At 47.0% G+C, this 72,089-nt stretch overlaps 1 protein-coding gene across 3 annotated transcripts; it reads right to left on the bottom strand.

Moving 5' to 3' along the window:
* Window positions 1-13,155: 13,155 nt before the first annotated feature.
* Window positions 13,156-57,473, bottom strand: LOC115552526 (coagulation factor VII). Of its 3 annotated transcripts, none has more exons than XM_030368708.1 (7): window positions 57,133-57,473; window positions 56,430-56,590; window positions 35,349-35,373; window positions 34,962-35,083; window positions 31,632-31,769; window positions 30,541-30,650; window positions 13,156-13,435 (listed from the first exon to the last, which is right to left on the bottom strand). In XM_030368708.1, the coding sequence occupies exons 1-5, from the start codon at window positions 57,188-57,190 to the stop codon at window positions 31,737-31,739; spliced, it is 399 nt and encodes a 132-aa protein (XP_030224568.1). In that variant the 5' UTR covers window positions 57,191-57,473; the 3' UTR covers window positions 13,156-13,435; window positions 30,541-30,650; window positions 31,632-31,736. The 3 variants fall into 3 exon arrangements, with proteins under 3 accessions (XP_030224568.1, XP_030224567.1, XP_030224566.1); XM_030368707.1 differs by lacking the exon at window positions 13,156-13,435 and adding an exon at window positions 29,191-29,496; XM_030368706.1 differs by lacking the exons at window positions 13,156-13,435; window positions 30,541-30,650; window positions 31,632-31,769 and having other exon boundaries at window positions 34,497-35,083; window positions 57,133-57,467.
* Between the last annotated feature and the right edge of the window lie 14,616 nt (window positions 57,474-72,089).

Raw genomic sequence — 72,089 nt, 5'->3', positions numbered from 1 at the left:
TCTGAAGTACTATTGGACATATCAGGTAAATTGTCAAAATCGGGTTGGGTGTCAAGATCGGTTGGATTGTCAAATTCAGGTGGATTGTCAAGATCAGGTCAATTGTCAACATCTGGTGGGTTGTCATCATTTTGAGCATTTACAGGACTCTCGACAGGACGAACGCCTGGAGGTTCAGTATGCCGAGTGTCTTGGACATCGGTCATGGACAGATCCGGGTACACAGGAATCTCACTGACCATGGGGACAGGGGAACTTAACCAAACAGGAATGAGTGCATCATCCTCTTCATCGGAGGAATTCTCTTCCTCTACAGCAGGGTTTGCACGAGTTCCTGGCCTGCGTGGTACCGGCTTTTGCACAGGCTCACTATTTTCCTCCGCAGGTAGGTACCCGCACGGCAGCAACAAGTCCCTGTGTAGCGTCCTTAGGGGACCATCCGCGTTTTCAGGTTTAACAGTGTATACAGGGAGAGTGCCTGCTCTTCTCACCACCACATGGACAGTGGGTTCCCATTTGTCTGAGATCTTGTGTTTTCCCCGGATGCAGACATTCCTGACCAATACTCGATCTCCAGGTTCCAGGTCTGACACGGTAACATGTTTATCAAACCTTGTTTTGTTCTTGAGAGCGATCTTTGCAGCCTTCTCCATGGCTATCTTGTAGCTCTCCTTGAGACGTGACTTGAGGTTTTGCGCATAATCAGAGTGAGATGAATGTTGACCCTCTGGTACTGGCAACTTGAAGGCAAGATCAACTGGCAGGCGAGGTTGGCGCCCAAACATCAGTTCGTACGGGGTGAAGCCAGTCACCTCGTTCCTGGTGCAATTGTAGGCATGGACCAGGGGTCTCACATGATCACGCCAACTGGACTTGTCTTGATTTTGGAGAGTGCCCAACATATCAAGCAGGGTACGATTAAATCGTTCCACGGGGTTGCCCCTAGGATGGTATGGGGTTGTCCTCACCTTGTGGATTCCAGCCACCTGACAGAGTTCCTTGATCGTGCGGGACTCGAAGTCTGGACCCTGGTCACTATGTAACTTCTCCGGGATACCATAGTGTACCATAAAGTTTTCCCACAGACACTTTGCTACTTTGCGGGCCTTTTGATTCGGTGTTGGGATGGCGACCGCAAATTTAGTGAAGTGATCTGTGATCACCAGTATATCCTTGGTTCCACTTTTGTCAGCCTCCAGGGACAGGTAGTCCATACAGAGGAGCTCAAGAGGTCGAGTGGTCCTAATGTTGACCAAGGGGGCTGCTCTTTCAGGTCGTGCCTTCCTCCGCACGCACCTGCCACATGTCCTCACTTTCCTTTCCACACTCATGACTATCTTTGGCCAATAGAATCTGGTCCTTACAAGGTCCAGTGTCCGGTCGACTCCCATGTGACCCATATGGTCGTGCAGACTGGTGAGGACTGTGTCGCGGAGCTCAGCTGGAAGAACAAGCTGGTAAGTTGTCTGTGGCCCCACTTGGCGTCGCCTGAACAGGATGTCGTTATGGAGCTCGAGACGATTGAGTTCTCGGAGGAGGAGTGGGAGATCAGGAAGTTGGGTGCGCAAGGTGGGAGGTGGTGTGTCCCCATGTTCGATCTGGGTGATTACATGCTTTATACATTGGTCAGCTCTCTGTTTAGCTGCTATCTCAGGTTCAGTGAGATGAGGGACGGTTAGAAGACCTCCAAACTGTTCTTCTTATACATAGCTGTCGGGAACAGCACTAGGGTACATGGCAAGAACCTCCACTAAAGCAACACGATCTGTATCTCCCTCTCTCTCATCATCAGGACTGACACTGTAGGTGAGCTGTCTCTCACAGATTGCTTTCACAACAGACTGATCGACTGCATTGATGTTGTTTGGATCAGAAAGGTGATCTTGTGTGAACTGCTGTATACGTTCTCTCTCTTTTTGTGATTTCAGATCGTCTGCTAGTATCCCATGTGGTCTGCGTGATAATCCATCCGCATCTCCGTTCTGCCTTCCTGGACGATAGAGGAGTTTGAAGGAGAATGTGGATAGTGCTGCTAGCCACCTATAGCTGGTCGCGTCAAGTTTGGCCGTTGTCAGGATGTAAGTTAGCGGATTACTATCCGTTACAACGGTGAACTGGTTGCCGTACAGATAGTCGCTGAACTTTTCGGTGACCGACCACTTGAGCGCCAGGAACTCTAGCTTGTGCGCTGGATAGCGGCTCTCGCTTCTTGACAGCCCTCTACTGGCGTAGCCTATGACTCTGAGTTGGCTCTCTTGCTCCTGATATAGCACAGCACCGAGCCCAGTGGTACTGGCGTCGGTGTGCAGTATATAGGGTTTCTGGGGGTCAGCGAAGGCTAGTACAGGGGCTGTAGTGAGGCTCTGGATGACTGCCTCAAAGGCTTGCTGGCAAGCTGGCGTCCAGCACCCCCCGAAGGGCTCTTTTGGGTCATGGTATTGGTTTGTTTTCTGTCTGTTAGTTTCGCTTTTGATTTCTTGTGGAGAGGTGGGTAGCCAGAGGTTAAGCTGTGGAGGGGCTTTACGATGCTGGAGTAACCCTTAACGAACCTCCTGTAGTACCCAGCGAAACCGAGGAAGGATTTCAGCTCCCGTAGGGTCTGGGGGACAGGCCATGTCTTCAGGGCTGAAATCTTCTCAGGATCTGTCTGAACGCCACTTCTGGAGACTATGTGACCCAGATAACGGACTGATGTCTGGAAGAAGACACATTTTTCTGGGGATAACTTCAACCCAAACTCTTTGAGACGAGTTAGCACTCTCATGAGTCTTTCTTCGTGCTCCTCAAGGGTTCTGGAGAAAACTATGACGTCATCAAGGAAGACCACCGCATCTTTCAAATGCATATCCCCCATGCACCGTTCCATTAACCTTTGGAACGTGCTGGGGGCATTCGTCACTCCTTGAGGCATTCTGTTGAATTCCCAGAATCCGAGCGGACACACAAAGGCCGTCTTCGGTTTGTCTGCCTCTTCAACCTCGATCTGGTAGTACCCCGACTTAAGGTCGAGAACTGAGAACCATTGAGAACCATTGAGGGCCGAGAATGTGTCCTCCAGCTTTTGAAGGTTGTACGCGTCCTTTATAGTCTGGAGGTTTAGACGCCTATAATCGATGCACAACCGGACTTGGCCGTTCTTTTTCCGGACTACCACTATGGGCGATGCAAATGGTGACTCTGACTCCCTTATAACTCCCGCATCAAGAAGCTCTTTAATGTGCCTCCGGACAGCTTCAATGTCCTGTGGGTGGATTGGTCGGGCACGTAGTTTGAAGGGACTTTCATCTGAGAGTTTTATGTGGTGTCGCACCTGGTCCGTCCGGCCAAAATCCTGGTCATGATGTGCAAACACATCAGCCATGTTGTTGAGCTGCTGAGTGATGCGTCGCTTCCATTCGAGTGGGACTGGGGAATCAGCAAAATTGAAATTCAAGGTGGGTTCTTGAGATGTCTGGAGGTCTCTGGAGAGATTCTGATTGCTTGGCTATGCTGTGCTCCTTTAATATGATGGTCTGATAAGCACTAACCTCTGCAATAGTGCACTTAGCAGGAATGACGATGTCATGGTCAGACTCGTTGCTTATGACGACTGGTAGCTTATGGGGCCGTAGCTGGGGGAAATCAACGAGACCAGATTTTACCAGCAGGCCACCTGGCAAGGGGGATGATGATGGATACTCAATGACGACGGATTTCTCATCCTGAAGACCAGTGACAAGGGCAACTCCCTCCACCACTACAATTTCACCGGCTGGAATGACTTGAGGCGTCTTGCCTTGCATCTTTACTACCCCCTGGTGGTTGTTGCTTGCCTGCTTCCATCTTAACTCAATGACCTTGAAAACGACTTTGTAGCCGTGTGGGAGGGGCTGGCGATTGGTTAAGTCAGTCTCTGAGTAAATGTCAAACAGTACATCTAGAGTGTTAGTACCTATGAGCATGAGGGACTGTGAAGTGTCAGGAACAACTAAGGCAAGTGTATCTATTGGGACTCCTACAAAGTATTTTGGAAAGGTTATGGTCATTTCTATATAGCCAAAGTAAGGCACTAGCTGGCCATTTGCACCTTCCCCTTCTAAGAGGTCATGAATCGGCTTAATCTTCTGCTCTGAAAGGTGCTGCTTGTAAAATGACTCAGGTACAGTGGTAACTTGTGAGCCTGAATCAAGAAGGCAGTTGACCTCTTCACCTCTCACAGTCACTTGGGCTGTGCTCCGGATGCCAACCAGCCGTTTGGGGAGTCTAAACGGTTGGTCCTGCGTTGGATGATGTAAGCTGGAACATGTTTGAGCTTTAATGTTCTCTGTATGTGTAATGTCTTTGTTGATCTCAGTAGGGGTTTTGTCTTCCTTGTTTACGTCTGAGGGACGTTGTTGACTCTCCTCAGCCCCTGTTTGTCCCACAACAGGAACTGTTAGTCGTTTAAAGGTAAGTTTGAATCATTTTGAGCTTCCCACTGGCGCTGTTTTTTTTCCAACTGCCTCTTCTTTTCTGCCACTAGGTCGGGGTTTGCGGGGTCGGTGGAGCAGGGGGCAATGTGCCCATCTTCGCCGCAGTTAAAACAGTACCAGGGCTTGGGTTTGTATGTCTGTTTCTTTTTGATTTGTTTTTGCATGTCTGTATCATTTGGCTTTGACATCCTGCTCTGTTGCTTCCCTGCAGATCCCTTGCTGCTAGCTCCTTTGGTGTTTTTCTGTGACATGTATGTAGTTAGTTGGCTTTGCAGACTTGCCACTTGCTTTCTCAGATCCTCAATAGCACTGATACTGCTCTCATCTTTCTCCTCTGGTTCACAAACATATGCGCCATGGAACTGCACCTGAGCTCTTTGCTTTGTGATGCCAATATGTTTTTTCATACGACAGGATTTTGCTTGCTGTCGATCTTCTTCGGAGCGAATCATTAGCAAGAGGTCTGAGAATGGGGGTGGGCTGCTCTTCTTTTGCTCCAGTTGCAGGGCGCTGAGCAAGGTGTTATCCCAACACCCCCTGCAGAACTGCTTAGTAAGATGTTTGTCTACTTCTTCATGTGTAACTCCCCCCCTTTTTGTTGCTCTGTTCAAGGCTAACTGGAGCCGATGAAGGTAAGTGGATGATTTGTCACCTGGGTCTTGGAGGGTGTTCAGGAATTGAGCAAAGAGCTCCTCTCCATCTTCCACAGTACCGAAGGCTGAGTCTAGGAGCTGTAGGTAGGCTGCAGGCGGTGACTCAGGCCGTAAGCTTTTAACTACATCAGCTGCTGGTGGGAGCAAGCTTTCATGGATTTTTCTGGATATTTGCAGAGGAGACATGCTAGGATCATTCTGGAGCAACTCAATGTGTATGCGCCATGTGTCATAATCAGTTTCATGATTAGGTCTGGGAGTCTTGCCGGAGAAGGAGCGGAGTCTCACTTGGGATTGGATGTGTGGGACAACGTCTTGCCTCCGCACAATATGCTCGACCACGACCTTCTGGATGTCCGGTGGGTTCAAGTCACTTACTGATAGGGACGGTGCTCTCTTTCCATTGGTGAGGGGAACATGGTCAGTGGCACCGTTGCTGCTTGGTGTGGCATCTGGAAATGAGGTGTAAGACTGTTGCTCTTGATGAGTGGGTGGGGATACGACAGTGGTCTCAACATGTGTGGGGGAGGTATCTTCAGTTGTGGGCTGCATAGTTTCAACATCTTCCCCGATCTGAAACATCATTTCCTTCAACACCACCTAATAGTCTTTGCCACTCATCTTAGCTAGTTGCTTGAGCTCAGCTAAGTATGTCTTGGTAACATTACTTCCAACCTTGGTAGCGTACACGCTACTGAGTGTTTTTACTTCATAGACAACAGTGGGGTCACCTCGTGCTATGCACATGTACGGTAAGCGAGGTTCTAATCCTTCTAAGGCTGAACCGCTAGCATATTCAATGATCAGGTTTTGAAAGAACTCGGACTGTGAATCATCAACCAAAAGGATTTTCTCAATTTTAAAATACTGTTTTAGAAAGTCAATCACTTGTTCATCTTGTTCAGCTACCTGAGTAATTCCACTGACAGTAACTGCATTTGGAATTTTGACACCAGACTTTTGTGTGAAATCCATACTGGTCATTACTTCAATATTGATGCTCAAATCAAATGGCTCCTGGCTGGCTCGCCACTTCTGTAACCAATTTTAGGAGTGTAAAAGTGAAATACAGTATAATATAAGTTGGACTAACAATAAGACCAGGACCAGAATCAGAAGAGACCAAATTCGAGAGGAGCCACTGTACTGAGCAACAACAATGAGGCAGACACAAGAGTAACAATTGAGTAGCCACTCTTATATTTTACAGTGAACAAAGTAATTTGTCTGGTTCGTACAAAATGCAAAATATTATACCAAACGGTAAGAAAAATAAAAAAAAGTAGTGTGCACACTTAAAACAAAAATGTCTGTTGGGGCCCTTAAAATAAAAGGAGTTGTTGCAAGTTCACCTGATTCCAAGGTTCCTTGTAGTGTAATGTGAGTGTATTATTTGTGTGAATGAGTGTGTACGTGATTATCTCCTCGGTGCTAATCTTCAATCAGGGTAGTTGGCTCGCCATCTTTTACAGCAGGAAGTTGTCCTGAACCTCAGACTCTTCAGTCCTCTAAAAAACCTGAACTGTAGACAGGGTCACACAATACATTCAACACTATCCATTCTCAGATGCATCATTAGGGATATCAGATGTCAAAAGATGCACACAATTACATCTTATTCTGACAAATCTTCATCTCTATTCAATTCTCAAATCTCGGTCTTTGTTGTACAACATTCAATCTTTAGTGTATCATTCATGAGAACTAAATATTAAAGTGCTCACACATTTACCTGTTCATGTGAACAGTTTAAATAATACTTATGGCAAGTAACCATTAACATACAAAACCATTAATTATAAACATCTGAACCATGTGCAAATAACATAACAGTACACATTTTGAGTTAGACTCAGAGGTATTAAAGAATTGTGCTTAGTTCACTCTTACACTATAGGCCTATTCATGTCCGAGATCTGCACCAAAAATTACCCTCTAATTGCTTTAAACTCAGTTGGAATAACATAAATGTCTTCAATAAATTGCACAATACAAAATAAACTATTGTTTTATATTCATCACATTCACAACATATCAAATTACTCTTTTTTCCCTAATATCACCACTGCTTTCTTTCAGCACACGGAAAACAACAGGAAAATAGCACCAGAGCAGCTAAAGAGCAAATTTCTCACCGTTGCTCTGTGTATCAAGGTGGAGCATGCCGATGCCGAACCTCGTAACAGCTCTCCGGAGGACAGGCAAGCAGTTAGCCTGCTAAGCACAGAGCTAGCATTAGCATGGACGACGACGGTAAGCGTCAAGCTATCTTTTCATCGGATAATTAACTCGTCTTACCGACGTAACTCTCCTTCGTTCAGCCACTTGGCTCCGGACCTCCACTGGGTAAGTGCTCCGACTCTTTTTCCTTTTTCACAGGTTTCACTCTGGGTTTTTTCTCTGGTTTTCCTCTTCTCCTTAACACACAGCTGCCCCCGCTTCTCTGGCTGAGATCCAAAAAGACTGGAAGAGCAACGCGACTGCACTTCCTCTCCGAGCCGACAGGCTGAGCGTGGCCTGCGTAGCTTCTGATTGGCTGCTGAGAACTAGGTACCCTACGTGGGACCATGCGAGGTGAGCGGTGCATTCAAAATAAATAAGATAATTAAAGTAAACAGTCTCTCTTCTTTTATGGTACTAAATTAACAGTGTTTCTTACACCTGGTTACATTCGCATGTGTCAGCAATGGAGGAGATTGACGCTACGACCAAAGTTTGGCAGATGATTTGGAGAACAATCGTGTTGAAGACACAGATGGACTTGATAGAGTGCGTGCTCTGGGAGATAGGATAGAAGACAGGAGTATACTACCCCGACTCCGTAATTCGACTCCGTAGCTACAGAGACCCCTCGAGGGGAGCTGTTTTACGGCTCCAGGATGTTAGCTTGCTACGTCTAGGGGGGGAGTAGGGGAACCATAAAACATGTTGCTGTTGGACTGACTGGGAGAACAATAAAGCATGGCACAACAGCAAACCAAGTACATAAGTGTATTTATTTGGCGAATGTTCCGCCAAGGGGAATAGGGAACTATAAGTGGAGCCAAATCAAAGATAACAAGATAAAGTGACAACTAACTAGTGCAAACATACAACCTAGCTAATACATACATAGGGTGGCCCCGCTTCTAACCTGATGAGATAACAGAGGAAAACGAAAGTTACGAATGTAACTACGGTTCTATGAATCCTGGATGACCGGTACTTAAAGCACTGGATCTCCACTTCGCGCATGCGCATTTCGAGTACCTAATACCAACATAGTCACCTGTGACCCCCACGTGACACCGGGAAGGCTATATCTTCCGGTGTCATTAGAGGATATGTTCCTAGAATCTTCTCGCGAGAACACAAGGATTCTGAGTGACTGAACGCTCTGGCGGTCATCCAGGATTCATAGAACCGTAGTTACATTCGTAACTTTCGTTCTATTTCATCCTTACTGACCGGCAGAGACGGTGCTTAAAGCACTGGATGACCCATACCAAAAAGGTCACAAAGAATCCAACACCCACCTCACTCATTGGAGGTAGCAGAGCTTGGCAGTAGGACCACACTCATCGGGTGGGGACTGGCGACGTTGACGCGGTAAAACCTTGTGAAAGTGCCCGGTGACGTCCATGATGCCGCGGCACAGATCGACTCCGGATACACCTCTTAGTGCAGCCCACGATGTCGACACGCTTCTGGTGGAGTGGCACCTCAACCCGGATGGCGGGGGGCGGCCACTGGCCACATAGGCGTGTTTAATGGTGTCGACAACCCAGTGGGACAGCCTCTGTTTAGACAAGGCACAACCTCTGTTAGGGCCACCCAGACACACGAACAGTTGCTCGGACTGCCGTATACCGGCCGTAGCAGCAATGTAAGCCCTAAGCGCCCGTACCGGGCACAGCATCTCGGACTCATTCCCCTCAGATTGGGAGTTAAAACGTGCCAGCTGGATAGGCTGGCTAAAATAGGTGTGTGAAAGCACATTGGGCCATAAAACCCCATCAGGGTTCCACCGTAGGCATGTATCTGCCACGGATAGGGCGTGCAACTCCCCGACCCGCTTCGCAGTGGTAATGGCGAGCAGAAAAGCCACCTTCATGGACAGCCACTTCAACCCTATCTGGGTCAGAGGCTCAAAAGGAGGTGATAACATGGCCTCCAGCACCAGGGGCAGGTCCCCACCTGGAGTCCTCAGAGTCCTAGGGGGACGCAGCCTCAGGGCCCCCCTAAGGAAGAGGGACACCAACCTGTGGCAACCCACTGTGGCTCCGTCGACCATCTCATGTCGGGAAGAGATAGCAGCCACATAGACCCTCAAGGTGGAATGAGAGCGACCACCATCCAGGAGGGACTGCAGAAACTCCAGAACGGTGGCCACGGAGCAACGTGCTGGGTCTACTGTCTTACCCCTACACCAGTCAGAGAATAACTTCCATCTGTTGGCATACTGTGCTCTGGTAGATGGTGCCCTGGCACTCAGAATAGTATTCCTGACGTTCTCAGTGCAAACATTCAGCAGTGAGTCGGGCCCTGCAGCGGCCAAGCCCAGAGCTGGAGGCGACGGGCATCTGGGTGCCAAATCTGACCCCCCAGCTGCGAAAGGAGGTCCTTCCTGCAGGGGAGGCGCCATGGAGAGCTGCAGCAGAGCCTGCGCAGCAGTGGAAACCAGAGTCTCCCTGGCCAGTAGGGGGCCACCAGAAGTAGCCTGTGGCCCCGCAGAAACACCCTCTGGAGTGTGGGGAGAATCAGGGGCAGTGGTGGGAAGGCATACAGAGGACTCTGTGGCCAGTCGTGAGCTAAGGCATCCTGTCCGAGGGGGCCGGTCACCTCCGCCCAGGAGAACCAGAGGGGGCAATGTGCGGATTCCTCTGATGCAAAGAGGTCCACCTCCGCCCTGCCAAAGAGACCCCACATCGTCTCCACCACCTCCGGATGAAGCCGCCACTCCCCCGGTGGGGGCTTCTGCCGCGATAGAAAATCTGCAACCTGGTTCCGTTGCCCCGTTATGAAGACCGCCCGTACGCTGGCCAGGCGGGGATATGCCCGGGCCAACAAGTTCCGAGATACCCGGAGTAGCCGTGAAGACCGGGACCCCCCTTGGTGGTTGATCTGGGCAACAGCTGACCTGTTGTCGGACCAGCACATGCTTGCCTCTCAACTGAGGCAGAAAATGATTGAGTTCTAGCTGTACCGCCCTGAGCTCTAGCACATTGATGTGTGCGTGGTTCTTGGCCGGCCACTGCCCTTGGGCAGTCCTGCCCTGCCAAACCGCGCCCCATCCCGATAGGCAGGCGTCTGTCGTGACCAGCTCCCGGCGAGATAGAATGGTGCCCATGGGTACACCCACAGACATGTACGACCTCTTTCTCCATGGGGACAGAGAGCAGAGGCACTGCCGAGACACTCTGACCTTTCGGTGCCTGTGCCACTTGGGGTCCAAGTGGAGGCTGTTCAGCCACATCTGCATAGGGCGCAGAGACAGCAAGCCGAGGGGCACCACAGCTGAGGCAGCTGTCAGCTTGCCCAAGAGCTGCAGGAAAATAATGAATGGTACCATCCTGCCATACCCGAAGAGGGGGAGGCAGAGGAGGATGTCAGTCACACACTGAGGTGACAGGTAGGCCCTCATAGCGTCCGAGTCCAGGACCATTCCCAGGTATGTGACCCGTTGGGATGAGTCCAGGCGACTCTTCAAAAAGTTCACCGTCAGGCCAAGCCGGGCCACGTGCAAGAGCAGCCGAGCCGTGTCCCGGGCCGCCTGAGACTGGGACGGTGCACAGATCAGCCAGTCGTCCAAATACGGCAGGACCTTCGTGCCCTGCTTCTGCAGGGGTGCGAGAGCTGCCGCCACCACCCTGGTGAATGCCCTCGGGGAGAGGGAGAGACCAAAGGGAAGTACCCTGAATTGAAAATGCCAGCAGCGAAAGGCGTACCGGAGGAAGTGCTGATGGCGCGGTGCAATTGGGACGTGGAAGTATCCGTCCCTTAGGTCCACCGTGGTGAACCCCTTCTCCCCTTGTGACCACCCGCAGCGTGTCGGATGCGGTGAGCATGTGGAATGGCACGACCTTCAGGAACCTGTTGAGTCCCCTCAGGTCGAGAATTGGGCGAAATCTGCCATCTTTCTTCTTTACGAGAAAGTATCTTGAGTAGAATCCTCTGGGGTGCAGCAGAGGATCCACTGGCCCTTTGGCCAGGAGGGTGGACAACTCCTGGTCCAGAGCTAAGGCCTTTGCCGGGTCATTGACCCGGCTGAAGGCTAGGGGCCGGCGTCGGAACTGCAACTCGTACCCTTGGGTCAAGGTGGAAACCACCCAAGGGTCCGGGTACAGGCAGCCCAGTAACAGAGCTGCTGATGGGAAAAACACCCGACGACCGGCCCCGAGGGCCTAGCGCCTGCCCCCCCGGCCTCCTGAGGCTCTGGGGGGACCTCGGTTGGGTTGTGGGGCACGTAGCTGCCAGGAAGGTAGGCGTTCGGGGGCCCGAAAGCCATCCGTGGGCTGTTGTGCAGCCCGCTGAGATCTTCGTAGGCCACCAGAGTATTCAGGTGACAGGACAGGAGGTCGTCTGTGACCCTGCACTGTGGCCGAGGACACCTGGCATTTGGCCTCAGAGCCTCATCAGGAGCCAGAATTAGGGAGGCGATGGCAGGCTCGACTGATGGCATGCGGCCCAGCCCAACCTGTGCCGCATTCTGCATGGCAGCCAAGGTCCGGGCATCCGACGTCGAGTGGGATAGGGCCCTAGTGTCCCTCCAGCAAGCATGGAGCACCTTCAGGTACTCCTCTGAAGGAGGGACGGAGAATGTGGCCGGGACAGGGTTGCGCCTGAAGAAGGCGCTGGCCTGGGCTGACTCCGTCTGCGCCGCATCAAGCTGCAGGCGAGCCAGAGCGGTCCGCAGGACGGCCGCCATGGAGGTGTCTGCTGCCCCCTGCAGGGAGCCTTGTGCCGAGGAGCAGGAGGCCTCATCCAATGTGTGGAAGGCATCACCCTCTGTCATAACCTCATTAAAGAGGTTAGCCGAAGCCGCCAGAGAGAGGGCATCGTCGAATTGGGAGGGGGGAGGGCCAGGCTGTTGCCCCGCCAGCCCCTGACCAGTCCCAGGCTGAAGGGCCAGGAGGAGGGACCGGATTTGCTCCATGTCGGACGCCAATCTGTCCACCCTAGCAGCCAGCCCGCCCCTTGCCTTATTTTTGGGGGGGGCACCCATAGCCGCAGCCCCATCATGCCGCTGCCGCCCCGAACGACCGGGCTGATTGGGAGGGAGGCTCATTAAGGCAGAGGGGTCGTTGGCTGCTGCCCGATTCTCCAGCTCTGCTAGCCTAGCCACTCTGAGCACCCAAGGTAGGAGGCTGCAGTTCATGCAGGCGCTGTCCGTGAGGCTCTCCCTCAAATGCTCGAGACCGAGGCAAGGAGGGCAACTGTCGTGGCCGTCCTCAGGCTCAAGAGGAGCCGCACAGGCGACACATAGGTGGGCCATTATGGAGGCAGCCACCGGCAGCGTATTGGGAACGGAAGCGAGAGCACTTCCCTCGCCAGTAAATTGAAAAACCGAAACTAATTAGCCTGAGCGTGATCGCTGCTACTAATTATCAACCAAACAAGGGCTAAATGCGTGGTTAACGGGAGCGGGAGCGAAACACTGCCTTCACCAGAAAATGTAATCGACCGATATTAATTAGCTTGAGCGTAAGCGCTGCTGCTAAAAAAGGGGGAAACCAAACAAAAACGTTACTGGGAGCGGGAGCGAGAGCACTGCCCTCACCGGTAAGTTGTAAGGAAAAAATAAATTGATGGTTAGAACAGAGCAAAGCTAACGGCTAACACAACAAACAATAACAGAACAAAGAGGCGAACGAGTGCTGGGAGCGGGAGCGAGCACACTGCCCTCCCAAACAAACGCCGGCTACTCTTACTTTTTTTTTTGAAAGATGTAAAGGAACAGATCCTCTAATCACACCGGAAGATATAGCCTTCCCGGTGTCACGTGGGGGTCACAGGTGACTATGTTGGTATTAAGTACTCGAAATGCGCATGCGCGAGGTGGAGATCCAGTGCTTTAAGCACCGCCTCTGGCGGTCAGTAAGGATGAAATAGAACTACGTGATGGTAGTGTATACCCAAGGGTATCGTACGTATTCACCTAAACCCCTATGGCATCTCAAAAACAAAGGCAACGGCATGACACAGCCAACAAACAGGCAGACAATGGCGTGTTACAATGGAGACAAACAGGTGCAAGTTATCAAGGCCTGATGACACTGATTGGCCAACAGACAGCTCCCAGATTGGACAGGGGGTTGGACGATGGTGGAAGAACAGCCAATGGCGTGAGACCTACAGAGAACGAGAGGGGAGACACAGGAAAACAACCACACATGTAACAGGGGCAATTCGCCGCCTGATCGATCTTATGACTACAGTACTAACCATGTAAATAGTGTTGTAAATAAACTTCAAAAGCTTTTCAAATCTTATTCAGTGTTTTATTGGTCCTTAATGTGCAAAGTAAACAACTAAAAGTAAAAAATCTGCAAAGTAAATAAGGTGCTAAGTGATTCCAGAAATGATTTTGTTAGAGGACCAATCAAATCCCTTGCCTTCTTTATCCGTCTCCGTTGCGTCAACGGATAGTTAAAAAATATTGGATTTGCACATACTTTACATAGGACTATAAACCAGCCTAAGGATAGGCTGGTTTATACTCGTCCTTAAAGTGCTGCAACAAAATCATTTATGGAATCACTATGGCGCACTCTCATCCAAATCCGTATTGCTTGCAGGAGAGGAGGGGGAAGATATAAAGACCGGACGAGAAACTGACGTCGCTGTGCTGTCCTCCTTCTTCTTAATTGAAGGAGCAGGTAGAGGAAAGCTCTCTCCTGCTGGGCTTTCATTAAAATCAAATGGGCCTACATAAAAATGGCGCTGCCGGTCCAGATGTGTCAGGTGTGCGTGAGAGACATAGGAACGTACGCTTACCACTTTTGTAAATGCCATCTATACAGTACATTCGGATCTCATCATAGGAATAGATCTATTCCGATTAGAAATCCAATCGGATCAGAAGTGTCCATGTAAACGCGGCTGGTGTAAGTGCCTTGCTCTACTACTGAGTCACAGGGAGTTGAACCCCCAACCCTGCCCTGTCCGTGCCTTGCTTTACTACTGCTTAGTGATGGGTTCCGACCGAATCAGTTTGAAAGAACAAATCTTTAACAAGAATCAGTGACGGTGATTTAACTGATCAGTGGCAGTTCTAAACACATTTTACTAGGAGGGCCAAGGAGGGGCAAGTGTTTAACAAGAGGGCCACAAATAAAATGGGCAAAAAATTATATTTAAAGATTATAAACTTTGTTTTACTTTAAAAATCATCAAACATTTAATCTGTACAAGAGTTTATTACTTCACCAGTCAGTATTTTGCTGTCAAACTATCTCAAATTGATGGAGCATATGCCCTTAATCAGGCATCTCCAAACGGCGGACCGCGGTCCGGGTCCAGACCATGATTATGTTTATAAAATCATTTTTTACTGAAATACAAATTGAAAGGCAGAATCTTCCAACCTGGTCTCACAGGAATCCGTGAAATGACTACGGACAAATAACTCGAAATCCGTGGACACATCACAGAAACACGCCGATTTCCGTGATGTGGCCACGGAATTCGCCCCAATGCAAGTTAATGACGCTGATGTTCCGTGGCTCACACACGGATCCCCGTTTCAACGAGCGAGTCGACCACGGGGGCTTAACTCAAAACCCGGGTTTGTCTCACTGAAACACTTAAATTGTCCTAGTTGTGTCCACGGAAGTTGCTCCAATGCAAGTAAATGACAATGATATTCCTTGGCACACACACAGATTCCCATTTCAATCTGTGTGTGTGCTCCCGTTTCAATCTGTGTGTGCGCCACATTTGACCACAGTGGGGGCTTAACTCAAAATCCGTGGTGGTCTGACGGAATCACCTCAATTTTCCGTGATGTGGCCACGGAATTTGCTCCAATGCAAGTAAATGACACTGTTATTCCGTGGCTCACACACGGATATCGGCGTGTTTCCGTGATGTGGCCACGGATTTCGAGTTAAGCGTCCGACCATAGTCATTTCACGGATTCCTGTGAGACATGTTGAATCTTCACAGAGCGAAGATCATGCACTCACCGAATTCCCCCCCTCCCTCCGTCTGTCACGGCATGTGCGTCACTCAAAAAATAGCCAATCAAATCGTTTGTTTACCGGAAGATATTTATGAGGCTATTAAGGAGATGCTGTCAAAGAGGGGGATTGATCTAACATAGGTTGTCTCAATCACTACAGATGGGGTACCTGTTTTGCTTACTTGAAATGTAGGCTTAATGCTCTTTTTGTGTTGATTTAAATGTAGGCCTGGGGTTCCTGTTCTGCTCACTTGACATGTAGGCCTTATGCACTTTTTATGTTTACTTGAAATGCAGGCCTAATGTACCCATTTTGTTTACTTGAAATGTTAAGATGCGTTACTTTGTCTTAATTGTTTTTCATGGTTAAAAGTAAGCTATTTGGAAATTGAAAATAAATAAGTCTGAACTGATAAGGAAATATGCCGTGTTGACTGTATTTGACCAAAGTTGGCTATTAGGACGTGGTAGGTTAGAAGTTCGGACCTTTCTTGGAAGAATTTTTTAGTAACTGGACCTTGTTTAATTTTAATTGAAGACCCCTGCCTTAAATCATATAAACATTTGTTTTATACATGCGTACAAGAGAGGTAGTGTGACAGTCCGCTGGCACCTCCTGATTGAGTGACTGATCAGTGTAATGACTAACACCTATGCGGGCTGAGTTCCTCAGCTATATAAACTGTAGGAGTCAGCCACTTCGGCCACGTTTATACGTAGCAGGGTATTTATAGAAACAAATATTTCCCCCCCTCCGTTTTCAAAAATGACATTGTGCACACAACATCGTTGTGTGCACAATTGTCGTTTACATCAAAGTTGTCGTTTACATCAAAACGCATAAATACGCCGTAGAGCGCAATAACTATGTCAAACCTATGGGCGGCAGTGTAGGGAGAAGGATAAAACCATGCAAGCCAATCAGAATCCTCAGAATCAACAACAACGAATAACACGAGCGTCTTCCTGTAACAAACAAACTGTAAACATGGGGCGCTCATATGACGTTAAGCATTTCCTGGCGCATAATGTGATGCTTCAGAACCTAAAACCCTGTTTCTACCCGCTGACACGACAACGCATAACCGGCGTTTTCAGAAATCTCCACTTTGGCCGGAGTTTTTAGAAATGATCGTTTTCTGTGATAAAAACTGCGTTTTCGTGTAAATGAGAGGGCCAAACCGCGTGGAAATATCTGCGTTTTCCCTTCGTGTAAACGGGGCCTTGATCTCTCTCTCTCCTTTGACGTATTTGTTTAGGGTTTTGGATTAGCTTTGCTTTGCACATACATTACACTCTCCACTCATCCACACACAGCACTGATTACTGATTGACAATCATCACCTTAATTTATTTTATCTGTAGTTGGTTATATAAACAATTATAGTTGAACTAAAACCATGTGTGGTCTCCTCCTTGTCATTCCCTTGAGCCGGGCTGTGACAAGTGGGGGCTCGTAAACAATGGTTTGGATTGTTAAATTGGCCATTTTGGAGGAGTATCACACATGACAGTTTGGTAGTTCTTTTGAGAGAGCATTTGTTTGGATTGGGGTAGATTGTTTGGGGTACGTCAAAAGTTCTTTTGAGAGAGCATTTGTTTGGATTGGGGTAGATTGTTTGGGGTACATCTACAGGTGCTGCTATTTTGGTATGGGTTCTGGAGTTTTTCCTGGCAGGCTTAGCAACTTGCTCTGATAGAGTTTAGATTCTAGAGTTCGTTTGCATCCTTTTTGTTTTATGTGGTGGTAAAGCGGGTAGAGCTAAATGCTCGGGATCACGTCTAGGGTGTTCTGAGGGTAACTGCATAGCTGGGGCCTTTCAGACCCACTGGTTTACAGTGAGTAAATAGCCCCCGCCGATAATCACACGAAGACTAGGGAGGAGTTATATAGTTAGCTTTTGGGGGTTATCTAGTCTAGGGTAGGGGAAGCTCCAGTGTTCCTTTAAGATAGTACTTATATTGCTACCTATATAGCACCTTGTTTTTTTGGTTGGCTCAGGTTGCTATGGTTGGAGCAGAATGGCTTCTATTGTAGAGGATTTTTTTCGGTCTCCTTCTGAGGCATTGCTTGATAGCTGCAAAAAGGATCAACTTTTGTCAATTGCAGATTATTTCAAGGTTCAGATTGCAGCCACTCGTCTGAAGGACACCATAAAATGTATCCTTAAGGCAAGTTTGAAGGAAGAAGGGGTTCAGGCACCTGCTTACGGTAATGAGTTACCAAGCACAACTGTTTCAGCAGGGGGTACTTTCACTTTTGAGCAGCAGAAGGAGCTGTTGTTACAAATGGAACATGAGAAGTTTAAGCAACAAAGGGAGTTGGAGTTGGAAACAATGAAACATAAAACGGAACAGGCAATAGAACAATGTAAACTAGATCTAGTTAACGAAGGTAAAATGGGAATAACTGACATAACTAGTTATATTGGTTCATCTAGGATGGATTTCACTAAGAATCTGAGATTACTGCCTAAATTTGATAAGAAAGACTCTGACACTTTTTTTTCTATGTTTGAGCGTCTCGCTGATGCCCAGAATTGGCCTGATAGTGAACGCATTTTGCTGCTTCAATGCGTCTTTACAGGTAATGCCCAAAAGGCATATGCAGCATTAGCAGCAGAACAATGCACAGGGTATAATGTGGTAAAGGAAGCCGTCTTGAAGGCTTATGAATTAGTCCCGGAAGCATACAGGCAGCGATTCAGGAGTTGGAAAAAAGGGGAGAAGCAAACTCATGTGGAGTTTACAAGTGAGCTGGTGACACATTTTGGTCGTTGGTGTTCGGCATCCAGTGTTGTTCGCTTTGAAGAACTGTGTAACCTTGTTGTTATGGAAAAATGTAAGCAGTCTGTGCCTAGCTTCATAGCAACTTATTTCAGTGAGCGAAAAGTTAAAACTCCTGAAGCAGCGGCCGACCTCGCGGACGAATATGTTTTAACACACAAACGTATCTTTGGGGAGCAAGGTCAACGGTTAAGATTCAGAGTTGGCGGGGAGAAAGATGAATCAGATTCCAGTCGGGGTTCTTCACAGGGAGAGCAACGCACATTTGGGAACAACAGACATATTACAACTTGTAATTATTGCCAGCGAGAGGGTCATTGGAAGAATGAGTGCCCCTTGCTAAAATCAAAAAAAGGGTTTTAGTACATGGCCTGCTAAATCTGCTGGGTCAACTGTTCCGCTTAGTAGCTCAAGATGAAGTACTGATAAAATTGTGTCTCCGTATCAGATGCAAACTAAAATGCTGTGTACAGTGGAAATTGCTTTAGGCTATGCTCCATTTATATCAAATGGTTTTGTGTCCCTAGTTGACAGCAGTGAGAAGGTTCCTCTCAAATCTCTCAAAATTTTGAGAGATTCTTGGGCATTAAATACCTTCATCAGGGAGTCGGTCTTGCATTTCTCTCCAAACTCGGACACAGGGAGTCTTGTTCCAATCAGAGGAATGGGATTGAACCTATTTTTGTGCCTGTTCATACAGTTCGGTTGTCTTGCAGTTTGGGACAGAGGGATGTGGAGGTTGGTGTGCGTCCAGCATTACCAGTCGATGGTGTTGACATTATTTTAGGCAATGATTTTGCAGGAGCATGTAAGTGTAACTTACAAAAACTTGTACATGTCTTTATCACTAGTAAGCTTGATTACTGCAATGGTCTCCTTACAGGTCTCCCAAATCAAACTCTGAGGAAGCTTCAGCTTGTTCAGAATGCTGCTGCTAGAGTTCTAAGAAAGACCAAAAAATTTGATAATATCACACCAATTCTGAAATCGTTACATTGGCTTCCTGTAGGTCAGAGAATTGATTTTAAAATCATGTTGCTAACCTATAAATCCCTACATGGTTTAGGCCCAAAATATTTAACTGATATGCTTCTACTACATAAGCCTTCTAGACCACTAAGATCCTCTGAGACCAATCTGTTAATTATCCCCAGAGTAAACACAAAACATGGGAAAGAAGGATTTAGTTACTATGCAACAAATAGCGGGAATAAACTCCCAGAGGATTTAAGACTTGCCCCAACTCTGAGAACCTTTAAAACAAGACTGAAGACTTTTATGTTTGCTATAGCTTTCTGCTAAATCTTAAATACATTGCAATAAAAAGCTTTTTTAACTTTGCCTTTATTTTCTATTTTAATACTAAAATGCCTTTTGAACTTTCTATTTTACCCATTTCTTTGCATATGTTTTCTTTTACTTATCCATTATTTTATTTTATTGTATGACAATGTTTATATGTGAAGCACTTTGAGCCTTGTGTATGAAAAGTGCTATATAAATAAAGTTGCCTTGCCTTGCCTAAGTGGCCTGATGCATCAGCTTTTGAGGTGACCTCACAGGGGTTTGGCGCTTCATCGACTGTAAGGGCACAGGGTTCTGGGGTCCTCGAGCAGTCAGTGTCTCCTGTGTGCGCAGTAACTCATTCTATGAGTGTGCTGCCTAGTGTTGACGTGTCAAAGGCTGATGCAGGAAAGGGTAAGGATGCCGAATTTGCATTAATGTGGCCATCTGATCTTGCGTCTGTTTCTCGTGTAGAATTCGTGAAGGACCAGAACGATGATCTTTCACTAAAATAACTTTTTGATCAGGCTGTCAGGCTAACAGCCTTCTCGCAATGTGGGAAACAACTCTGGAGGGTATTTTCTCCATCGTGATCTGCTGATGAGGAGGTGGATCCCTCATGGTGAGAATTTTGCTGGGGGTTTAGTGGAGCAGGTTGTGCTTCCAGTGAAGTATAGACAATCTGTGATCAAGATGGCTCAGGATAATGTAGCTGGACATATGGGGGTGAGGAAGACTTATGATCGTGTACTGCGACTTTTTTTGGCCTCGTCTGAAGCGGAAGATAGCGGCTTACATTAGGACCTGTCATACTTGCCAGGTGACAGGAAAACCAAATCAGTGCATTACACCTGCTCCCTTACATCCTATACCTGTGATAAGTCAACCATTTGAACATTTGATTATTGATTGTGTTGGCCCGCTACCTCGGTCAAGATCGGGTAGTCAGTATTTGTTGACTGTGATGTGTCAGGCCACCAGGTATCCAGCTTTTTATCCACTGAACACCATTTCTGCCAAGTCAGTGGTTAGAGCCCTTAGCAAGGTAATCTCTGTGTTTGGGATCCCCAAAGTAATCCAGAGCGATCAAGGCTCAAATTTCACATCCCGGTTGTTTGCCCAGGTCCTGCAGCAACTTCACATTAAACATAATAAATCGTCGGCATATCATCCTCAAAGTCAGGGTGCACTGGAGCGATTTCATCATCATTTATAATCATTACTCCGCGCTTACTGTACTGAGTTGAAGGTAGACTGGGAAGAGGGGTTTCCTTGGCTCCTGTTGGCAACCAGAGAAGTTGTGCAGAAAAGCACAGGTTTCAGTCCGAATGAGTTGTGTGGCCCTAGTTATAAGGTTGCTGGGTCTCGAGGATGCCGGAAAAAGGAATGTGAGGGGAAAATTTTTTGATACTGCTCAATATGTGTCAGGATTGAGTATACAAGGTTTGCCCTCGGGGCCTGACCTGGCCAAGTTTCGGGCAGGAAGGGCCCCCCATTCCTGCCCTCGGGGTCCGACCGGGCCAAGTTTCGGTGCGGAGGTCCCAGTTAGGCCCTAGAATAAGGTATTACAATTTCAGGGCGGTAGGACCTTCCTATCCCAAAAACAGTTTTTCCACCACATTCTGAACCATTAGGTCTTGCAGGCTACACTTCTGAGGGGCTTTGTCCAAATTACACTCCATTTGGGAAAACCTTTTTAGAACTCCAAATCTCGGATATATCGTTCACGGGGCCCCGGGAAATGTGTGTAAACATTTTAGCATCCCTAGCTATCTCGAAAAGGTCGGCAAAGGGGCGTGACCTCCAACAGTACAGTAAATGCACATAAGACAGAGGTTAGTTTCTAGTCCCCATTTTTTGTGGGATGGAGGTGTACATTTGTGGCTAAAGGTGTGTAGACACAGCTGGCCTGTGGCCACGTTTTTGAAGTCGGGGGTCAAAAGGTCAAAAGGAGCCGGCACCACGCCGCTTATGAGATAACAAAAAGTTAATGTGTGTTTCTCTCATAACTTTTTGTCATTATTAAAGAGAGGCCTGATTCTCAGATATGCATGTTGGATGGCTAGGGTGTAGGTCTGGGAAGAACTTCAGGCCAAAATCTTGCAAGCGAGCCGCTGGGTGAGTTGCAACGAGATGGAGCACTTGCTGAGTCATTTCCTGTAGTGCTGGAGCCACAGGTTGAAGCGTATGCGTCCTTTGAGACCCCCTTTGATATATAAGAGACCCTATACAGCTTACTTAAATGTTGTCGACTCAGTCACCTATTGCATCACTTCCTTTAGGGCTTCGGCCTCCTAATTGATCATTGTAGTAGGCTATAATTGAATGCCCTCTTTCATATATATATGATACCTCCACCACTGGGACGTGGCAACAATTCTCCAAATCCATATGGGGAGGGGGGGATGCTTGTGGACAGTAGGGGTTTACCCTAGACATAAATAGGAAGTAAAATCAGGAGAAGGAATGACCTCTCACAAATATTTATTTAATAAATTGTTTCAAATAACCCTCCCTTGTTAAATCAATGAGCTTGGTGTTTTGCTTTCAAAAATTAGTTACAGAAGAAGTCTAAACTGCAGAAAATAAACACATCCAAGCTGCTTTTTAAGGATACCTTGGAATATCTGTCTATTTTTCAACCATCGGACCCTAGTTTACGACAAAAACAACCCAATTGACGGCAGCTCCTTTGCTGCGTGGTTTTTAGAGCCACGAGTATTACCCGGGGATTCCACCGGACGCGTTACGGCAGCGTTACGGCTGCGGCACGTCTTGGCCGCGACTTTGCCCTGCTTGCATTTCCACCGGGCGCGTTACGGCAGCGCAGCGGCAGCCGTATTCACGCGAGATCACGAGATCACGCGATAATCCTAAACCTAATGTACTCGCCTTCCACTCCCAAAACTACTGCAATTAAATGCCACGCTTTGTCCTTCCGGCCATTTGCCCTTATTGAAGGATGATTTGGTACATAAATGACGTTGTGATAGGCTACATGAGCTGAGTATTGTGTTTTATTTTGAAAATTGACGGGATGCTCTATGGCTTTTACTTTTTCACTTCCTGGCCTGCTCGATCTGCTCTGTTGAAATTGACGCGGTTCAGCAACGGCTTGCGGCAAAAATAGGAATGCTACGGAATGATAGCGCTGCGGTACGGCAAGCCGCTCCTGGGACGCTGCTGGGACGTTCCGCAGCCGCGCCCGGTGGAAATGGTCTCATTGATTAGAGTGGAACCTATCTGCTGCGGTGACCGCGGCCAAGACGTGCCGCGGCCGTAATGTTGCCGTAACGCGTCCGGTGGAATCAGGCCGTTAGAGGGGGCGGTCGATAGCAACCACCATAGCAACCATGACGGTCAAGTGACTGGATTCAGCCCCGTTGAAAAAAGGAGTTGAGGATTTTTCTGCAATAATCCAAAATCCAATGGAAAACCCGTTGGCTTTTTGTCAAGGGAACCGAGGGCGACGCTCACTTCCGGGTTTGCCAACATACGTCATCCCTCTCCACCACTCTATACTGTAAAAACACATGTTCAAGTTGAATGATAATGCATGAATTTATTCTTTATTCTGCCATAGTAACACGGTAAATAAATGGCAAAAATAGGCTGAGAACGAATTCGATTATTTTACGATTTACGATATGGTAGCGACCCTGGGACAGTTAAATAGTTTGTGTGTTATGTCTTGCATTGTATTTCGTTGTCCGTTATGCCAGTTGTTCTGTGTGCGTGTATTGTAATGTTCTTCTTGCCAATCAGTGTGGGGGCGAATCATTAGGTCAGCTGGGGGAGGGCCTTGGAAGAACACGAGGGTGGGGGCCTGCACGTGAGTGAGATCGTGTTGGGGGTAGCCGGGGTAACCGGGGTTTGTTTTGGGTGGGATTTCTGCCGTTGGTTACGGGTTTCAGTGACCTGGTTTTGGTTCATTAAAAGTTCCTTCAATTACTAATGACTCGACATCGTTATGTCACCGGCGAGGTCATTACAATATGTTCAATAAAACGTTATCACGGACAAAATACGTTTTTTAGACAAACGTAATTGAGAATGCCGAATAGTTCTCTGGGAACGTAATTTTGATGAGAAAGGGTTGCTCTGTCAGTTGTCAAAAAAAGCGCACGGACGTGGCCTCTATAGCAACGACCTCAGCTACCCAACACTGATCAAAAAAACGATTGTTTCTCTCAATCAAAACACAAAACAGGACAACTGATGCCCATAAACTTAACCCATACATGTTTTGTAATTAACAAGGACAGGTTGGTGTAGTTGTGTTGAGGAATGTCACAGATATCACTGTAACTTCGCCGTTAATGTGCAGCCACCGGGTCTTCCGTTAGCCAATGGGATGAATGCTCATAGCTTCATATATTGCCGTGGAGGGATTACATTGCAATGAGTGGAAAACCCCCTGCGTCGAAAAAAGAAGCACATGGTCCTCCGTTAGCCAATGGGATGAATGCTCATAGCGTCTCTATGTGCAGCCATCGGCTCTTCCGTTAGCCAATGGGATGAATGCTCATAGCTTCATATTTTGCCGTGGAGGGATTACATTGCAATGAGTGGAAAACCCCCTGCGTCGAAAAAAGAAGCGCAAGGTCCACCGTTAGCCAATGGGATGAATGCTCATAGCGTCTCTATGCGCAGCCGTCGGGTCCCCCGTGAAGGGGTTACATTGTAACGAGTTGAAAACCCCATGCATCAAAAAAAGAAGCACAAGGGTACCCTTTTGCGTCAGAAACTGAAGCCAAAGTCACTGACCGTTCGACAAAAATCGACGCGTTCGGAGTGAGAATGTGTTTAAGTGATTCCGTCAGACCAGCACGGATTTTGAGTCAAGCCCCCGCCGTGGTCAACTTTGGCACACACACAGATTGAAACGAGAATCTGTGTGTGTGTGCCACGGAATATCAGTGTCATTTACTTGCATTGGAGCAACTTCCGTGGACACATCAAGGACAATTTAAGTGTTTCAGTGAGACCACCACGGGTTTTGAATTAATCCCCGTGGTCGACTCGCTCGTTGAAACGGGGATCTGTGTGTGAGCCACGGAACATCAGTGTCATTAACTTGCATTGGAGAGAATTCCGTGGCCACATCACGGAAATCGGCGTGTTTCCGTGATGTGGCCACGGATTTCGAGTTAAGCGTCCGTAGTCATTACACGGATTCCTGTGAGACCAGGTTGCCAGGATCCTTGCGAGAGTGAAGAGCTGGTCCGTAGTTCCACGTCTGGGGCATTGTTCCTCTTCAATCTGAGGTTCGACGATCGGCCGAACCCTCCTTTCCAGCACCTTGGAGTAGACTTTACCAGGGAGGCTGAGAAGTGTGATACCCCGGTAATTGGCACACACTCTCTGGTCCCCCTTTTTGAACAGGGGAACCACCACCCCGGTTTGCCACTCCTTTGGCACTGTACCCAACTCCCACGCGATGTTGAATAGGCGTGTCAACCATGACAGCCCCTCAACACCCAGAGCCTTTAGCATTTCTGGCTGGATCTCATCAATCCCTGGGGCTTTGCCACTGCGGAGATGTTTGACTACCTCAGTGACCTCCACCAGGGAAATTGACAACGAAACACCATCAACCTCGAGCTCTGCCTCCAACATAGAGGGCGTGTTATTCGGATTCAGGAGTTCCTCAAAGTGTTCCTTCCAACGTCCGACAACCTCCTCAGTTGAGGTCAACAGAGTCCCATCCTTACTGTACACAGCTTGGATGGTTCCCCGTTTCCCCCTCCTGAGGTGCCGGATAGTCTTCCAGAAACACTTTGGTGCCGACCGAAAGTCCTTCTCCATGGCCTCTCCGAACTTCTCCCACACCCGCTCCTTAGCCTCCGACACGGCAGCAGTTGCAGCCCTTCGAGCCTGTCGGTACCCTGCAACCGAGTCCTCCAGGATATCATATCCCGGAAGGCCTCCTTCTTCAATCGGACGGCTTCCCTGACCACCGGTGTCCACCACGGTGTCCGAGGGTTACCGCTCCTTGAGGAGCCTAAGACCCTGAGGCCACAGCTTGCCACCGCAGCTTCAGCAATGGAGGCTTTGAACACCGCCCACTCCGGCTCAATGCCCCCAACCTCCACAGGAATGCCAGAAAAACTCAGTCGGAGGGGTGAGTTGAAAATACCTAGGACGGGGGCCTCCTCCAGACGTTCCCAATTCACCCGCATTACTCGTTTGGGCTTACCAGGTCTATCCGGAAATTTCCCCCATTCCCTGATCCAACTCACCACCAGATGGTGGTCGGTTGACAGTTCCGCCCCTCTCTTAACCCGAGTGTCCAAAACATGCGGCCTCAGATCAGATGACACGATCACGAAATCGATCATCGATCTTCGGCCTAGGGTACTCTGGTAACAGGTACACATATGAGCACCCTTATGTTCGAACATGGTGTTCGTTATGGATAATCCATAAATAGCACAGAAGTCCAATAACAAACGACCGCTCGGGTTTAGATCAGGGAGGCCGTTCCTCCCCACCACGCCTCTCCAGAGGTGCGTTCAGAATCACAAACGATTTTAAACATTTTCCGTTAAACGAACATAAGCAAGCAAACGTTTACGAACATAGGCAAACTGTCTGAAGAGGTAGTTCTCCACAAACACTTTGGCTACGTGACATTCGTTGCCATGGCATTAAACTAAACTATATTGAAATCATTTACTCCTTTCCTTCACAGAAAGCAATAGATAAAACGTTTCATATAGCCTATCTACACCCTTACTTCAACTGTTGTCTTTTGCATCCTAAAATGCGATTTCGCAGTAAGTGGGTACAACTTCGGTGACGTAGCCCTCTATTCTTGAATTTTCCGTACTGGTTGTCTGCATTAGGCTTTCAACGAGGTCGACCACTTGCAAACCCTCTTCTGTAAACTCTTCCATTAACATGGAGGCTGCCGCTAATACCATGGCCTTCGTATCCATTTTTTTCGTTTACAGTTTGTTTAGAACGGTGTTCACAAATCGTTCATAATTAATTGTATAATGTCAACGCGTTCGTTGCGAACCTTCGCCTATGTTCGCTGAACTTGAACGCACCTCAGGTGTCTCCATCGTTGCCCACGTGGGCGTTGAAGTCTCCCAGCAGAACTACGGAGTCCCCTACTGGAGCCCCATACAGGACTCCATTCAGGGTCTCCAAGAAGGCCGAGTACTCTGAACTGCTGTTTGGTGCATACGCACAAACAACAGTCAGAGTTTTCCCCCCTACAACCCTTAGGCGCAGGGAGGCGACCCTCTCGTCTACCGGGGTAAACTCCAACACCGCGGCGCTCAGCCGGGGATTTATGAGTATCCCCACACCCGCCCGGCGCCTCACGCCCTCGGCAACTCCGGAGAAGAATAGAGTCCAACCCTTATCCAGGAGTACGGTACCGGAGCTGAGACTGTGCGTGGAGGTAAGCCCCACCAGATCTAACTGATAGCGCTCCACCTCCCTCACAAGCTCCGGTTCCTTTCCCCACAGCGAGGTGACGTTCCACGTCCCCAGAGCCAGCTTCTGCCGCCCGGGTCTAGTCCGTCGAGACCCCTGACCTTCGCTGCCACCCATGTGGCTGCGCACCCGACCCCAACGGGTCTTCCCACAGGTGGTGGGCCCATGGGATGAAGAGAGGGGGGGTGCCACGTAGTGTGTTCGGGCTGTGCCCGACCGGGCTCCGTGGCAAACCCGGCCACCAGGCGCTCGCCATCGAGCCCTCCGTCTGGGCCTGGCTCCAGACGGGGGCCCCGGGCTTCCTCCGGGCCGGGTCACATCTCCTCTTTTTTCGATATTCATTGGAGTTTTTGAACCATTCTTAGTCTGGCCCCTCACCTGAGACCACTCTGCCGTAACGTGCCCGGTGGAAATGCACGCAGGGCAGAAGCAAGCCCCCAGGAACAGTGCATACTTCCGCAATCCACCAGTGCTCAGCAGCCAAGCCTGGTATTGCAGCTGTTTAAGCGGGCTGTGGACGGGTCCCTCGATTCATGGGACCCAGAAGTAGATATCTCCGTTCACTCCAATACAAGTGGGGAATAGGAATGTGTCTCCGCAAAAAATGTCTGGAGATCAATCAAAGGGTCATAATTATCTTCATGCCATGTCCTAAAAAAAATTACGTTTTTTCTTTTCAAAACGCCACCTCAAGCGTTTTATTAGCCGTTCTCTCTAATTATTTTTTGCTGGAGAAGGAGGTGTGCAGCTGAAAGGAGTCGTAGTGAAACAAATGTTGTTTCGACCTGGCATCCGAGAGGGCATAGTTCAGTGCTCTCACGGCTCCGTTAACGTGTCCGATTTTTAGACTGGTTCAGCTGCTGCTCAATAACTCTCACGGTCCTCTGCTTGGGATCATGTCATGGTCTGTCGGTTTCCTTGTCTTGTTTTGGTGTGTCTGTTTTACTTTGGTATCGGTCTTGTTTCTCCACATGTCAGGTTTCCCTCCTGTTTGATTACTGCTCCCTCCCCTTATGTGTTTCAGCTGTTACTCGTTGCGTGCCCTGTGTGTGTTTTGTATTCAAGCCCTTGTCTTTCCTTTGTTCTTGGACGGATCATTCTAGTTTGTGGTGAGTTGTGTCCTGTGTGTTCCCCGTGTTCCCCGTTTTCCCGGTGATCACAGTGTTCCCGGTGTTCACTGTGTTACCCGCGTCACCCGTGTTCTTTGCCTTTTGAGTTAATAAATTACCGTTTTACCCGAACTGTCCTACCTGCCTGCCTGCCACCCGCTAACCGTGACAGATCATTGTGATTCACCATATATTGATCCATTTATTCAAAAGATCCAAAGACAAAGAACAGGTGCATTACGGTATCATTTTATATTATTGTTAATAGTCTAACATTTCAGCGTTGGTATTTAATTTTTCATTAGCTTGTTTAGCTACCTATGTATGACAGTTAACAATGTTGGTGTATTACAATTATTTATGTGTGTAGGCCACTCCAACTTCGTTGCTGGTTGAAATGTAACCATTTATTTGTACATATGTTATTGATTGCATTTTTCGTAAATAGTTAGTTGGAAGGAATCTGTTTCTAAGCAGTGTGACACTTGGAGCTTGCATGACGGAGCACAATTTGGCACAAAGCACTCAAAAATGCAAAAAGACATTGTTCAATTGTAGACTTGGAGCTTGCATAACGGAGCACAAGGCATAGTTTAATAGTGCATTTCTTTTTGAACAGCACATCCGATCAATGACCTCTGTAATTTTTGTACATTTAAATGTATGCCCATCACTAACTGAGTTTAGCTTTATCTATTATTACTTTTATTTTCTTCCCTTTGCTTAATGTTATGTGTATTTCGTTTTTAAGATAAAACAAGAGAAACCCAAACATATCTTATGGTCTCGTATTTATGTAAATGTTTCATGTATTTATGTTTATTTACATGTTGTGACTGTCTGAGTTTGATGTGGGGTCTATGGTCTCGTAGTTATGTACATGTTTCATGCATCTATGGGTTTTTTTCATGTTGTGACTGAATTTGTGATGTGAGTCTTTGTTCTATGTTCCCACTCTTGGCCTGCACCTTGGCGTGGTGAGTGGGCTTTAAACTAAGACTTAGTTTTATTTTTTTGTTTGTTATTGATTGTCAGTCTATCTTATTAATGATACAAGGCCTTAACTAAACCCCTTCTCTTCTGTTTGCAGAAACTGGAAACATCAGAGTATATTTTATCTTAAGTTAGAAAATCTTTGTTTCCTCATCAGATCCCAGTCCATCATGCTACTTGTCTGCCGTGCCACCATCATGCCTCATGCATCACTTCTCAGCGCCCTGCCCAGCTGCATCTTATTCCGTTACTCCAGCTCATTCCAGCTCTTTCCCATAAGTGACAAACACGCCTCACCCAAGTGTTTTTAATATTTTATTAATTATGCATGTAAGGTGTGCTGAAAGGTGTCCATCAATAAAATGCTTATTAATATAACATTATGGCTCCATCAAAAGCAAAGTACACCTGCCATTTACAGTTATCATTTATACTATCCTAGATATCTTTAATCGTATTTACATAGGCCTACAGTAGGCCTGATTTCCTCTGAATGTTTAAATAAAAAAATTCCCTGTCCATGTCAGATCCCTGTCCATCATACTCCTGTTGTTGTCTTCCTGCACACCTGACTGCCTCCTCCATCGATTGCGGCCACAGCCCTCCCCCTGTACAATATGTCATGTTAAATACATTCCAAGATCAAGTTTCAGATTCAGTTTCAGTATTAATTGTTTTTGAAACCTGACGTGGGGCTGGCACCGCCATCATCATATCTGTCTTATTTATTGCACCCACACATAATAGGTCCATGATACCATGTGGGGTCATTTCAGACTCCTTTGCTTCCTAACACCTTGTGAGTTCCCTGGGTACACCAGCTGATGGGTCTGTGTATATATTGGGCATTTGATTCTCGTTTCAGAAACCGAAATATAAAAAAAAACGAGTGGTAATTATTACTTCTGTTTTAACATTCAAAAAGGTCCATAAATAATGAAGTAACTTTCAATGTACATTAGCTGTATTATTATAATTATTTCTGTATTTCTGATGGGGATGGGGGAGTAGTCTTTGCAGAGTTATCCGTCATCCAATCAGATCGCGTATGCAAATTTAAGCACTGCGACGCGACACGGGCTCTGACGATACTGGAAAGCGGGAAAGCGGGTCAACTTACATCGCAACGAGCAGGAAGAAGCGGGAAGAACCCGGCGAAGCGATTTGATTGGCTGACGGATGCCTCTGCAAAGACTACTCCCCCATCCGTCAGCCACGCCTTCCCACATCCGTTGACTGACGGTGCAGTGGGCACGAAGCATTACGCTTCGTGCCCACTTTCCCGCTTTCCCGCTTTCCAGTATCGTCAGCCCGAGTCGCGTCACAGTGCTTAAATTTGCATACGCGATCTGATTGGATGACGGATCCGTCGCTGCCGAAAAAGTTGAAAAATGTTCAACTTTTTGACGGAGCCAAAGGCTCCAACGGAACGGACGGATCCACAATGCATTGCGCGTCCGTCCCCATTCAAAGTCAATGGGGATCAGTCAACGGACGGAGGTAGTGGGCACGAGGCGTAACGCGGCTGTAACGTGTCCGCCGGAATCCCAGCGTAACACCCATGCGGGCTGAGCTCCTCAGCTATGTAAACTGTACTGAGGTCAGGAGAAGGGAGGAGGGGTCAGGGGTCAGAGGTCAGGGGTCGGGGTTACCTGCCAGGGGCATTCCCCCCGGGGACACTGGCTGCTCCCCACCAGGCACATCTGGGCCCCAGAGGTCTGGCTCTGGTTCTGGACCGGGACCACTCCGCAGGGGAACTCCACTGGAACAAAGCAGCACCAGTACTGTTACCACCAGGACCAGTATCACCAGGACCAGTACCACCAGGACCAGTACCACCAGGACCAGTACCACCAGTACTGTTACCACCAGCACCAGTACTGTTACCACCAGGACCAGTACTGTTACCACCAGTACTGTTACCCCCAGGACCAGTACTGTTACCACCAGCACCAGTACTGTTACCACCAGGACCAGTACTGTTACCACCAGGATCAGTACTGTTACTACCAGTACCATGACCAGTACCACCAGTACTGTTACTACCAGGACCAGTACCACCAGGACCAGTACTGTTACCACCAGGACAAGTACTGTTACTACCAGGACCAGTACTGTTACCACCAGGACCAGTACTGTTACCACCAGGACAAGTACTGTTACCATCAAGACCAGTACTGTTACCACCAGGACCAGTACTGTTACTACCAGGACCAATACTGTTACTACCAGGACCAGTACCACCAGGACCAGTACTGTTACCACCAGGACCAGTACTGTTACCACCAGGACCAATACTGTTACTACCAGGACCAGTACCACCAGGACCAGTACTGTTACTACCAGGACCAGTACTGTTACCACCAGGACCAGTATCACCAGGACCAGTACTGTTACCACCAGCACCAGTACTGTTACCACCAGGACCAGTACTGTTACTACCAGGACCAGTACCACCAGGACCAGTACTACCAGGACCAGTACTGTTACCACCAGGACCAGTAACACCAGGACCAGTACTGTTACCACCAGCACCAGTACTGTTACCACCAGGACCAGTACTGTTACTACCAGGATCAGTACCACCAGGACCAGTACCAGCACTGTACCAGTACCTACAGTCCCTCACCCTGGTACCAGTCCCAGTCCCTCCCCCTGGTACCAGTCCCAGCCCCTCCCCCTCGTACCGGCCCTCACAGTGCCACCCCCCCCCCCCCCCGTCGGGGACCCCCCCGGTCCTTACCGTGGGCTACACAGGCCCTGCCGTCGAGCCCCAGGCTGTGACCCTCAGCACAGGAGCAGCGGCGTCGTGGCCCCGAGTCGTCGCAGAACTGCTCACAGCCGCCGTTCAGATACACACACCCCAGGGAGTCCTCGAACGCTGGAGGGGGTGGGGGTTACTGGGTTTACTGGGTTTACTGGGGTTACTGGGGGATGTCGAGTGATGTGTAGAGAGTGTAGTGTGGAGTGGTGTGTAGAGTGAGATGGTGAAGAGAGTGCAGTTTTGTTAGACTGGGTAGCCCCGCCCATTCTGCCGGCAATTTGAGTTCGCCCTCCAGACAAAGGTCTGGAGAAGAGCAATACATTTCTTTCTGCTTCCGATACGTTTTTGCGGGAGCCAATCACCAAGCTGGCTTTTCCCCTTGGCGCGCTATTGGCTGGTTTAACACAATGACGACAGTGAAGCGACGGCAAGCAGCCAATCGCGTACAGTCAGCTGAACTTGGCCCGTTGATCACGCCTCTTGTGCTGAAGAAAATGACGGCAGCTTCCCCAGACCAACGTGCAATCTACGATTGAGCTTGGTCTGGCAATAGCCAGACTATAGTTGTGTAGCATTGTGTAGTGTTGTGTAGAGTGTGTATGGTGTGTAGAGCAGGAGTCTCAAACTCAACTTACCTGGGGGCTGCTGGAGGTAGAGTCTGGGTCAGGCTGGGCCGCATCAAGTATTCCACAAAAAAGAAGTGCATATCTGACCAAATCTAAATTAATGATCGGGCTATAATTAGATCACGTTGGCTATGTAATCGCTGACATCAGGGCACATTTCTAAGCGGTTGGTTGAACCTGGGACATTTTAGGGTCCTTTGGCTTTTGTCGGGACTCAGGACACGCAACATAAAATTGGGACTGTCCCGGCAAAACCGGGACATCTGGTCATCCTATCACAAGTGATAAAAAAGCGCTGCAAGCCACTCAGCAAAAATGTGGGTTTGACAACAGCGAGTGGGCCGCACTACCACAAAATTTTGATGTCAAGTAGGGGGCCACAAAATATTATCCTGCGGGCCTCAATTGGCCCCCGGGCCATGAGTTGTGTAGCATTGTGTAGCGTTGTGTAGAGTGTGTAGTGTTGTGTAGAGTGAGTAGCGTTCTGTAGTGTTGTGTAGAGTGTAGTGTTGTGTAGCGTTTCGTAGCGTTGTGTAGTGTTGTGTAGAGTGTGTATCGTTGTTTTGCGGTGTGTAGCGTTGTGTGGTCATATTTTAAAAGATGCACATGTTCCAGTCTGGCTGTTAGCCCTGTAATAGTCTGCAGCTGTGGCTCATAGGTTAATTGAGCCACACCCATTCTGGTGCTCCTTAAGAGGGCCAGAGTTCTAGACTGGAGGGAGGCTTGAGTTGTGCAAGTGAATCAACTGTTGTGGTATTGTTTGTTTTAAGTAAAAATATGCTTTTTACCAACAACATTGTGCGTCAAGGAAACTATTTTTTCACATTTGGTGGCAGTGGTGGGATGTTTCCTCCAGCCGAGTGCAGCTTCAAGGTGGACTGCAGTGAAAGGTGAGCAGGTAGACGAAGAGACCTGCTAGGAAAGAGATCACTGGTGGAGTTCAAATCCTGTGGGGTTGGCCAGAGCCTGAAGGAGGAATAGCTCGGCAACTCCTTGTTGCTGTCGTGAGCCTTGTGGGGAGCTATTGCCAAGCCTTGACAAAACAGTAGTGGCAGAGGAAAGCAATGGCTGAGGACTCTCAGAGGGAACTCTAAGAGGGCCAGAGATCTAGACTGGAGGGAGCCTTGAGTTGTGCAAGTGAATCGAATCGACTGTAACTCAGCTGTGGTGCAGAGTTACAGCCACTCCGAGCTAGTCGCACATTGAGCTTCCCCCAAATGCGCTGTTTTGGTGTCTGTAGATATAATGCAAATGAGGAGGCGCGAGGTGGGTCAAGGAGGAGGGTGGGGGTGTGGCCCTGAGCAGCTTGCAGCCACGGTACCATGCTCTCTTTTTACAGTGGATGTATCGAGGCGCACACAGCCTTTAGCCGTGTTCTGTAAATATTCTAGAACACACGGGAGTCCTGGAGCTCTATTTCTAAATAATATCATATACATAGATATCTATATCATATAATATATATTATCCCGGCCAAAAGCTGTGTGAGCCGATATTATGAATCTCAAACGTTCTTCCACGTCCGCATCATCGCTTAGGAACCTCCGCCTCCTGCAGCGCCGAGGCGGTGGTCCCTCGGCAGCGGGAAGCGGGGCTCAAGCGGGAGACATTCGCTGAGAACAATCCCTTTCTCCTCCATGTCGTGGTTCATGTTCTTGAGGGAGTCAAAGCCAAAGTTCCTTTCCCATAATTCATTCTCAACCATGGCTGAGATAACCCCCACTACGAGTCTCGTTGTAGAAATACCAGAGACGAGAGTCCGACGTGTTATGCGCCATAACACCAAAAGCAGAACGGTTATCCAAATAACAAGGAAGTGTACAACACTTGCGTTACAGTCCTGGAGCTCTATAATATCATATAATGCATAGATATCTATATCAAAAACGACATATTATCACGGCCAAAAGCTGTGTGCGCCTCCAGATGATATTATGAATCAGAAACGACTTTGTCGGGTTCTCCGACGTCTCTTGTTCTTCCACTTTCACATCAATCTTAAGTAGACTGAACCGCGCTCTGCCTGCTGCCGGCTGCCCGCTGCCGGGCGGTGATGCTTCGCGGCGGTGGTGCCTCGTGGCAACCGGCGGCATGTCGCAGTTCATGTACTTCAGGGAGTCAAAGCCAAAGTTCCTTTCCCCCAATTCCTTCTCAACCATGGCTGAGATAACCCCCACTACAGTCTCGTTGTGGAAATACAAGAGACGTCAAAGAACCGACAAAAAACAATTGCGTTACAGTGTGTGTATTCACACACACACACATGTGGCGCTCGCACGGCCGTGTCTCATTGGCGGGCTAAATTCTCTGGGCGGGCCAGGCAGAGTAGAGGGGAGGAGCTTAGGTGCTATGTGACGACATATGAAACCACATCCAATTCAGCGTGAATGAGCCTCAGTTTTTTCAAAGGCGAGCAGAACACCTAGTGATCGTTTTACACCGAACGCAAGTTTTAGCCACTGGGGGACCATAGGCAGGTTAGGGGAACTCATATTTATGTTAGAAAACATCATAAAGTGAGATTTTTATGCCATGGCACATTTAAGTAAAAATATGCACTTTATCAACCACATTGTGCATCAAGGAAACTCATTTTCACAGTCGCGTTGTGTAGCGTTGTGTCACGTTGTGTAGTGTTGTGTAGTGTTGTGTAGCGTGGGTAGCTTTGTGTAGCGTTGTGTACCTGTCTGGCAGTCGCGGCCCTCAAAGCACTCACTACAGCTGCACCGGTAGGAGGAGTCCAGCGGGACGCAGTCACGCAGGTACCGTTGTTCAGACAGGGCTTTGCAGCACAGGGGTCCCGGGCTGACACACACACAAAGACAGAAACAGAAACATGCACACACACACACACACACACACACACACACACACACACACACACACACACACACACACACACACACACACACAGTGTTTGGATGTCAACACCACCCTTTGGTCGACTAAAGACATCAACATCCGATCAGTGCATCCCACATGATTAGAATCATGATCAATAGTTCAGCTGGACCCGATCAATGATGGACTGGTCCAGAGTGTGGAGCTGGGGAGGACAGAGGCTGCTCACCGGTGTAGCTCTGCCAGAACTGCCTCTGAGGAGCACAGGGCGGGAGCACCGTAGCGTTAGCATCAGCATCAGCAACACACAAAATGGAGTCCAAAACAAGCATTATGACGTATGCGTTATGAAACATACGTTTACAAAGAACTGGTGCAGTACATGTTATAATCCATACATGGGGCAGTACATGTTATAATCCTTTCATGGGGCAGCACATGTTATAATCCTAACATGGGGCAGTAGGGGTCATCCCTATGTTCCCCAATCTATCAATCTTTAAAAATATTTAAACTTTGACGCGACATTTGCGTGATGACAGCCAATCGGCGTTCAACAGCGTGGCCACTGAGTGACATGTGTAACGTAACAGCCAATCAGCGTTCAACCGGCCAACTCAGTGCAGTGCAGTCCGGGGTGAACTGCAGCATTGAGGAGAAAGTGATTGTTGCCGTTTGCGACCCCCGGAACTCTTTATATAATAGTATGTAATATAACATAATTGTATAATAATATCATGGCCAAAAGCTCTGTGCGCCTCCGGATGGCCGTAGCGCGGGGAGCTCTCTTAGGGATTGGGCTTCTCGGCAGTGGCGGCGCCAGAGATTTTTTTCTGGTGGTGCTATGGGGGTGCTCTGCGTTTTACTGAGGGTGCTATGAAATTAGGGTGATAGCATATGAGTCTCATTTTTCTCTACTACAACACCTCCCCACCATATCGTCACATATGTTTACACGTTTGCTCTCTAACAGGTCTTTGGGGATTCAGTGTGTGGATTAAAGTTTGCGCCAGATGACTACCAGGTCACCACTACCATGAGCGACAAATTAAACTAAACATGCCAAGTTCAATACACTTCTAACTAAAGACGGCAGATTAGAATGTCAGATAGAATTAACTTAAACAGGCAAAGAGTCAGAAATGCTTTCAAAAAGAGTATATTATTTTAGGTCACAATCAAAACATGAATGAAACCAAACAGTAGGCACTCAAAACCACAATAATAAGAGATCAAAAAGTGTATCAAAAATTGCGCACAAAACTATGCTTAAAAATCCTTAAGAAAAACCAAAATATAGGCAAGCCAGCAGATCAGGTGTCATTTTCCACCTAAACAAGAACAATGTGACAGAAAAACACATTGTAAACCCAATTGCAAAAACCCAGCAGAATGCAACAGACAACACGGGAAAATCTTTCACTTACCTACGTCTTCATAACAGGACAATGTGCCTGTTGTGGTGGTTGAGAGCGAAGGCATCTATGATCCTGTCGATGTCCAAGGCCCGTGCTCGCAGAGGGTTAATCGCCAGAAGTGCAAGGTCACTGGTTCGGCCATCCCTACTGCTATTCCTCAGGTAGCTCTTCAAGCGACGCAGACAAGAAAAACTGCGCTCGCAGCTCGCAGATGTTACAGGCAGGGTCAGAGATATGGAGATCAATTTGTAGAGGTCCACGAAGGCGTCTTTGTAAGGCCGCATAAGGGATAGGCAGTGGCGGTTTTAGGTACGGGCGAACCAGGCAGCCGCCCGGGGCGGCATATTTGTGTGGGGAGCCAAGTCACATGGGGGGCGCCACGAGCAGTAAAAAAGAAATCGCGCTGCGTAGCGGTTATCAATGAAGTACTACATAACATTGTGTTGGGAATAGGTATTTTGGCGCCCACTCTGGCTGCAGGCGCACACCTGCTCGTTGAGAAGGTGCCGTGCGCAGACGGATGAAACCCCCACTGAAGCCCGTAGGTTCACGATACGTACCCCCCAGGTCATCTGCTGTCAAGAGATCGAAATTGGGAGACTGTAGCGCATCGGACATGAATTTGCTAGTTCTGAAAACATCCTCAAAAATAATTAAATGCAGAACAAACTGCTCATCCATAAGGGAACTGACAGATTTAGCCTCTGTCCTCCGTTTCGCATTCTTGTCGCGAACAGTGTCACGCAGGGTAGCGATGATAGCCGGGAGAGTTCTCTTGACTGCACAGATAGCATCATACTGGCATGCCCAGCGAGTGTCACTCAGTCTCTTCAGCTCTATGAGCTGTGCCGTTGAAAGTTCCCTTTGTTTCTTCAGAAAGAGATCGTGCACCACTGACCCCGAAAAAAACTTGTACAGTGTTTGCAACGTCTCAAAAAATCAGCGGCAGCATCTACATTATGCACACAGTCCACCAACACCAGGTTAAGCCTATGAGCATGGCAGTGTATATAAACTGCTTGCGGCACCTCTCTTCTGAAAAGTTCTTGGACTCCGTTGTTACATCCAGACATGACTGAGGCACCACCATAGCACTGGCCAACACAACAATTCAGGTCAATACCGCACCGACTGAGCGTCTGCTTGATGCTTGCAAAGAGCGAGTTTGCGTCTAGTCCATCTGCTTTGGTGAAATGCAAGAATTCCTCCACCACTCTCTCTGATTCCGTGTTCAAATAACGCACGATCACTGAAATTTGCTATTTTTTGCTGATGTCTTTGCTTTCATCCACCAAAATAGCAAAATGTTCAGCGTCCTTAACCTCATCCCTTAATTGTTTCCTAATCATTTCTGCCATTACATTGATGATCTCATTCTGCACGTCATGGTGCACATACTTTGCATTTGACGGGTTGTTATCTAACTTTTTCTGAACGGTTTTGTCAAATTTTCCAATTACAGATAGCAACTCATGGAAATTACCCCTGTTTGCTGAATCCTCATCTTCAATGTGGCCTCGCTGTGCGATCTCCTGACAGGCAGTATAGCGCAAGCTTTCCACAACGCCCATCATGTACCTTCTGTTCTCCTGGATCAATACCGAATGTCCTTTATCCAGCATATTTGTTATTTTTGAACCGCTTTTTGCTTTTAGCTTAAACTCAGTCCATGCCTCCATGGCAAATTTGTTTCCCATACTTTCGTGATGGCCCTTAAAAGATGCTGTTGCTTTCCGCCAGTTATGAAAGCCACTGGTTGTATACGTTGGCTCCCGATAAAACCCGTGCCCTCCTCCACCGAGAAAATGCCTGCAGGCAAAGCAAAAGACGGCATCCTGAGATACACTGTATTCCAACCACGGATATGGTTCCATCCAGCTCTTACAGAAACTTCTTTGCTGGACTCCAAACATCCGAGTTGGATATTTTTGTAATATTGGTCATTTCGGACCATCCTGGGCGTTCATGCTTAAGTCACCCAGGGTGCTAGCATCATGGCTAGCAGCGCCCTCAGTAGAGGTGAAGGGTTGACTTGGACCAGGACGTTCCTCTTCTTCTACATCAGAATCAGAATCCACTACCTCTTGCATTTTTTCTTCCTCTTGAACGTCTTCTTCAACTCGAGGAATTTTTCGGATCAAATACCGATCCATTTTCGTGATTTTGTGAACGCTTGACTTAAAATTGACCGATCGCCAGGATTACTGTTACTTAGCCTACTACTCATTGAACAATCACGTTCACGCACGCAACGTGTCTGTGTCGTGCTACGTGAACAATCTGTTTATTTCAATCTGTTATTTTCTTTTGTGATTAAAATATTATTATCACACAATACATTTTATTAAGAACTCAGAATGAAATTAAATAACAATAATAAACTAGAACTGCAAGCAGTTATGCAGGGGTCCAAGAAGGGTGCATTTCGCCGGCACAACGCGACAAGAAATGTGCGTTTCGCCGGCACAAAGCGAAGCATGTGTTCAAAACGCTACCCTGAACCTGTGGATACAAAGGATTTTTACTGTGGTAGGAGTAGGGAGAAGTCAGTCTAGCGTTTTCGCGGCGAAATTTTGTAGAAGATATACAATTTCCTCGTTTATTGCGCCCCCTAATGGCGAAATTTTCCGAAATTTTTATCGAACGACATTTAAGTTAGCACCAACATGTTTGTAAAATGTGGGCTCGATCCGATGTCTAATTTTGGATTTCTTTGGATTTTTGATATTCCACGTCTAATTTAGCTCATAAACCAATATTCAAAACGCTACCGTTTCGTTATCGAAGGACGGATCAAAAAAGTGTTTTTCATGCATTCTTTGCGTGTGCGTCTGAAGATGTCGTGTGCAAAGTTTGGTGTCGATTGGTCAAGAAATGTGGGAGGAGTAGGGAAAAAACAGTTTTGCGGTTTTTGCGATTTTGCGAAAAAAAATTGTAGACGCAAATGGGCGTGGCCTATGCCAAAAGATGCAGCAGACTCCAGTGAATATGTGTGTACAAGGTTTTGAATGTGGGAGGTTCGGTGTGGGAGTTATAGCCCCAAACGCGTCTTTCCTTGGTATAGCGCCACCTAGTGGCCGGCGTGTCTGGATTTGGTCGTCTGCTTAGAACTCAGGGACCTGGATCTAGTCATGCAATTGGCGTTTCGGCACCATTTACGGCTTGGGCTGTGGACCCACTTCTAGGGGGGAATAATAACTAGAACTGCAAGCAGTTATGCAGGGGTCCAAGAAGTGTGCATTTCGCCGGCACAACGCGGCAAGAAATGTGCGTTTCGCCGGCACAATGCGAAGCAAGTATTCAAAACGCTACCGTGAACAACATGTGGATATAAAGGTTTTGACTGTGGGAGCTTCGGTGTGGGAGTTATAGCCTAAAACGCGTTTTCAGAACATTGGCCAAATAGGAGATAGACAATGTCGTCGTTTTTTGGCGCCGCCCTGTGGCGACATTTTCCAAAGACAATTTTCCTTTGCCAAAAACTCCCGCCCACATTAATAATTCTTGGCCATATTTTCTATATAGATTCGGGTTTGCCCCTTGATGGTTTCCCTTGAGTTTGAAGAACATTCCTTTGGCCAATTAGAAGATATACAATTTCCTCGTTTATTGCGCCCCCTAATGGCGAAATATTCCGAATTCTTTATTGAACGCCATTAAGGGTAGCACCGACATGTGTCTAAAATTTGGACTTGATCCGATGTCTAATTTTGGTATTTTCTGAATTTTTGCGTATCGACGTAAAACGTAGCTAATAAAGCAATATTCAAAACGCTACCGTTTCGTAGTCGAAGGTCGGATCAAAAAAGTATATAGTTTTTCTTTTCGTGTGCGTCTGACGATGTCGTGTGCAAAGTTTGGTGTCGATTGGTCAAGGAATGTGGGCGGAGTTGGGAAAAAACAGTTTTGCGGTTTTCGCGATTTTGCGAAAAAAAATTATAGACGCAAATGGGCGTGGCCTATGCCAAAAGATGCATCAGACTCCAGTGAATCTGTGTGTTCAAGGTTTTGAATGTGGGAGGTTCGGTGTGGGAGTTATAGCCCCAAACGCGATTTTCTTGTTATAGCGCCACCTAGTGGCCGGCAGGTCTGGATTTTGTCGTCTGCTTAGTCCGAACAGATCTGGACCTAGTCATGCAATTTGCGTGTCGGCACCATTTACGGTTTGGGGTGTGGGCCCACTTTTAGGGGGGTAAGAATAATAATAATAATCCTTACAAAAACAATAGGGATCCAACCTGTTGGCTTGGACCCCTAATAACTAGAACTGCAAGCAGTTATGCAGGGGTCCAAGAAGTGTGCATTTCGCCGGCACAACGCGACAAGAAATGTGCGTTTCGCCGGCACAACGCGAAGCATGTGTTCAAAACGCTACCCTGAACCTGTGGATATAAAGGTTTTGACTGTGGGAGCTTCGGTGTGGGAGTTATAGCCTAAAACGCGTTTTCAGAACATTGGCCAAATAGGAAATAGACAATGTCGTCGTTTTTTGGCGCCGCCCTGTGGCGAAATTTTCCAAGGACAATTTTCCTTTGCCAAATAACTCCCGCCCACATTAATAATTCTTGGCCATATTTTCTATATAGACTCGGGTTTGCCCCTTGATGTTTTCCCTTGAGTTTGAAGAACATTCCTTTGGCCAATTAGAAGATATAAAATTTCCTCGTTTATAGCGCCCCCTTAGGGCGTAATTTTCCGAATTTTTATTCGAACGTCGTTAAGGGTGGCGCTAACATGTGTGTTAAATTTGGACTCGATCCGATGTGTAATTTTGGATTTTTTTGGATTTTGGATTTTTCACGTCTAATTTAGCTAATAAACAAATATTAAAAACGATACCGTTTCGTCGTCGAAGGTCGGATCAAAAAATAAATTCAGCAATTATTTTCGTGTAGGTCTGAAGATGCCGTGTGCAAAGTTTTGTGTCAATTGGTCGAGAAATGTGGGAGGAGTAGCGAAAAAACAGTTTTGCGGTTTTCGCGATTTTGCGAAAAAAAATTCTAGACGCAAATGGGCGTGGCCTATGCCAAAAGATGCAGCAGACTCCAGTGCATCTGTGTGTACAAGTTTTTGGACTGTGGGAGGTTCGATGTGGGAGTTATAGCCCCAAACGCGTATTCCTTGGTATAGCGCCACCTAGGGACCGGCGTGTCTGGATTTTGTCGTCTGCGTAGTCCGAAGAGATCTGGATCTAGTCATGTAATCGGCGTGTGGGCACCATTTACGGTTTGGGCTGTGGTACCACTTTTAGGGGGGTAAGTATAATAATAATAATAGGAAGAAAAATCCTTACAAAAACAATAGGGATCCAACCTGTTGGCTTGGACCCCTAACTAGAACTGCAAGCAGTTATGCAGGGGTCCAAGAAGTGTGCATTTCGCCGGCACAACGCGACAAGAAATGTGCGTTTCGCCGGCACAACGCGAAGCATGTGTTCAAAACACTACCCTGAACCTGTGGATACAAAGGATTTGACTGTGGTAGGAGTAGCGAGAAGTCAGTGTAGCGTTTTCGCGGCGAAAATTTGTAGAAGATATACAATTTCCTCGTTAATTGCGCCCCATAATGGCGAATTTTTCCGAATTTTTTCTCGAACGACGTTAAGGTTAACACCAACATGCGTGTAAAATTTGGACTCGATCCGATGTCTAATTTTGGATTTCTTTGGATTTTTGATATTCCACGTCTAATTTAGCTAATAAACCAATATTCAAAACGCTACCGTTTCGTCGTCAAAGGTCGGATCAAAAAAGTAATGCAGGAATTCTTATCATGTAGGTCTGAAGATGCCGTGGGCAAAGTTTTGTGTCAATTGGTCGAGAAATGTGGGAGGAGTAGCGAAAAAACAGTTTAGCGCTTTTCGCGATTTAGCGAAAAATATTTATGGACGGAAATGGGCGTGGCCTATGCCAAAAGATGCAGCAGACTCCAGTGCATCTGTGTGTACAAGTTTTTGGACTCTGGAAGGTTCGGTGTGGGAGTTATAGCCCTAAACGTGTTTTCCTGGGAATAGCGCCACCTAGTGACCGGCGTGTCTGGATTTTGTCGTCTGCGTAGTCCGAAGAGACCTGGATCTAGTCATGCAATTGGCGTGTCGGCACCATTTACGGTTTGGGCTGTGGGCACAGTTTCAGGGGGGTAAGTATAACTAGAACTGCAAGCAGTTATGCAGGGGTCCAAGAAGTGTGCATTTCGCCGGCACAACGCGACAAGAAATGTGCATTTCGCCGGCACAACGCGAAGCATGTGTTCAAAGCGCTACCCTGAACCTGTGGATACAAAGGATTTGACTGTGGTAGGAGTAGCGAGAAGTCAGTGTAGCGTTTTCGCGGCGAAATTTTGTAGAAGATATACAATTTCCTCGTTTATTGCGCCCCCTAATGGCGAAATTTTCCGAAATTTTTATCGAACGACCTTAAGGTTAGCACCAACATGTGTGTACAATGTGGACTCGATCCGATGTCTAATTTTGGATTTCTTTGGATTTTTGATATTCCACGTCTAATTTAGCTAATAAACCAATATTCAAAACGCTACCGTTTCGTCGTCGAAGGACGGATCAAAAAAGTGTTTCATGCATTCTTTGCGTGTGCGTCTGACGATGTTGTGTGCAAAGTTTGGTGTTGATCGGGCGAGAAATGTGGGAGGAGTAGCGAAAAAACAATTTTACGGTTTTCGCGATTTTGCGAAAAAAAAATTCTAGACGCAAATGGGCGTGGCCTAGGCCAAAAGATGCAGCAGACTCCAGTGCATCTGTGTGTACAAGTTTTTGAATGTGGGAGTTTCGGTGTGGGAGTTATAGCCCCAAACGCGTATTCCTTGGTATAGCGCCACCTAGTGGCCGGCGTGTCTGGTTTTTGTCGTCTGCCGTCACCTCACGGACCTGGATCTAGTCATGTAATTGGCGTGTGTGCACCATTTACGGTTTGGGCTGTAGTACCACTTTTAGCTGCTGGAATAATAAGAACTAGAACTGCAAGCAGTTATGCAGGGGTCCAAGAAGTGTGCATTTCGCCGGCACAACGCGACAAGAAATGTGCATTTCGCCGGCACAACGCGAAGCAAGTATTCAAAACGCTACCGTGAACAACATGTGGATATAAAGGTTTTGACTGTGGGAGCTTCGGTGTGGGAGTTATAGCCTAAAACGCGTTTTCAGAACATTCCCTTGGCCAACTAGGAGATAGACAATGTGGTGGTTTTTTGGCGCCGCCCTGTGGCGAAATTTTCCAAAGACAATTTTCCTTTGCCAAATAACTCCCGCCCACATTAACAATTCTTGCCCATATTTTCTATATAGACTCGGGTTTGCCCCTTGACGGTTTCCCTTGAGTTTGAAGAACATTCCTTTGGCCAATTAGAAGATATACAATTTCCTCGTTTATTGCGCCCCCTGAGGGCGTAATTTTCCGAATTTTTTATCGAACGCCGATAAGGTTAGCACCAACATGTGTGTAAAGTTTGGACTCGATCCGATGTCTAATTTTGGATTTCTTTGGAATTTTGATTTTCCACGTCTAATTTAGCTCATAAACCAATATTCAAAACGCTACCGTTTCGTCGTCGAAGGTCGGATCAAAAAACTGTCTCACGATTCCTCTGCGTGTGCGTCTGAAGATGCCGTGTGCAAAGTTTGGTGTTGATTTGTCTAGAAATGTGGGAGGAGTAGGGAAAAAACAGTTTTGCGGTTTTCGCGATTTTGCGAAAAAAAATTATAGACGCAAATGGGCGTGGCCTATGCCAAAAGATGCATCAGACTCCAGTGAATATGTGGGTATAAGTTTTTGACTGTGGGAGGTTCGGTGTGGGAGTTATAGCCCCAAACGCGTTTTCCCTTGGTATAGCGCCACCTAGTGTTCGGCGTGTCTGGATTTTGTCGTCTGCGTAGTCCGAAGAGATCTGGATCTAGTCATGCAATTCGCGTGTCGGCACCATTTACGGTTTGGGCTGTGGTCCCACTTTTAGGGAGGTAAGAATAATAATAATAACTAGAACTGCAAGCAGTTATGCAGGGGTCCAAGAAGAGTGCATTTCGCCGGCACAACGCGACAAGAAATGTGCGTTTCGCCGGCACAACGCGAAGCATGTGTTCAAAACGCTACCCTGAACCTGTGGATACAAAGGATTTGACTGTGGTAGGAGTAGCGGGAAGTCAGTGTAGCGTTTTCGCGGCGAAATTTTGTAGAAGATATACAATTTCCTCGTTTATTGCGCCCCCTAATGGCGAATTTTTCCGAAATTTTTATCGAACGACATTAAGATTAACACCAACATGTGTGTAAAATTTGGACTCGATCCGATGTCTAATTTTGGATTTCTTTGGATTTTTGATATTCCACGTCTAATTTAGCTAATAAACCAATATTCAAAACGCTACCGTTTCGTTGTCAAAGGTCGCATCAAAAAATTGTTTCCTGCATTCTTTGCGCGTGCGTCTGAAGATGTCGTGTGCAAAGTTTGGTGTTGATTGGTCAAGAAATGTGGGAGGAGTAGGGAAAAAGCATTTTTGCGGTTTTCGCGATTTTGCGAAAAAAAATTATAGACGCAAATGGGCGTGGCCTATGCCAAAAGATGCAGCAGGCTCCAGTGAATCTGTGCGTACAAGTTTTTGATTGTGGGAGATTCGGTGTGGGAGTTATTGCCCCAAACGCGTCTGTCCTTGGTATAGCGCCACCTAGTGGCCGGCGCGTCTGGATTTGGTTATCTGAGTAGCGGTGCCGGACCTGGATCTAGTCATGCAATTGGCGCGTGTGCACCATTTACGGTTTGGGCTGTAGTCCCACAAGTACGGGGGGAAGAATAATAATAATAATAATAATAATAGGAAAAATCCTTACAAAAACAATAGGGATCCAACCTGTTGGCTTGGACCCCTAATAATAATAGGAATAATAATCCTTACAAAAACAATAGGGATCCAACCTGTTGGCTTGGACCCCTAACTAGAACTGCAAGCAGTTATGCAGGGGTCCAAGAAGTGTGCATTTCGCCGGCACAACGCGACAAGAAATGTGCATTTCGCCGGCACAACGCGAAGCAAGTATTCAAAACGCTACCGTGAACAACATGTGGATATAAAGGTTTTGACTGTGGGTGCTTCGGTGTGGGAGTTATAGCCTAAAACGCGTTTTCAGAACATTGGCCAAATAGGAGATAGACAATGTCGTCGTTTTTTGGCGCCGCCCTGTGGCGAAATTTTCCAAAGACAATTTTCCTTTGCCAAATAACTCCCGCCCACATTAATAATTCTTGGCCATATTTTCTATATAGACTCGGGTTTGCCCCTTGGTGGTTTCCCTTGAGTTTGAAGAACATTCCTTTGGCCAATTAGAAGATATACAATTTCCTCGTTTATTGCGCCCCCTAATGGCGAAATTTTCCGAATTTTTTATCGTACGACATTAAGGTTAGCACTAACATGTGTGTACAATTTGGACTCGTTCCGATATTTAATTTCGGATTTCTTTAGATTTTTGATTTTCCACGTCTAATTTAGCTCATTAACCAATATTCAAAATTCTACCGTTTCGTCGTCGAAGGTCGGATCAAAAAACTGTCTCACGATACCTTTGCGTGTGCGTCTGAAGATGTCGTGTGCAAAGTTTGGTGTCGATTGGTCAAGAAATGTGGGAGGAGTAGGGAAAAAACATTTTTGCGGTTTTCGCGATTTTGCGGAAAAAAAATTTAGACGCAAATGGGCGTGGCCTATGCCAAAAGATGCAGCAGACTCCAGTGAATCTGTGTGTGCAAGGTTTTGAATGTGGGAGGTTCGGTGTGGGAGTTATAGCCCCAAACGCGTATTCCTTGGTATAGCGCCACCTAGTGGCCGGCATGTCTGGATTTTGTTATCTGAGTAGCGGTGCCGGACCTGGATCTAGTCATGCAATTGGCATGTCGGCACCATTTACGGTTTGGGCTGTGGTTCCACTTTCAAGGGGAGGTAGTATAATAATAATAAAAATCCTTACAAAAACAATAGGGATCCAACCTGTTGGCTTGGACCCCTAACTAGAACTGCAAGCAGTTATGCAGGGGTCCAAGATGTGTGCATTTCGCCGGCACAACGCGACAAGAAATGTGCGTTTCGCCGGCACAACGCGAAGCATGTGTTCAAAACGCTACCCTGAACCTGTGGATACAAAGGATATGACTGTGGTAGGAGTAGCGAGAAGTCAGTGCAGCGTTTTCGCGGCGAAATTTTGTAGAAGATATACAATTTCCTCGTTTATGGCGCCCCCTAATGGCGATATTTTCCGATTTTTTTATTGAACGCCATTAAGGTTAGCACCAACATGTGTGTACAATTTGGACTCGATCCGATGTCTACTTTTGGATTTTTGGGGATTTTTGATATTCCACGTCTGATTTAGCTAATAAACCAATATTCAAAACGCTACCGTTTCGTCGTCGAAGGTCGCATAAAAAAAGTGTTTCATGCATTCTTTGCGTGTGCGTCTGAAGATGTCGTGTGCAAAGTTTGGTGTCGATTGGTCAAGAAATGTGGGAGGAGTAGGGAAAAAACAGTTTTGCGGTTTTCGTGATTTTGCGAAAAAAAATTATAGACGCAAATGGGCGTGGCCTATGCCAAAAGATGCAGCAGACTCCAGTGAATCTGTGCGTGTAAGGTTTTGAATGTGGGAGGTTCGGTGTGGGAGTTATAGCCCCAAACGCGTCTTTCCTTGGTATAGCGCCACCTAGTGGCCGTGGTGTCTGGATTTTGTCGTCTGCCTAGAACTCAGGGACCTGGATCTAGTCATGCAATTGGCGTGTCGGCACCATTTACGGTTTGGGCTGTGGACCCACTTCTAGGGGGGAAAAATAATAATAGGAAAAATCCTTACAAAAACAATAGGGATCCAACCTGTTGGCTTGGACCCCTAACTAGAACTGCAAGCAGTTATGCAGGGGTCCAAGAAGTGTGCATTTCGCCGGCACAACGCGACAAGAAATGTGCATTTCGCCGGCACAACGCGAAGCAAGTATTCAAAACGCTACCGTGAACAACATGTGGATACAAAGGTTTTGACTGTGGGAGCTTCGGTGTGGGAGTTATAGCCCAAAACGCGTTTTCAGAACATTCCATTGGCCAAATAGGAGATAGACAATGTCGTTGTTTTTTGGCGCCGCCCTGTGGCGAAATTTTTAATTTTCCAAAGACAATTTTCCTTTGCCAAATAACTCCCGCCCACATTAATAATTCTTGGCCATATTTTCTATATAGACTCGGGTTTGCCCCTTGATGGTTTCCCTTGAGTTTGAAGAACATTCCTTTGGCCAATTAGAAGATATACAATTTCCTCGTTTATATCGCCCCCTTAGGGCGTAATTTTCCGAATTTTTATTCGAACGTCGTTAAGGGTGGCGCTAACATGTGTGTTAAATTTGGACTCGATCCGATGTGTAATTTTGGGTTTTTTTGGATTTTGGATTTTTCACGTCTAATTTAGCTAATAAACCAATATTCAAAACGCTACCGTTTCGTCGTCAAAGGTCGGATCAAAAAAGTGTCTCATGCATTATTTGCGTGTGCGTCTGAAGATGTCGTGTGCAAAGTTTGGTGTCGATTGGTCAAGAAATGTGGGAGGAGTAGGGAAAAAACAGTTTTGCGGTTTTCGCGATTTTGCGAAAAAAAATTCTAGACGCAAATGGGCGTGGCCTAGGCCAAAAGATGCAGCAGACTCCAGTGCATCTGTGTGTACAAGTTTTTGGACTGTGGGAGGTTCGGTGTGGGAGTTATAGCCCTAAACGCGTATTCCTTGGTATAGCGCCACCTAGTGCCCGGCGTGTCTGGATTTGGTTATCTGAGTAGCGGTGCCGGACCTGAATCTAGTCATGCAATTGGCGTGTCGTCACCATTTACGGTTTGGGCTGTGGTACCACTTCTAAGGGGAGGTAGTATAAAAACAAGAAGTGTGCATTTCGCCGGCACAACGCGACAAGAAATGTGCATTTCGCCGGCACAACGCGAAGCAAGTATTCAAAACGCTACCGTGAACAACATGTGGATATAAAGGTTTTGACTATGGGAGCTTCGGTGTGGGAGTTATAGCCTAAAACGCGTTTTCAGAACATTGGCCAAATAGGAGATAGACAATGTCGTCGTTTTTTTTGGCGCCGCCCTGTGGCGAAATTTTCCAAAGACAATTTTCCTTTGCCAAATAACTCCCGCCCACATTAATAATTCTTGGCCATATTTTCTACATAGACTCGGGTTTGCCCCTTGATGGTTTCCCTTGAGTTTGAAGAACATTCCTTTGGCCAATTAGAAGATATACAATTTCCTCGTTTATTGCGCCCCCTAATGGCGAAATTTTCTGAAATTTTTATCGAACGTCATTTAGGTTAGCACCAACATGTGTGTAGAATTTGGACTCGATCCGATGTCTAATTTTGGATTTTTTGGGATTTTTAATTTTCCACGTCTAATTTAGCTAATAAACAAATATTCAAAACTCTACCGTTTCGTCGTCGAAGGTCGGATCAAAAAAGTGTTTCATGCATTCTTTGCGTGTGCGTCTGAAGATGTCGTGTGCAAAGTTTGGTGTCGATTGGTCATGAAATGTGGGAGGAGTAGCGAAAATACAGTTTTGCGGTTTTCGCGATTTTGCGAAAAAAAATTCTAGACGCAAATGGGCGTGGCCTATGCCAAAAGATGCAGCAGACTCCAGTGAATCTGTGTGTACAAGTTTTTGAATGTGGGAGGTTCAGTGTGGGAGTTATAGCCCCAAACGCGTTTTCCCTTGTTATAGCGCCACCTAGTGACCGGCGTGTCTGGATTTTGTCGTCTGCGTAGTCCGAAGAGATCTGGATCTAGTCATGCAATTCGCGTGTCGGCACCATTTACGGTTTGGGCTGTGGTCACACTTTGAGGGAGGTAAGAATAACTAGAACTGCAAGCAGTTATGCAGGGGTCCAAGAAGTGTGCATTTCGCCGGCACAACGCGACAAGAAATGTGCGTTTCGCCGGCACAACGCGAAGCATGTGTTCAAAACGCTACCCTGAACCTGTGGATACAAAGGATTTGACTGTGGTAGGAGTAGCGAGAAGTCAGTGTAGCGTTTTCGCGGCGAAATTTTGTAGACGATATACAATTTCCTCGTTTATTGCGCCCCCTAATGGCGAATTTTTCCGAATTTTTTATCGAACGACGTTAAGGTTAACACCAACATGTGTGTAAAAGTTGGACTCGATCCGATGTCTAATTTTGGATTTCTTTGGATTTTTGATATTCCACGTCTAATTTAGCTAATAAACCAATATTCAAAACGCTACCGTTTCGTCGTCGAAGGTCGGATCAAAAAAGTGTTTTCATGCATTCTTTGCGTGTGTGTCTGAAGATGTCGTGTGCAAAGTTTGGTGTCGATTGGTCAAGAAATGTGGGAGGAGTAGGGAAAAAACAGTTTTGCGGTTTTCGCGATTTAGCGAAAAATATTCCTAGACGCAAATGGGCGTGGCCTAGGCCAAAAGATGCAGCAGACTCCAGTGCATCTGTGTGTACAAGTTTTTTGACTCTGAGAGGTTCGGTGTGGGAGTTATAGCCCCAAACGCGTATTCCTTGGTATAGCGCCACCTAGGGACCGGCGTGTCTGGATTTTGTCGTCTGCGTAGTCCGAAGAGATCTGGATCTAGTCATGCAATTGGCGTGTCGGCACCATTTACGGTTTGGGCTGTAGTACCACTTTTAGGGAGGTAAGAATAATAGGAATAATCCTTACAAAAACAATAGGGATCCAACCTGTTGGCTTGGACCCCTAATAATAGGAACTAGAACTGCAAGCAGTTATGCAGGGGTCCAAGAAGTGTGCATTTCGCCGGCACAACGCGACAAGAAATGTGCATTTTGCCGGCACAACGCGAAGCAAGTATTCAAAACGCTACCGTGAACAACATGTGGATATAAAGGTTTTGACTGTGGGAGCTTCGGTGTGGGAGTTATAGCCTAAAACGCGTTTTCAGAACATTCCCTTGGCCAACTAGGAGATAGACAATGTGGTGGTTTTTTGGCGCCGCCCTGTGGCGAAGTTTTCCAAAGACAATTTTCCTTTGCCAAATAACTCCCGCCCACATTAATAATTCTTGGTCATATTTTCTATATAGACTCGGGATTGCCCCTTGATGGTTTCCCTCGGGTTTGAAGAACATTCCTCAGGCCAATTAAAAGATATACAATTTCCTCGTTTATTGCGCCCCCTAATGGCGAGATTTTCCGAAATTTTTATCGAACGACATTAAGGTTAGCACCAACATGTTTCTAAAATGTGGACTCGATCCGATGTCTAATTTTGGATTTCTTTGGATTTTTGATATTCCACGTCTAATTTAGCTAATAAACCAATATTCAAAACGCTACCGTTTCGTCGTCAAAGGTCGCATCAAAAAAGTGTTTCGTGCATTCTTTGCGTGTGCGTCTGAAGATATCGTGTGCAAAGTTTGGTGTCGATTGGTCAAGAAATGTGGGAAGAGTAGGGAAAAAACTGTTTTGCGGTTTTTGCGATTTTGCGAAAAAAAATTATAGACGCAAATGGGCGTGCCCTATGCCAAAAGATGCAGCAGACTCCAGTGAATCTGTGTGTACAAGGTTTTGAATGTGGGAGGTTCGGTGTGGGAGTTATAGCCTCAAACGCGTATTCCTTGGTATAGCGCCACCTAGTGGCCGGCATGCCTGGATTTTGTCGTCTGCATAGTCTTCAGGGACCTGGATCTATTCATGCAATTGGCGTGTCGGCACCATTTACGGTCTGGGCTGTGGTACCACTTCTAGTTGGGAATAATAATAATAATAAGAACTAGAACTGCAAGCAGTTATGCAGGGGTCCAAGAAGTGTGCATTTCGCCGGCACAACGCGACAAGAAATGTGCGTTTCGCCGGCACAACGCGAAGCATGTGTTCAAAACGCTACCCTGAACCTGTGGATATAAAGGTTTTGACTGTGGGAGCTTCGGTGTGGGAGTTATAGCCTAAAACGCGTTTTCAGAACATTGGCCAAATAGGAGATAGACAATGTCGTCGTTTTTTGGCGCCGCCCTGTGGCGAAATTTTCCAAGGACAATTTTCCTTTGCCAAATAACTCCCGCCCACATTAATAATTCTTGGCCATATTTTCTATATAGACTCGGGTTTGCCCCTTGATGGTTTCCCTTGAGTTTGAAGAACATTCCTTTGGCCAATTAGAAGATATACAATTTCCTCGTTTATTGCGCCCCCTAATGGCGAAATTTTCCGAATTTTTATTCGAACGACAATAAGGCGAGCCCCGACATGTGTGTAAAATGTGGACTCGATCCGATGTGTAATTTTGGTTTTTTTTGGATTTTTGATTTGCCACGTCTAATTTAGCTAATAAACCAATATTCAAAACGCTACCGTTTCGTCGTCGACGGTCGGATCAAAAAAGTGTATACGGTTCCTTTTCGTGTGTGTCTGAAGATGTCGTGTGCAAAGTTTGGTGTTGATCGGGCGAGAAATGTGGGAGGGGTAGCGAAAAAACAGTTTTGCGGTTTTCGCGATTTTGCGAAAAAAAATTATGGACGCAAATGGGCGTGGCCTATGCCAAAAGATGCAGCAGACTCCAGTGAATATGTGGGTACAAGTTTTTGACTGTGGGAGGTTCGGTGTGGGAGTTATAGCCCCAAACGCGTATTCCTTGGTATAGCGCCACCTAGTGGCCGGCATACCTGGATTTTGTCGTCTGCATAGTCTTCAGGGACCTGGATCTATTCATGCAATTGGCGTGTCGGCACCATTTACGGTTTGGGCTGTGGGCACACTTTCTTGGTAGGAAGTATAATAACTAGAACTGCAAGCAGTTATGCAGGGGTCCAAGAAGTGTGCATTTCGCCGGCACAACGCGACAAGAAATGTGCGTTTCGCCGGCACAACGCGAAGCATGTGTTCAAAACGCTACCCTGAACCTGTGGATACAAAGAATTTGACTGTGGTAGGAGTAGCGAGAAGTCAGTGTAGCGTTTTCGCGGCGAAATTTTGCAGACGATATACAATTTCCTCGTTTATTGCGCCCCCTAATGGCGAATTTTTCCGAATTTTTTATCGAACGACGTTAAGGTTAACACCAACATGTGTGTAAAATTTGGACTCGATCCGATGTCTAATTTTGGATTTCTTTGGATTTTTGATATTCCACGTCTAATTTAGCTAATAAACCAATATTCAAAACGCTACCGTTTCGTCGTCAAAGGTCGCATCAAAAAAGTGTTTCGTGCATTCTTTGCGTGTGCGTCTGAAGATGTCGTGTGCAAAGTTTGGTGTCGATTGGTCGAGAAATGTGGGAGGAGTAGCGAAAAAACAGTTTTGCGGTTTTCGCGATTTAGCGAAAAATATTCCCAGACGCAAATGGGCGTGGCCTAGGCCAAAAGATGCAGCAGACTCCAGTGCATCTGTGTGTACAAGTTTTTGGACTCTGGGAGGTTCGGTGTGGGAGTTATAGCCACAAACGCGTATTCCTTGGTATAGCGCCACCTAGTGGCCGGCGTGTCTGGATTTGGTCGTCTGCCGTCATCTCACGTACCTGGATCTAGTCATGCAATTGGCGTGTGTGCACCATTTACGGTTTGGGCTGTGGTCCCACTTCTACGGGGGAATAATAACAAACACTACAAAAACAATAGGGATCCAACCTGTTGGCTTGGACCCCTAATAATAAGAAAAATCCTTACAAAAACAATAGGGATCCAACCTGTTGGCTTGGACCCCTAACTAGAACTGCAAGCAGTTATGCAGGGGTCCAAGAAGTGTGCATTTCGCCGGCACAACGCGACAAGAAATGTGCGCTTCGCCGGCACAACGCGAAGCATAAGTCAGTGAAGCGTTTTCGCGGCGAAATTTTGTAGAAGATATACAATTTCCTCGTTTATTGCGCCCCCTAATGGCGAAATTTTCCGAAATTTTTATCGAACGACATTAAGGTTAGCACCAACATGTGTGTAAAATGTGGACTCGATCCGATGTCTAACTTTGGATTTCTTTGGATTTTTGATATTCCACGTCTAATTTAGCTAATAAACCAATATTCAAAACGCTACCGTTTCGTCGTCGAAGGACAGATTAAAAAAGTGTTTCATGCATTCTTTGCGTGTGCGTCTGACGATGTTGTGTGCAAAGTTTGGTGTTGATCGGGCGAGAAATGTGGGAGGAGTAGCGAAAAAACTGTTTTGCGGTTTTCGCGATTTTGCGAAAAAAAAATCTAGACGCAAATGGGCGTGGCCTAGGCCAAAAGATGCAGCAGACTCCAGTGCATCTGTGTGTACAAGTTTTTGGACTCTGGGAGGTTCGGTGTGGGAGTTATAGCCCCAAACGCGTATTCCTTGGTATAGCGCCACCTAGGGACCGGCGTGTCTGGATTTTGTTATCTGAGTAGCGGTGCCGATTCTGGATCTAGTCATGTAATTGGCGCGTGTGCACCATTTATGGTTTGGGCTGTGGTTCCACTTTCACGGGGAGGTAGTATAAAAATCCTTACAAAAACAATAGGGATCCAACCTGTTGGCTTGGACCCCTAAAAATCCTTACAAAAACAATAGGGATCCAACCTGTTGGCTTGGACCCCTAATAATCCTTACAAAAACAATAGGGATCCAACCTGTTGGCTTGGACCCCTAACTAGAACTGCAAGCAGTTATGCAGGGGTCCAAGAAGTGTGCATTTCGCCGGCACAACGCGACAAGAAATGTGCGTTTCGCCGGCACAACGCGAAGCATGTGTTCAAAACGCTACCCTGAACCTGTGGATACAAAGGATTTGACTGTGGTAGGAGTAGCGAGAAGTCAGTGTAGCGTTTTCGCGGCGAAATTTTGTAGAAGGTATACAATTTCCTCGTTTATTGCGCCCCCTAATGGCGAAATTTTCCGAAATTTTTATCGTACGACATTAAGGTTAGCACCAACATGTGTGTAAAATTTGGACTCGATCCGATGTCTCATTTTGGATTTCTTTAGATTTTTGATTTTCCACGTCTAATTTAGCTAACATACCAATATTCAAAACGCTACCGTTTCGTCGTCGAAGGTCTGATCAAAAAAGTGTTTCGTGCATTCTTTGCGTGTGCGTCGGAAGATGTCGTGTGCAAAGTTTGGTGTTGATTGGTCAAGAAATGTGGGAGGAGTAGCGAAAAAACAGTTTAGCGGTTTTCGCGATTTTGCGAAAAAAAATTATGGACGCAAATGGGCGTGGCCTATGCCAAAAGATGCAGCAGACTCCAGTGAACAAGTGGGTACAAGTTTTTGACTGTGGGAGGTTTGGTGTGGGAGTTATAGCCCCAAACGCGTATTCCTTGGTATAGCGCCACCTAGTGGCCGGCATGTCTGGATTTGGTCGTCTGCCGTCATCTCACGTACCTGGATCTAGTCATGCAATTGGCGTGTGTGCACCATTTACGGTTTGGGCTGTGGTCCCACTTCTACGGGGGAATAATAACAAACACTACAAAAACAATAGGGATCCAACCTGTTGGCTTGGACCCCTAATAATAATAATCCTTACAAAAACAATAGGGATCCAACCTGTTGGCTTGGACCCCTAATAATAGGAATAATAATCCTTACAAAAACAATAGGGATCCAACCTGTTGGCTTGGACCCCTAATAAACCATTATTTTCTTGGGGGTGCTATGGGGGTGCTATGGCCAATCTAGGGGGTGCTCTAGCACCCCCTAGCCCCCCCCTGGCGCCGCCACTGCTTCTCGGGGTTTGTTTACCGGCGTTTGAATAGACTGCGTCAGGTTCTCCGACGTCTCTCACTCTTCCACAAAAGGTAAAGACAAGCAATGGTAGTTATCTCGGCCGGAATTTGGCAGTAATGGTGGAAAAAGTAACAGACCGGGGAACATAGAACCTTTTTTTGAAAAAGGGTCCTATGTTACCCGGTCACATATGCCGCGTTTCCACTGCAGGGTGCGGAACGGATCGGATCGCAAAGGTGCGGTAGGGAGGGGGCGGTAAATAGCCCAGCTCAGTTCCGAGGTCGCGTTTCCACTGCCGACAGTACCCTTTGTGGTAGGCCGGATGTTGATCGCCGCGGCAGCTACGTAAACATCGTAAACAACGTCTTCCTCCCCAAGAATGCAGACGAACGTCACCACCTCCTTGTTCGCCCAAGCAAGCGTTTTACGCAACATGTTAATTGTAAAGAATAATACCTCCAGGCTACTGTTTGTTTGTTTTTATCCCCGCGTCACCCGGAAGTGATGATTCTGTCGACCAATCAACGGAGGGGGTGTGTAGCTAGAATTTCCCGGGACCCTTTCAGGCGTCTCGTCTCGTTTTCAGTTCCCAACGGAGGAGTCCTGAAAACGAGGCCAAAACTGGCCAAAAACGGGTACGGCTAAGTCCGGGTCACGCCCACTTTTGGCGATGGGAACGCGACCCGATCCGCACCTTTGCGATCCGATCCGTTCCGCACCCTGCAGTGGAAACGCGCCAATACATATCGGGGAACATAGGACCCTTTTTGGGAAAAGCGCGGAACATAGGACCCTTTTTAAAAAGAAGGATCCTATGTTCCCCAGTCTCATACACAGAGGGGAACATAGGACCCGGGGAACATAGACACGCTCCCGGGCACCTACGTTATAATCCTTTCATGGGGCAGTACATGTTATAATCTTAATATGGTGAAGTACATGTTATAATCTTAACATAGGGTATTACATGTTATAATTCTTTCATGGGGCAGTACATGTTATAATCTTAACATGGTGCAGTACATTTTATAATCCTAACATGGGGCAGTACATGTTATAACATGGGGCAGTACATGTTGTGACCCTAACATGGTACATGTTATAATCCTAACATGGGGCAGTACATGTTATAATCTTAACATGAGGCAGTACATGTTATAACCCTTAACATGTTACATGTTAACATGGGACTCACGGTCTGGTCGTCGTTCTTGAAGGCCTCGCGGGCCTCCTCGTAGTCACAGATCTCCTCCCTGCACTCCGTCTCAATGTTTCCGGCCTTCAGCTCCTCCAGGAAGCCTGTGTTGGCCCTGCGGATACGGAGCAGCTGGTGGGCTGCGGACCGGTGCGCGAACACTGGGGGCGGGAGTCGGGAGAAACGTCAGAGACATGCTAGGCTAGGCTAGGCTAGGCTACGCAAGGCTGAGCTACGCTACAAACTAGGGGCCCGGGGACACACGTCAGAGACACGCTAGGCTACACTACGCTAGGGGTCGGGAACACACGTCAGAGACATGCTAGGCTAGGCTAGGCTACGCTAGGCTGAGCTACGCTACACACTAAGGTCCGGGGACACACGTCAGAGACACACTAGGCTATGCTACGCTATGCTAGGCTGAGCTACGCTGCACACTAGGGGGCCGGGGACACACGTCAGAGACACGCTAGGCTACGCTACGCTAGGGGCCGGGAACACGCGTCAGAGACACGCTAGGCTAAGCTACTAGAGTTAGATTTAGAGTTACTAGTTAGAGTTACAGTTCACTAGTTAGAGTTACAGTTCACTAGTTAGAGTTAGAGTTCACTAGTTAGAGTTGGAGTTACTACTTAGAGTTAGAGTTACTAGTTAGAGTTAGAGTTCACTAGTTAGAGTTGGAGTTACTAATTGAGGGTCTTACCAGCGGTGGTGGCGGGGCTGGTGAGAGCCCAGAGCAGACACACGGCTCTGAGCAGCATGATTTCTACAGTAGAACCCAGCAGAACAATAGGAACCCTGACCAATGGACGGACTGGAGGGTAGAACCACACAGAACAACAGGAACACTGACCAATGGACGGATTGCAGGTCGCTTTGGATAACAGCGTCTGTTAAATGTAGCATATAGAGTACAGTACAGAGCAGTACTACAGAGAGTACCAAGACAGAGGGCAGTACTACGGAGAGCAGTACCAGGAGTCTGGCAGGGAGCTGTTAGAAGTGACCAATTCTCTGACCGGATCAATATCTGAGGTCGACCCTCCTCCTACATGACACACACACACACACACACACACACACACACACACACACACACACACACAGTATTAGTATGTCAACAGCACCCTTTGGACCGACCAACGACATCAACATCCGATCATTGCATCCCACATGATCAGGATCCTGATCAATAGTTCAGCTGGACCCGATCAATGATTGACTGGTCCAGAGTCCATGACCCCCCCGTCGTGGAGCTGGGGAGGACAGAGGCTAAATGTTATAATCCTAACATGGGGCCGTACATGTTATAATCTTATCATGGGGCAGTACATGTTATAATCCTATCGTGGGGCAGTACATGTTATAATCCTAACATCGGGAAGTACATGTTATAATCCTAACATGGGGCAGTACATGTTATAATCCTATCATGGGGCAGTACATGTTATAATCCCAACATGGGTCAGTACATGTTTTAATCCTACAATGGGGCAGTACATGTTATAATCCTACAATGGGGCAGTACATATTATAATCCTACAATGGGGCAGTACATATTATAATCCTACAATGGGGCAGTACATATTATAATCCTAATATGGGGCAGTAAATGTCATAACCCTAACAAAATACATGTTATAACCCTAAGGTGGATCATGTTATAACCCTAACAGGGTACATGTATAACCCTAAGGTGGATCATGTTATAACCCTAACATGGTACATGTTAGCATGAGGCTCACGGTCTGGATGGAGCAGCTGGTGGGTCGTGTACCGCCCCGTGAACACTGGGGGACACACATCACAGACATGCCACGCTAGGCTAGGCTGAGCTACGCTACACACTAGGGGGCCGGGGGCGCACGTCAGAGACACGCTAGGCTATGCTACGCTAGGCTGAGCTACGCTACACACTAGGGGGCCGGGGGCACACGTCAGAGACACGCTAGGCTATGCTACGCTAGGCTGAGCTACGCTACACACTAGGGGGCCGGGGGCACACGTCAGAGACACGCTAGGCTATGCTACGCTAGGCTGAGCTACGCTACACACTAGGGGGCCGGGGGCACACGTCAGAGACACGCTAGGCTATGCTTGGCTGAGCTACAAACTAGGGGGCCGGGGACACACCTCAGTTAATCTGTTCTGAATCCGTTCTGCACGGATTCTCGCATTGTGCGATACGAGAATCGATACACTGCCACCAAATATCTATCTAATATTTTTCTATAAATTGTTTTGCTTTTTGCCACCTCCACCTCAGGGGACCCAGGTGTTGATGACCCACGCTGCTCCTGGCAGTTTGTCCCTGCCTCCCTCGCTCTCTGCCTCTTTGAGGACAGGCGTAGAAAACGTATTCCTACACTGGAATGGCGCAAAACGTTTGAAGGTAGTCTCTCTCTCCTTCTCGCCCTCCCTCATTCGCCGTCTCCTACTATTCCTCTCCATCTCTCCCTCTTTCTTTAACCTTCCCTCTCTCCCCCTCTCTCACTTATCCCCTCCCTTCCTCTCCCTCAACCAAACCTATCACTCTCTCTCTCCTCCTCTCTCTCTCTCTCTCCTCCTCTCTCTCTCTCCTCCTCTCTCTCTCTTCCCTTCCCTCTCTATCTTACCTTCTTCCTATTCTCCCTCTCTCAATTCCTCCCTTACCCTCAATCTCTCCCCTCCTCCCTCTCTCTTTAGCCGTCTGGCTCTCCTTCTCTCTCTTACTCACTTCCTTCCCCTCAATCTCTCTCCTCCTCCTTTCCTGGCACCCTCCCTCCCTGCCTCCCTCCCTGTCAGACAGGTTTAAAGTTCCATATTATTTTCTAAGGTGGACCAGAATCCATCTCTGTGTTCTAATCTCCCTTATTTTGTTAAGTTGAAACACAACCGGGCCAAACAAGGCAAGCAATTCGCCCGATAAAAGGTCTTCCAGTTACGAAAGTCGCTTCAAAGGCTTTGGGCATGGGGTGGTAGTGGGAAGGCCTGATACAGTAGGGGGTTCAGACCTGGTTCAGACCTGGTTCAGACCTGGGTCAGGGTCCCCATGGTAGGAACTTGGACAGAGGGGGTTTTCAGTAGGCCAAGGCCTACAGTAGTCACAGCCTCTGAAGCTTAAATAGCCATGTTATAAAAACGTTAAATCATTATAGTCAGATAAATAACATAAGTTATTGTAATGATTTCATTTGATGTACATAAAATACCTAATAATAAATATGCTTTGGCAGTCATTGAGCGAAACAGCGGTGCAACAACGACATCTAGTGGTCAGAGAATGCAAGGACAGATATTTCGCCCTGGTTTCCCTTTAAAGGCCCACTATGCAACTTTTTTAGCCCAAATTAAATTAATTATGCTGGTTGAGAGTTATTCTGATGGTTCTGCATTCCATTTCTGGGTCGTTTGGTGGGTGTGTCATTGCCCTATGTCACCTCTCCAAGGAAAAAGCGCATATGCAACTTGCTCTGTTCGGACCGACACACTCCGGATGTGACGCAGCGGAAGTATCCAATCGCGCCTCGAAAATGTAGTCAGATTGTAGTTTTGAAAATGCTTAACGGCACAGACACACACCCAAACATGGCACCGGCTGGATATAAACAGCCAGTTGCGAGGCAATTGTTGCATTCATCATGGATCAATCGACTGATAAGGGACCCAAGAGGCGACTGTCGGTGGAACAAAATAAGAATGGACCAGAAAAGAGATCAGACACGAGTGAAAGGGGAACTATGCAACTTTTTTATCTTGATTTACCTTAATAGAACTATAATATAGAGTCATTGCGATGGTTCTATTATACATTTTTGTTCGATTGTTCGTCGTTTCGACTCCCCCTTGCGCATCTTGGCGGAGAAATATATATGAAATAATATATATATATATGAAATAAGAAATAATATGTTTCTGCCGGCGACCCGCCGCCCACTCTCGCGGGAGTCTCGGGTCTCGCAAAGTAACGAATTGCTTTACGGCACAGACCCCCAAACACGGAACCGGCTCGATATAAACACAAGTAACTAAGGGATTGTTACATGCATCATAGATCAGCCGACTAAAAAGAGGCAGAGAAACCCAATGTCGGAGGAACAGAAGAGAAAAGGGAGACTGACCGACAGAGAGGCCAGACACGAGTAATCGTTGGGCAAGCTTTTCAGGAATAGCGTGAACTGAAAGAAAAAGAAGACTGCAAATCAGACGCCGACTTTGCCGTGTTGCTTTTGAAATTGAAAGTACCCGTGGGTGAACTTTGTCTTCGTGGTATTCTTGATGTTGATAGTCTCTGTACAAATGTGTTTGCTCAACCATTTTGTTGTGAGCCCTGTAAAAATTGTTTTCTCGAACGTTTTGTTGTGAGCCCTGTATGTTTCTAGCTTGCAACCATATAAACACCTTTGTTTCCATGGGTGTTTTGCTGTTCGTCTGTCTCGTCCCCCAGATAGACTGAATCCCCGAATCCAGGTTCTTGTTTATTTAGATTATTATGTTGGCCAACACTCTTACACTGATTGTTCTGTTCAACCTGATAAAACAATTATAATCTAGGATATCAATTCTCCCCGTCAACCATAAAAAAGGATGGATTTATGTTTATTGCAATACAAGTTAAGTTAAGTCAGTTAAGTCCTTTATTCATCCCTTTTTAGGGGGAAATTCTTTCTCTGCTTTTGACCCATCCGGGTAACCGGTGAACACATACACACACAGAGGTGCAGCGCCCGGGGAACAGGTGGGGGTTTCAGATGCCTTGCTCAAGGGCACCTCATCCGTATCCAGTTACCAGTCCAACTCCTTCACCAGTATGCCACGAATGCCCCTACAAATACACCATTTAAAAAATGTATAACCGTGCCTACACTTTATGAACATCTACTTCGGACATGGCTCCACGCATTCGCCGGCTTCTTTGAAAACAAATGCACATGGCTCGCGTAGAAGTGCATGGGGAAGGGTCGTCAACAAGCTGTTACGACAGTGTTGTAAAATATCTACTATGAAGCTGTAGGGGGCGCTGTGTAGAGAAATGTGCGTGCCAAACCAAGAAAACTGCGAAGAAATGCCCGAAGTTGCATAGTGGGCCTTTAATGTGGCACAACTGTAGTCTGCCAGTAAATTGTATTATTGCACGTTGGTCTGGGGAAGCTGACGTCATTTTCTTCAGCACAAGAGGCGTGATCAACGGGCATAGTTCAACTGACTCTGTACGGGATTGGCTGCTTGCCGTCGCTTCCCTGTCGTCTTTGTGACATACCAGCCAATAGGGTGCCAAGGGGGAAAGTCAGCTTGGTGATTGGCTCCCACAAAAATGTATCGGAAGTAGAAAGAAATGTAGGCCGTGGCTGTGTTCCAATACCCGTACTTCCATGAGTACACTTAAAGGAAGTACACTATCTGCACTATCCGTACTCACTTGAGTACGCTAATTTTTCAGATGTGAGTGCTGTTCCAAATCGAGTACTCTGTGGTGCACTTACCGGAAATGACGATCACGACTGCCGCCGCGGCTCCTCCCCCGCAATAAACATCCCGCTTTGAACGGTGAACTCTTTACGCCTAGCAGCTATAAAAAGCTATAAAAACTACAAAATGACTCTATTAATGCAGGCTATGTGGAAAATGCGCCGACTTTGGCTCAGCCTGGCTCCGCCTCTTCCGCTACGTAGATAAGATGGCTGCCATTGAGTACGGAGAGTGTCCTTCGATCCACACTTCACGATTAGCCCATTTTGAGTACGGCATCCGGGTCCTTGAAGTATACTTCTTTTCGCCGGATCTGAATTGGAACGTACTGCGTGCTCAAAATTTGAGTACGCAGTACGGACAGTACGGGTATTGGAACACGGCCCGTTTCTCTCAGGCCGTTTCTCAATTTGCATACTTGTGCGTGCTCGTGTGCTCGTGGACTCGTGAAACGTCATCATTCGTTGCCCGAGCACTGTTCCAATTCGAAGCACGCATCAAGCGAGTACTGTCGTAAAACCCGGAAATGTTCTTGATGCGTGCTCGATCTCGCCGTTTCACCGAGCATGCATCGGAGGTGGCTCGTGTGCACTTGCAACCCCTATAAATCCCAGGATGCATTTCGCACTCGCAGCAGTACGATGGCGGACAATATGGGCCGTTTCTCAATTCCTAGCACGCGTACTACGGACTCGATGACTTGCAAGTACGTACTTGGCAAGTCCGTACTTCGGCCGTTTCTCAATTCGCATACTTGTGCGTGCTCGTGTGCTCGTGGACTCGTGAAACGTCATCAGTCGTTGCCCGAGCACTGTTCCAATTCGAAGCACGCATCAAGCGAGTACTGTCGTAAAACCCGGAAGTGTCCTTGATGCGTGCTCGATCTCGCCGTTTCACCCATAGACATCTTGGCCGTTTCTCAATTCCTAGCACGCGTACTACGGACTCGATGACTTGCAAGCACGTACTTGGCAAGTCTGTACTTCAAGCACATACTTGCGAGCACGCGAGTACGTGCCTGCGATTGGAACAGCAGCGGACTCGATGACGTCACCACCTCTGCTCGTCCGTTAACTGTGCTACGGCCTCATTTAGGCATATACTACTGAACAATATAAACAAATTATATAAAACAAAATCCCAGCCTCTTTCATTTTCAAATAGTATGTAAATATTCTGAATGAATAAAAATTTTAAAGATATGCGTGTCCTGTCATGTGTATAAGCTATACACACACGACTTTATATATATTTATATATTATCTTATATTATTATTATTATTATATTATATAAATATACATATAAGTTAAGAGTAACTTAAGCTACAGTTGTGCGTCTTCTACATATTGTCCGCCATCGTACTGCTGCGAGTGCGAAATGCATCCTGGGATTTATAGCGATTGCAAGCACACACGAGCCACCTCCGATGCATGCTTGGTGAAACGGCGAGATCGAGCACGCATCAAGAACACTCCCGGGTTTTACGACAGTACTCGCTTGATGCGTGCTTCGAATTGGAACAGTGCTCGGGCAACGACTGATGACGTTTCACGAGTCCACGAGCACACGAGCACGCACAAGTACGCGAATTGAGAAACGGCCCTTATAGATAGACGGAGCATTGGCTGCTGGGACGCGAGAAATACGGCCGCCATCTTGGAGTGGTCAACCGGGAGCAGCAACAGCAGCAGAAACAGGATGCCGGGCTGTTGTTCAGCGTATTCCTGCTCAAATCGGCGGACCATCTACGATAGGAATCGGGGGATTACTTTTCACAAGCAAGATTTAACATTACCGTACTATTGGTATAATTGGTATTGAATAATAAAACACGCCAAACCATGTGGCCTTTATCATAGTTACACGTATGACAAAAAACCGCATGAAAATCAGTGGTATTCAGTGAGGTATGATTAATTAAATGCGCTGACAGTTCATTGACAGTTCCAGCCAAACGGATTACACTGAGTGGAGCGGATGACCACTCCAAGATGGCGGCCCCGCGTCCCGTCAGCGCCAGTAGGCGGTAGCATTCGATGCTCCGTCTATCATATAAGGGCTGTTTCCCAAAGTGAAGGCTGCAGCCTTGCTAGGACGCGTCCTTGCTAGTCGCGTCCTATGGAGATGAGACTAGAGTGCTAGCTCGAGTGCTTCCTAGCGTTTGTAACGTTCAGACTTTGGAACGACTTGGTAGTGTGGAAGCGCTTCCGCTTCCGCTTTTTAATACTGCGCGCCGCTTGTAAACACATGTGCACTTACGAATAAAACATGGCAGCAATCAAGCTGATCGATATTTATTTGACTTTTGTCTGTTATGAATGCGGTCATGTCTCCTTCGCATGGAGCCTCTTTGGGGAAGTCACAAAAGCTTTGTTGCGGTTGATAGAATCGTCTTTATTAAAAGGAATATCCATTAAATTTTTATAAAACTAACTGAAATTGTCTGAGAACTTAATTCATGCATCACATTTACAGTACGTTTGATTACTATTATGCAGGGGGGGAAAGACAAAGAAAGAGATGATAAACATGTATTGAAAAATCTCGGAATTCTCAAAAACAAAGGACGCAAAAATGGCGCGGCTTTCGAGTGTGGACAGTGTCCTCAACAAACAGCCAAGATGTCTATGGGCTGTTTGCCAATGTCAAGGAAGCATGCTCAACGGCCGCCCTTTTAAGGACGCTACGTCATAGAACGCCGACAAGCACTGTTCCAATGTTGAGGACACTCGAAAGCCGCGCCATTTTTGCGTCCTTTGTTTTCGAGAATTCCGAGATTTTTCAAGGATGCATCGCTGAATCCTAGACGAGCCAAAACTACCCACAATCCTCTGCGTTCACTGGGCGGGTTCTTGAAAATGCCTGAGCAGTACACGTTCAAATGAAGTGAAGTTATATTAGCTTTCAGAAATATTTTGTGCCGGATTGCTTTTTATAGATTCATCATGTTAATGCAAATAATCAAGCCTAAAGACCTGTGCCACTTTTCAAACGTTTTTGCAACTTAATGATACGTTGCTATATTTTGCATGGACGTAGCTGGTGTTAAACACCACAGTCAGCAATGTCAATTTACTCGCTCACAAGATTCCATTATTTATGTATACCTGTTTGTGTTGAATCGTTTTTTTTAGGGTCAGCCCAGCAAACGGAGGCTTTTGTGCGCCTGAGGGTGGCGCACAAACATTTGTTTACCGGTGGAAGGGATAGTGCCACTATCCAATGATGTAAAATTAATGCACAGCCGATCATTTGCAATGTTTGTAATTTTGAATGAACGTATATAATTATATTTTACATGATATACTTATGTGTTCAAAGAACTGGTAGATTGTAGGCAGGGCTGTAGTGGAGGGTAAACGCACGTAAACGCCGTTTACGCACCTCTGGAATTTAGGAAATAGCGTTTACGCACCACAAAGTTCCCTGTGCCTTGTATTATGCCTTTGGAATAATCGGAAATAAATTTGGTATCATTTTAAAACACCTAAGACAAAGTTTCATATTGTTGAACAAATAAACGCTGTAATCTGAATCATTTTCATCTGCGCTGTAGGCCTATGCTATTATGGTCTGTGACCCTCCAATCAGTGCCCTGCGGCTAGGGCGGCGACACCAATCAGGATCCAGGAAAATATGTAAACAGGAAGTATGTAAACACATGGCCCTACGCGTTGTGGATTATCATGCCTCCCTACCTGTCATTAATTAGCCATGGATATCAGGCGATTTTTGAAGACACCTTCGAGTGCTCCCACTCCAACAGATGCCCGAAAAAGGCCTCAAGTACAAAGTAAGACTGAAGATGATCAATTCACATTCACAGTTGTTTTTGTGATTTATAAATCAATTTTACTTGACGAACTATTCAATGACTACGAGCATTCAGATTGGCCAATGCGTAGTCATGCTATCCGTGTACTGCCCATGTCAAAATGAGCGATATCATCCTCGGAGATGCGAGGTTGGCGGTTGCAGCCGTGGACTCCGCGGCTGAACTGTGGATCGGGCGGATGACGCGACAAAAAATATATATTTTAATTAAATTCGGGCAGTTGGCGGTTAAACCAATAAAAATAAAAATATTTATAAATATTCTTATTTTATATATTATAAATATTTTTATTTTATTATTTATTTTCTTTAAAGTTATTTTCCCAGCAAACTGGCCTGTTCCCCTAGAGCAGAGGTTCCCAACCTTTAGACTGCTGAGGCCCAAATTAAATTCTGAAAATCTTCCGTGGCCCAGCCACATTTTTGCATATTCATAACTATGAGACGACAATGAGATTAAGCATTTCTTCATTTATTGAATGTAATTTTGAACAATGTTCTGTTTAAAATAAAAAAAACTGTTCAACATATTGGCATAACCTATAAATAAATTTAACTGTTCATTGAATTCATAAACTTTTAATTCATAAATATTCGTTCATACCTGACCTACGCTAATGAGAAGGTTGATGCTGCATAGCCAATGTCAAAGACTTGATGTTTGGCTGAATGGATGTCAGCTTTAAACGGAGATCTGGCTCAACATCCAGTTTATTCCTATACTTTGTCTTTAATACCACGAGCACGGAAAAACCAGTTTCACACAAATATGTGGTGCTAAAAGGCATCAGAAACATCAATGCCTTGTTTTCCAAATCAGTGTATTCTGTGTGTGTGTGTGCATCCAGAAATGTGTTAACTCCTTCTGTGTGAAGACATGTTTCAAAGCAGAGTCACAAGATAACTCCACAAGGCTGTCTTGCTCTTTGGAGCTCAGACCTGCGAGGACATCCTCATTATGGGAGGCAAACGGATTCTGAATCCAGCGGTGCTGTTCGCTGAGCACCGGGAAGTACACCCGGAGCTGCGTCCGCAGGGTCTGGAGGTGTTCTGTGACGGCATCTGCCACAGAATCCGGGATCTGCCTTTCCTCTTGAATGAGAAGTTCTGATAGATTGTCGAAGGACTCATAGTTGTTCTGTCGGGCCCGTCTCTCCCATAGCTTGAGCTTCCGAATTGTGGCCTCTATCTTACTGTGGACATGGAATGTGGTCACAGCTTTTCCCTGCAAGGATAGATTGAGTCCATTTAGGTAGCCGAATATGTCAGCCAAATAGGTCAACTTACAGATCCACTCGAAGTCACCAAATCGGTCTGACAGGTCAAACCGAGAGTCGAGGAAAAATGTTCTGAGTTCGTTCCGAACTTCAACGAGTCGAGTGAGCACCTTGCCACGCGAAAGCCACCGGACTTCGGTGTGCAGGAGAAGCTGTTGGTGCTCGCTCCCCATCTCTGAACATAATATGGAGAACAAGCGTGACTGTAGTGGACGACTTTTAACAAAATTCAACGCTCTCACCGCTTCTTCTAAAACGGTCTTTAACTCTGCAGACATAGGCTGCATCCGAATACTTAGTACATACTATTTCTGTCCAGTGTCTACTACTTGACCATACTACACTTGACTGTGTAGTACGGTCTACAGCTATGCGTAGAACGCCTCCGAACACCGCCGAAACTCCACCGGATGTTTGGAGATGACGTATCTACCCCCATTTGGCGGCAAAATGTACCTGTTTTCCGTCTTGTTATCGTTGCTATTGTAATATCCTACAGATAGATGGGTTACTGTGATTGGTCAGATGACACCTCATTTGCATATGTGAAGGGTGAGGCGCGAGATGTATCGTTTTGTGTGGCACAAGGAAATGGACGCTCGAATAAAGTACCCGTCATGTTAAATCGGTCCCGTCATTTAACAGCTACAACATAAGAATATTACATGGTGTCAGAGTTATTAAGAACTCAACGCTTACCATTCAGTCGGGATGCATTCCTCTGGTGTTCAGAGCCCAACTTTGGACTGGGAATCTGCTAATTTACCGGAGTCGTGGAGAAGGTTCAAGCAGCATGTGAAGCTAATGTTCACCGGCCCACTGAAAGCCGTGAGCGAGGAGGATAAATGCAGTTACCTTCTACTGTGGGTCGGAGACAAAGGTCGGGACATTTTTAACACTTGGACACTCACGGAAGATCAGGCTAAATTGTTGGAGACGTACTACGTCAAGTTTGAGGAATATGTGACCCCAAAAGCGAACCCCATTTTTGCAAGATACAAGTTTCAAGAAAGAATGCAAGGCTCTGGCGAGCCATTTGAGCAATTCGTCACGGATTTGAAGTTGCTGGTCAAGGACTGTGGCTATGCTGACTCGGACCAGATGGTTAGGGACCGGATAGTTTTCGCAACGAACTCTCATAAGGTACGTGAGAAACTACTCAGTCATGGAGCTACGCTAGATCTGATCAAAGCAATATACATTGCACGCTCGCATGAGCTAGCCCAGGGACAAATGAAAGCCATGAACAGTCGAGCACCAGCTAACGTTGATAGCCACGACATACACGCTGTGGGCCGCGCCAAGATGCACAGAGAGGCGCCAAAATACAGCGCTAACTACAGTCAAGGGGGGAAATATTCAAGCAGTGGAGACAGAGCCAGACCACATGGCAAAACGTGTGGGAATTGTGGAAGAGAACAACACAGTGACCGTCAGGACTGCCCAGCTAGGGGCCGACAATGCAACAAGTGCAAACGTTTTGATCATTTCGCCCAGGCATGCAGATCTCAGCAGCAACACAGGGCCAAGCCAGTGCATGCAGTAGAGGGCGCTAACGCCCAAGACAGCGATACAGACGAACAGGAGACACTATACATTGACACAATTTCAAAAGGCACAGACAATAATGTGGCCATTGCTGAGATGGAAATTGGATAGAAAATCACAAAGTCAAATTCAAGTTAGATACCGGTGCCCAAGTCAACATAATCCCAGCTCAAAGATTTCACAAACTGTTTAGCAAGGCAGACATGAAGCCAACAACCCGCCGCCTCACAGGATATGGTGGTGAGCCACTTGATGTAAAAGGGACATGCAACCTAAGCTGTAAATACAAAGGAACTGCTATGACACTGGAGTCCTACATAGTCACCACCAAAGCTCCACCTGTATTAGGACTGAGAGCATGTATTGATATGGACCTCATTAAACTAGTTTTGTCTGTAAATGCAACTCAAACAGAAGGCTGTGATGTGAGGGAGGAATTTGCAGATGTGTTCCAGGGCGTTGGACAGTTCCCAGGTGAATGCAGCATACGCCTGGACCCCACAGCCACACCCGTCGTGTGCCCACCACGGAGAATCCCGTTCACCCTCCGCAGCCGCCTGAAGGACGAGCTCGATGAGATGGAAGGGGACGAAATCATCGCGAAAGTGACCGAGCCTACAGACTGGGTGAATGCACTGGTGGTAGTAGAGAAGCCACATACAGGTAAACTGAGAGTATGCCTAGATCCCCGCGAGCTAAACAAAGCTATAAAAAGACCTCACTACCCACTCCCCACTCTGGAGGATGTCACCCCAAGACTGGCAGGCGCACAGTTTTTCAGCGTCATGGACGCAAGGTCAGGCTATTGGGCCATTAAACTAACCAAGGATTCATCCATGCTTACGACGTTCAACACTGTGTTCGGCCGATACAGGTTCCTCCGCCTTCCTTTCGGCATCGTATCAGCCCAGGATGAGTTTCAGAGAAAAATAGACGAGACGTATGAGGGCCTGAAAGGCGTCGCTGCAATAGTTGACGATATCCTGGTCTACGGGCGAACCAGAGAGGAACACAACGCTAACCTGCGGGCCATGCTGGAGAGGACCAGAGAGAGAGGTGTACGGCTCAACCCCGAGAAGAGCAGGATCTGCGTCACAGAGGTCAAATACTTTGGACACAGGCTCACACGAGAAGGTATCAAGCCAGACCCTGACAAGGTGAAAGCTGTAAAAGAGATGGAGCCACCCCAGAACAAAGCCGAACTGGAGACCATTATGGGGATGGTGAACTACCTGGCTCGATTTGCCCCAAGTCTGTCTGAAATAAACGCACCCCTCCGCCAGCTACTGAAGCAAAGCAGCGAATTTGTGTGGGATGAAACACACAACTCCGCCTTCCAGCAAATGAAGGACCTCATCACGCGGGAGCCAGGACCTGTGCTCACCTACTTTGACCCAAGCAAGGAGCTGAGGCTCCAGGTCGACGCGTCTAAAAGTGGTTTGGGGGCTGTGCTCCTGCAAGAAGAAAAGCCCGTCGCCTACGCTTCAAAATCACTCACAGCCACAGAAGAAAACTATGCTCAAATTGAGAAGGAACTGTTCGCTGTTCTCTTTGGATGTAAGCGTTTTCACCAGTATGTCTACGGGCGCCAGGTTGTCGTCGAGTCCGATCACAAGCCGTTGGAATCAATTATGAGAAAGCCCCTCGCAGCGGCCCCACCACGCTTACAACGGATGATCCTGCAGCTGCAGAAGTATGACATCACCATCATCCACCGCCCAGGTAAACACATCCCTGTCGCAGACACACTCTCCAGGAAGTCATTAGCCTGCAACGACCACACTCTGAGTGAGGGCATGGATCCGCAAGTCCACACGGTTATCAGCAACCTCCCTGTGAGTGACAGAAAGCTTACAGACATCAGAACAGCCACTGAACAGGATCCTCAGCTCACCATGCTGAAAGAGTCTGTACTGTCTGGGTGGCCTGAAACCAGGAAGAAATGCTCACCCACCACTGCCGAATACTGGAACCACAGGGATGAAATATCAGAGATGGACGGAATCCTATTCAAAGGGGAAAAGATCATAGTCCCACACTCTCTCCGAGCCAGCATGCTTACAGCAATACACACTCCGCACCTAGGCATGGAAAAGAGCAAACTACGAGCGAGAGACATCCTTTTCTGGCCAGGAATGGGGAGAGAAATAGAGGCCATGGTGGAAAAGTGCACCATCTGCCTGCAACACAGGAAGTCAAACCCAAAAGAGCCAATGCTATCTCATGAAATCCCCGACAGACCATGGCAGGTCATTGCAACTGACCTGTTTGCATGGAATGGAGAAGACTATGTTGTATCGGTGGATTACTACAGCAGGTACTTCGAGATCGAGAGGCTGTATTCCACTACTTCATCAGCGGTAATCCGAAAACTGAAAGCCATGTTCTCCCGTAATGGCATCCCCGAGAAGGTGATCTAGGATAATGGCCCACAATACAGCTCACAGGACTTTAAGAACTTTGCAAACACATGGGATTTCAAACACACAACGACAAGCCCGCACTACCCCCAAAGCAATGGGCTGGCAGAAAAAACTGTCCAGACAGCCAAGATTATACTGGACAAGGCACGGGCAGAAAAGAAGGACCCGTACCTCAGCCTACTGGAATACCGGAACACTCCAGTGGACGGTTTCAAATCACCGGCCCAGCTGCTCAACAGCCACAGGCTGAGATCCATCCTTCCTACCACAGCAGCGCAACTACAACCCCAGGTCATCAGCCCAACCGCCGCCAGAAGGAGGCGGGAACACATGCAACACCAGCAACGCCGGTACTACAACCGGAGCGCCAGGCCGCTGTCGACTCCGCAGGCTGGGGACTATACGTTACCGGCAGGATAATGGACTGTGGAGACCTGCAACCATCATGCAACCGGCACATACTGACAGATCGTACCACATCAGCACTAGTGAGGGTCAGACCTACCGCCGCAACCGCCGCCACCTCCTACCGACCAAGGAACCTACACCAGAACACACCGCGGAAGTGAGTGACAGGTCTGATACTCCTGCGCCAGAACACACAGCTGTAATGAATGACAGGCCAGACACTCCGGTGTCTGAGAACCTACCTACGGACACCACTAACACTGGGGGCCTTGCCAGTGATGGGCCAGCGCCATATGCCCACACTAGGTCTGGGCGTCTGGTGAAGCCGAGACAAGTGATGGACCTGTGATATTAAAGTGTAGCGTTTAAAAAAAAAAAAAAAAGGAAACATGTATGTAAAGTGAACACTGAAGTTACCTGTTGATAACCTACCTGTTGATAACCTACCTTTTATTTATAGGATATGTCTGAAAAGCTTACTTACCTGTTATTACCTCTGGTATTTGTTTATGAGCCACTGTTAGGCGTGTTAGTTATGTTCATTGTTTATTACAAAAGAAGGGAGATGTAATATCCTACAGATAGATGGGTTACTGTGATTGGTCAGATGACACCTCATTTGCATATGTGAAGGGTGAGGTGCGAGATGTATCGTTTTGTGTGGCACAAGGAAATGGACGCTCGAATAAAGTACCCGTCATGTTAAATCGGTCCCGTCATT

The sequence above is a fragment of the Gadus morhua genome, chromosome 10 (genome assembly GCF_902167405.1).
Source record: "Gadus morhua chromosome 10, gadMor3.0, whole genome shotgun sequence".
Lineage (NCBI taxonomy): Eukaryota > Metazoa > Chordata > Actinopteri > Gadiformes > Gadidae > Gadus > Gadus morhua.
The sequence above is the reverse complement of the archived record's forward strand: the minus strand, read 5'-3'. Positions and strand labels throughout refer to the sequence as shown.

Bases quoted from the DNA above. Each gene is read 5' to 3' on its own strand.
- LOC115552526 (XM_030368706.1), bottom strand. From the start codon at position 57,190: ATGCTGCTCAGAGCCGTGTGTCTGCTCTGGGCTCTCACCAGCCCCGCC. The intron at 35,374-56,429 runs GTGAGTCCCATG...TGTGCTCCTCAG, and splicing joins TCAAGAACGACGACCAGACC to AGGCAGTTCTGGCAGAGCTA. The intron at 35,084-35,348 runs GTGAGCAGCCTC...TGTGTGTGTCAG, and splicing joins GTTCTGGCAGAGCTACACCG to CCCGGGACCCCTGTGCTGCA.